Source organism: Falco rusticolus, chromosome 1, assembly GCF_015220075.1.
Source record: "Falco rusticolus isolate bFalRus1 chromosome 1, bFalRus1.pri, whole genome shotgun sequence".
Taxonomy (NCBI): domain Eukaryota; kingdom Metazoa; phylum Chordata; class Aves; order Falconiformes; family Falconidae; genus Falco; species Falco rusticolus.
Window position 1 is genome coordinate 118,102,577 of NC_051187.1, and position 72,089 is coordinate 118,174,665.

Below are 72,089 nucleotides of genomic sequence, written 5' to 3' on the forward strand. Positions count from 1 at the left end.
GGGAATATATATGTGTAATGGCTGCCAGTTTTATCAATTTGTGCAGAATTCCTGAGAAATGAGAGTAGAACACAGGGCATTCCCTACAATGAAATGTAAGAGACAGAATGGGGGAGATGAAAATGGAGAAAGTCTGGAAAAAAACTAAAGCACCGCTCTGGCCACAAAGGGATAGAGCTCAAAAATTTAAACCACTTTCAGCAGAGAGCACAGGCACCGGGACAGAACTGTATTAGAAACAAGGGCATGCCTAAAATCTCCCTCTGACTAAAAGTCAAGTTATTTTGATACAAGGCTTTGATTATTTTAATTTTAATTGAATAAGCTTTGCTCCAAGGAAGAAAAGGAACCCTCCCTAACCTGTATTTTACATCATCTTTCACCTCTGTGCCCTGGTCTTTCAGCCATCTGATCTATTTTGTTACAGGAATTTATTTTTAAAATCTTTATTTTTTCATGTTTAATAATCTGAAACAAACAAACAAAAAAATTTAACAATATTCCATGGCCTAGTGAGCAGAATCATTACAGCTCATCAGAGGGAATTTAGCAGTCTTCTATTAAAGCGTTGGGATAATATTCATTTTCTTCATTGCACACATCAATACCATGCAGAAAAAAAGTGGGACAACATTTCTAGTAAGTGTCTGCTATTCATAAGCAGTTTCCAAAGCGTCCCTGACACACTGGGCAGTGGATTCATGTCTGTAGGAGGTCTGGATCTCCAGCTATCTCGCTTGAGAGTTAACGCAGGTCCCTGCAATTCTGTGAAGATTGTTTGTCATTTGTTGAAAAAGCTGGTGTCACCAGTGGGGTGAGCTGTCAGAGTTTGTGATGGCAGAACAAAGCGAATGGCCTGTCTGTCTTAGATGTTAGCTGTTGATGTTGTCTGGGGAATTAGACATCTTGGGATAACACGGCTTAAATTGCGGGATCCCTTGCTGCTGGGTGCTGTGGAGGTCAGGAAGGTAAGTGATTCCTTGAGATAAGCTTATGGAGAAGCCCATGAACAGCTGTTTTATACAGTAGCTTGGATATAATCGTCATGTCAGGAGCTCCTAGAAAGGGACCTGGAGGTGGAAAGGCCACACGAGCTAGCTGTGCCTTAGATCAGCAGCCGAGGCAGAACCAGGGTGCAGAGGAGCATCAGTGAGCTCTGCCCATCTGCCTGCCATCCAGGGTATGGCCCATACCATGTGTGTCAGCCCTGTCTGGCATCATGTGGCACTGAAGCCAGGTGTTCCTCCCTACATGGAGGCTTCTAGCCGTGTGGATGCGCACAGAAAGTGGGATTGAGTTGTCTGTTTCTTATTCTCTCTGTATGAATCCTCTGCTTGCTGTGTCTAAGGTGGAAACTTCTTTAGTCTAACACAGTTTAAGAAGTTCTTATTAATTGTTTAACTTATACTTTTTGCTCATTGCTGTGCTTTGGTTCCACGTCCGGCTTTGTTTTAAGAATACAAACGGGCAAAAAGGTACTTCCCTGCCCATCAAGGTTATCAGTGTCTTCCTCAGAGAAAGCAAGCTTCCTAGTGTTTTAAAATGCTTTTTAAAATGTTTTTTGTTTTGGTTTTTTTTTTAAAGAAGCGTTTTTAAAATTCCTCCAACCATTATTTGTCCTAAGGAGAAATGTGCTAGATTTATCTGTTACAAGTTATCTTCTGTTTTATTTCTCTCTCAGTCACAGTGATGGTTTTCACATGGAAAAAAACAATCATATGAATTATATATATTAGTCAGCCTTTGTTCTTTGTGTGCACAGTAAATGCTTTGTTAAGGGTAGATTGAGTTTACTTGGAAACCGTTTTGGAAGTAGGTACTACTGCCGTTTAATGGGAAAACAGGTATGTGAATAATACTATGCAGAATGAAGAGAATTACATAGTCTTGAAACCGATAAAATAATGAAAAAATATGAGTAAAAGTCACTGCAACCATTATTGAGAAAAAATTATCCAGCCAGTTCTTTAAGCTTCCAAGTGAAACAATGACATGATAAAGGTAGGATTATTATGGTAATTTATCTCTCTAGCTATTATTTAAATGTGAAGCCTGTATAGCTGGTAAGATTCATGGGTCAAGGTCTTCCATGTTTCAGGAAAGGCAGCCTCCAATTTCTTTAGTGAAAGATTTCCATTGTTTTCAATAGTCAATAAGCACTCAATAATGTGAGTGTAGAGGATATAATCTATTGGCACCTAGATGCTTTCACATTTTAGAGTATTTAATCCACTACAATACGTACTCTAATAAATCATGTGCTACTGGAGTTCAAGAAATTTACATAATCCACTATATCAGTGCATGGTTTGAAGTGGATCCAAGGGTATACCCCACAAATCATTCCCCCATTTCCCCTAAAAATGCAATGTGATGACTTTTTATGTTAGGTTTACTTATTTTGGATGACTTAGTAATGATTCGAAAAATGTGCATCTACCTGAAACTCTCCCAGGAGTAATGTATATGAGACACCATGTCATGATAAATTTTCTCTCTACTGATAAATCATTTGTCCCCTGCTATAATTCTTTTGGATCCACAATCTGCTTTTGTTTATTAGTCAGAAGTTAAATAAACTTCTACCACCAAAAATATATAGCTCCCTAGAAGTGATATAAATAATCAGTTTTTCTTCTTAGTTATGAAGAAGCAAGTTAAGAGTAATTCCAGTGACGACAGTTGTGACACATTTAAAACTGACGTAATTGTGGAAGGAATTAAGCCTGTAATATATTTCAGAGACACCAAGTGATCAGGAGCTATGGGTGCAGGCATAATAATCGCACATACGTGAAATACTGTGGTTGGCGATTAAAACAAATGATGAGAAGTCAAGACTGCTTGACTCTGTTCTTGGCTCTTGCACCAAAACATTTCTGTGAACTTGAGCAAGACATTTATCTCTTTCTGTTCTGTTTATCCAGCCATAACATCTTCCGGCCACTGCAGGGTAGCTCCTGGGAGGTTTGGATGTGCTGGTGAGAGGAGTCTGGCAGGTGAGGCCATCCTCCTCTGTCCCACGACACGGTGTCAGCCACCTAACTGCAGCCCTCTGCCACAGGACATTGGGGTTATGCCTGTCCCTTGGAAATCTCTAGATCCTTAACGGATTTCCACAATACTGTTTTCATGTTGCATGGAGATAGCTCCGGTGAAATGCCATCAAACACATACATAACGTGACAGCACAACATAATACTCTGACTCAGTCCAAGATGATATGTAGCATGTGACATGTCTTCGGGAGCCCCTAGAAAATGATGCACAGTTGTCAGTCTGTTCGGCTGGTTTTCATTTCATCTAATGAAAGCAGCACATTTGTAGCTCTGACTAGGAAAGAGGCGTCAGCTTCGCCGAAATTCATTAGCTGAAGTAGGACTGTTTTGCTAGGCAAGTATTTACAAGCCGGCAGCCACAGTTGTGGCTGTCTCTGTTTGCATTACTGAAACAGTGTAATGAAGTCAAGGAAGTCTACGTAATTACTTCGGCCAACGCATTCTTTTAGATTAGAAAATAAATTGAATTGTTCCTTCCACAGAATAAAAAAAGTCTTTCATATGGAAAATACCATGAAGAAATGTGTGCTGCTAAAAAACCATAAACCTTAGGCATAAGGTGGTAAATGCAACCTTAATCACTGTCCTTAGTCCAGTTCAAGTTAGACAAGAAACTTCAAAGAGGAGACCAACAAGATATTAATTTTGCTGCCACAGTTTCTAGTAAAATCATCACAGCCAAAGACTGGAGAGATGCATGTTGATGGCAGATGCAACCATTTTGCATCAAAATGAAGCCGTGAAAGCATGGATCCTGAGATGCAGGAGATGGCAAACGTGGAGAATAAGTATCCCCTTTCCAGCCAGAGGTCTTCAGTCTTTACCACAGAGATCTGATGGGGGTAGTACAGGGGTTGGCATGATTTTGTGTACTTAAATACATCCTGTTGGTGATGGGTTGCAGATACAAGGACTGTTAGCACACTTCAAAAGCACCAGGTTCCTTTGAGACAAAATGAAAATAGATGCACTCCTGAGCACAGGGAAGCTTTGCTCTCAGGGAAAAAAACTAGCAGTTTTGCTGTTTTTGTTTTTTTAAATTGAGCACTCTAGGAGAAAAGAGCAAAACTACCACGAACACAGAGCTGAAGGTCATATTCAGACTCAGCATGAAGAATGAGTTTTTTGCTGTGGGAATCTGACCCACCATGATTAGCATAATTTTCTTTCTCAGAAGTGATGAGGCAAAGAACAGGAGCTGCAGGGATAGAGAAATAGAAGGCTTAAGACAATAGCAGTGTCAATGGTAATGCATGGATGAAACCAATTTTCTTGATAAATATTACTGATGTTTAAAGAGTGAAATAATATTACTTTCCAAAAAGAAATATAATAGACGTTCCATAAGAATCAAACCTACAGAAATACTAAAAAAAGAAATATTCCATAATAAGTTACCATATAAAGTGCCAAGCTATGATTGTTCTGAGCACCCTACCTGAGTAACCAAAACAAAACAAAGACACAGTGTAAGAAATTATGAATTAATTTTAACAGTTTGTTTAAATGCCATCTGGATAAATATTGAAGTTGCACACCATAATCCTAGCCTCTCATGTTCAGCTAAACTAAAAGATTTTTTATTTCCTATTCCATCTCTTGCCTGCAGCCATTGTCTTTATTCAAATTAAGCAGAATCATGGTATCTACAAGCCAAGGGCAGTTCATAGGTCACATTTTATATGTATATATATATGCACAAATATTTGAAAATCTTATCTTTTCATGCCAGTGCTGGAATACTTCCCCTCTAGACTAATTTTTGCCCCCATTTATAGTCCAGTTATATCAAAGGGACTTGTCAAGATTGTGTCAGGGAAATTTGAGACCTAAAATTCCTGGATCAGGGCATTAGTCAATATGCAAAATCCACAAGTTAGAAAGGTTTTAGATATATTCAAAACAAATTTGACCCAGTCATTAACAATTTCTGGGTCAAATGTGGGTTGCTTTCCCAGTTTAAAACCAGGTCCTTTTCCATTCTATTTTAGGTGTACTCTAAAAGAAATTAAAAGGCTATGTTAACAAATATGTTTGTTTTGAATAACTAAAACCAACTGAAAGTAATAGCTTGCAACCTTAACATCCGTTAGTGGCATGAATGCTTGTATGAAATTTGATGGATCAGTTTATGCATTTTGCCAATAGGTGGTGCTACTATTTTTACATTCAGTACTAATCCACTGCAACACTTACCGTCTGCTCTGATAATGATGAACATGGAACAGGTTGCTTTTTTCAGCAGTGTTTTCCAGAATAAAATGACACATGGATATGTAATAACTTTAATGGTAGTGAATAAAGGCAGATATAACAGATTGAGAAAACATGATCTTTTTCATAGTTAGATATAAAGTTTCAAGAAGTAGTAATGTAGAAAGACAAAGAAAAACAGAAAAATCTACCTGTGCGTAATTTTGTTTTTATATATCCCACCTGTGATTTTGCTGATGATTTCTCAGTCATGTAAACAACATCTTTGTTTCAGTGAAAGCCTGATACAACAGAGATAAAAGACAATGAGAGAAAAGACAGTAAAATAAACGTGCATCCAAAGTGAGAATCCATTGGTTCCATTTTAACTTTGCTATCCAGCTGTGTACAATACAAAAGTGCTGATTTTACATTCTGGAATTTGACCTTTCTCTCTCTGTGATAGTTGAAAAGATGATGTGTGGCTGAGCACTTCTTAACACAAGAACAGGCAGACATTCATTTCAGTGGTTTCAAAAATACAGTTTTCCTCCTGAGCCTCCTAGAATTCAGCAGAGTCACGGGGTATTTCTGCAATATGCAAAATATAACGTGTATCAGGGTGGAACGTGATTTGGAGGGCTGTATTACAATATGCTTACCAGATTGGAAGGCCACTTAAAGTCAAAATAAGGTTTCGGATTGCAATGTTTACAGTCAAACCTGCTGCTCTGTGGTGGTTTTCTGCCACATGTTCCTCTAAACTTTTGGAGAAGCCTTGTGATAGCCGAGCACAGCACTGAGCATCTCTCCTGGCAAGGGCTGCCCCTGCAGCTCTGGGCTCTGTAACTGTCTGTTACATGTCTTCAGCAAACTCAGCTATGCTGCTCTGTGTGGATAGACACTACCATCTACAGCAAAATCAAAACGAAAATAATTAGGTAGACTGTGTGCAATTCATGTCTGTTGAAACATGGTTTCTAATGAAGTCTGGTCAAAACAGATGCATTTTAGATGTACACATGTATTCTGTGGAGTCTGCTTCCCAAACTTCTGGCTCAGGATAGTGTGGCTCTGAGATTGCAGTTGTAATGTTACAGGAGATGGATTGACAGTTCTTGACACCAAAAAACTTTATTCATCTTCAGAATAGGTACAGTGCAAGGAACAGGCAGAATTATTTATTATCACTTTTCAGGGATGTATTGTGTATTTATTTACTGCTTATTCACAAATCATACCTGAACAGTCATCTGGAGCACTCCTGCTACGGTAGAAAGGGAATTTATTTTGAATGTTCAGTGAAACCAGGAGAAAAACTTTAGCTGTGGTGCAGACAGCTCTCAGTCTGAACTGTGCTTTTGGATTGAGATCTCCAACACATTTACTGTGACTGTGAGGGGAATCAAACAGCTCTCAAATGAGAAGTTACCTACCTGGACTACATTTTAAACAATCACATGCCAGTGAAATGTGCCTTATTAATTCTGAGATTTAAAAAAAAACAACAAAAAAACCCCAAAACCAAACAGAAAAAGAAATGTTACCTGGTTTTTAGCCTGTTCTTTCTCTTGTGTGTTTTGTTTACGATAGGAAAGCTATTAAATCAATAACTTACCTCTAACATGTTAGGTGTTAAACAGATATCAGACATATTAGACTGAGGAAAAATGCAGAAACACCAAAAAGGAAGCAAACAGAGGGTAAAGTTTGTACCAATGGGCACATGTTTGCTTTCCGTGTCTCCCTCTCTCTCCACTTATACATCCGTACATGTGATGTGTGTGTAAATACACGTAGTAAAAATAAAAAAATGTCAAATAAAACAGTTCTTGCAAATATTACTCACAATTGTCTCCAGAAAATATAATGGATTTTTTTGGTATAAGTAGTACCTTACATTTATTTCATTATCATATTGATTTAAGAGAAAAGAGTGCAGTGGATCAAGTCTTGTAACTAATAAAGAGACTTCTTATGCTCATCTGGATTTAGGATGACGATTGTATCCAGCCGCTGAGGAGGAGAGGCAGAAAGGGAATGGAGGACTGTTTCCATTCCCTCTTTCTTAGAACAGGATATTAATAAGATTCAATAAAGACAGGTCTTTGATGAGGTAAAGAAGTGATAGGAAAGTGTGTCCAGCTGACAATAGGAAGGCGGGAATGTAAAATTAATATTCAGTCTTAGCCTATTTTTCCTCTCTGGCACTACATTTAAATTATTTTAAATGGCTTTTATCTTTAAATAATAGTTCCATGCAGAATTGCAAAAGCCTTGTCCTACACACTGATACTTATGATACAAGCACTATTAAACAAATTAATTTAAAATTTTATGTCTGTGTCATTATCATTCTTGAATGAAAAGCGGATCAATGAGAAAATATTTCTCTAAGTCCAAATGATATTTCCTGAGGACTAAATAGCATGCACTGAGCTGATTTCAAATGCTGTAAGCATGAATGTCTTTACTGCAAAAACCTGAACACTGTTCAAAAATCACGCAAAATTTTCCAACCCACTGATTAATTAAAGAATGCAGGGAATGCAGGCTTCCAAGAAAGTAAATTTTTAAATACTGTAGCAGGAAAGAGAAAGCCAATGGTCTTACAAATTCTTTGTGTCTCTAGATGGTCAAATAAAGTTCATGGAAGCACATGAGTAATGGGGGGCTGGATACAAACACTGGTAAATGTTGCACATGGAAAACAGGGCAGAGTTGCCAACTAGAACTAACAAATGAGGCTTTTTAATTATTTTATGTGCTACTTTTACATAGGGATTTTATTATGGTATATGCTTTTAGAAAATGCTCTTGATTTGGAACATAATGGTATGACTTGCTGCTTTGTATGGGTTGCAAAATTTTATTTTCCACGGTACAGGAAGCTGAGTGCAGAAATGTCATTTGTTTTGCTGGATAACTGGTAATTTAATGTGCCAGTTAGTTATAGGTGAAACTTGTATGAAAAATACTGCAGCAATTTGGAGATAATGTTTTGTTAATCTATTTGATGTGATCTGGCTTGAATGGATATATTTTTGCCTCAATAAACACTTGGATCAGACATCAGCTCACAGAGCTTCAAGTCTGGTCGATTCCTAAATTCCTAAGTGCACAGATGTGGTAAATAGACTTAATTTTCCCCTGGAAAAACATTTCCTGTCTGTCACACTGGTAGGGAACGAGTCTGGAGTGGTGTGTTTGCTGGTGTAAGCTCCTACAGAAAGTGTGAGTGAGACCAAGCGACCTTTTTCCCCCAGTGCTCCAAACCGGGAAGAGAGGTTCCTGCTTTATCTTCCTTGGGCTCCTGTAGTAATGCGGCTCCAAAATTTGATGTTATGAAATGCAGGGGAGATAACTGTTCTGAAAAGGGGGAAGTTCAGACAGCAGGCTTGATGTAATTTTGCTTATACCTATGATAATGGCTGGACGAAAAGAAGAATTTGTGGCATCTCTCCTGTCATCTAGAGTGCTGAGCGAAAGGCTGAAAGTTATTACTGACTGTCATTGCCCACAGCACCCCTTGAAGGACATAATGTAAATGTCACTGACTCCTTTTAAATCAACACAGCTTCTTGACTGCAGTGAAGTCAAGTTGATTTACACCGGCTGATAATTTGGCTGTTTCTTAAAAGCAGGACTTGTGAAATCTAATGCTTGGTGGACTCAACCCAGCACTATCGGAAATCAGCACGACTCTGGCCATTGACTTTATTGGGCAATGGCCCTGGTGAGTTATTACTGAGTGTTTTGTTTTGCAATGTACTGGACAGCGATCAATAATGCTCCATGACATAGACAGAAAGCTTGCTGTTAGGAGAAAGATTTACCATTCTACCACCTTACAAAACTTGCAAATTTTTCCAGCTGTGTGGTGACGTTTTACATCTTTTAAATCATCTGTCCACTTGAAAACAAGGCAAGATCACTCATCTTTATGTTGGTGATGGCTTCAGAAATGCTGTAGTCCCACACTTCAATTATGGAATTTATTTGACTATAAAAGATATTATTATATATGCATAAATACATATATGCTAGGCAAACATTCCTTTTATCTACTCAAGAGAATGTCATAATTACCAGGTGAAAATGATACTGTACATTTTTTCATTATTATAATTCAAACAGTATAACACTGCCTTAATGTCCTAAGATGTCTTTGTTTTTGTTCTTTGTATTTTATTAGGCTGACATTATAATGTAATATAACTTCTTAAAATCTTGGAGCCTTCTTACTTTTGACATTAGCTATCTTCTATAGTTCTGAGAGGGAACAGGGATTTCAGTTTATGAGACGGGTTGTTGCCTCTTAAAAAAGAAATTAGAGCCTTGCTGCAGATTTACCCAGCGATACTTGGATTTGGTTTGTGACTTAAAAACTAGGAAGATGTATAGTAAAATAGAAATAAGATAAAGCTTATGTTTTGTTTTGTTTCATTTATCTTTTATTTCATGTTTTTATTATTTTGTTCATTATATGTTTTGAGACATGAATTCCTGGTCGATGGGTGTGCAAGGATAATGCTGGGAGAGATTCCTTAGAAATATCTGATAAGATAGCCTGTTAGTCTGGTTTGTTTCTGAATTTTTTAGAGACTACAAAAGGCATTGACTGTATGAAGTTATTAGTTCCTCTAAAGACTACTGTTCTGAAAAAGCTGGAGAGCCAGAATCATTATTTTATTCATGAGGAATAATCAATGTGTCACAGAGATAAGTTGGATTTTTATAAAAATCTCCGTGACCATAATGAAACTTCTTAAACTGAAGAAAAAAATAATAATAACAGTAGTTTCTTCAGCTATGTTTGCAGTTCATGTGCTTAGTAACTCAAAGAAATAGCTATTAAGGAAGGTAAAATATATGCATACATACAGCTATGCATACGCAATTCCCGAAGACTCCGCAGCATCTGGGTTTCTGCTTGGTTCCTCCCTTCAGCTCACCTTTCTGCCCTCTGCAAGAGTCTTCCTCGCACCAGCCTTGGTGATTCTCCTCACTACAGACTCAAGGTTTGGGTACCCTTTATGCATGGTACCTGGAAAAAAAGATACTTCCCTCCCGCCCCCTCCAAGAGTTTCTTCAAATGTAATTTAGTTTCTTTAGCTGCGTAACACTTGTCCTCTTGAAAGGGATAGTTTTTTGCAGCTAAACTATAAGCAAAATACTTCTGAAGAGGAAACACTGTAGACAAACATGAATGCTAATTAACTAGTTCATTTTTATCTGTTTAGCTTAAAAGCATAGCCATAGGGAGAAAGGCAGTGCAGAACCACACCATTTATTTCCTTATTCTTTCTTTGGTGATGTAGAGAGAGGTAAACATATCATTTATTTAGTAATTTTCACTGTATCACTTACAATACTCATAGAAGCACCCTTATTCTTAGATATACAGATATCATCAACAAAGGGCTATACTGGGGGAAAAATATTAATTTAGCTAACTTTAAACCCACCTAATTAATTAATGATTCTGTAACAGATCTAATCTATTTGTCCCTGTGGCTTCAGCTCAGTGGAGACCCAGTCACACGCATTTTTAAAAGCTGGTTTCTGTGATTTCAGTGAGGTTCCATTTAGGTGATTTGCCTTCCCAGAGCCTAGTGCAGGATCAACGACTCCTGTTAGAAACTGGGAGTTGGAGGAAAAAACATAGGGCTGTAGGACAGTGCATATAGCATTACGTGTTAGCTCACTGCTTCTGACTCCCCTTGGATGTCTGTAAAACCAGCAATGCTAACTACATGTCAGTATATCGGGTTTTCACAGGACCCAGTTCGAGCCAGTACATGGGATACGGCATGCAGAATTACTGCTGGCGGTGGCTAACCATCGAACTTCATGTATATTGAACAGCTTTTTTTCCCTAAGTGCACGTGCATATGCATACACACACATACATATGTATACACATAACATTTCTAAATGAAATTATTGATGGGATCTAAGACAGCTCAGAACAGATATGCTTCCTTTTACTACTGCTGACTGTTATGAGTTCCCTGAGACTGCTTCTTATAGAAGAAAAGCCTGATAGTTTAATTATTTGATATATTCTTTTAATCCCTAGTCTGTTGATGTTTCAGATGTTTCTTCTGAATTTCATGTCTATAGAAGGTGCTAAAATTGGAACAGTTGATGGGAGCCTTTATTTAAGGAGTTGAGGGCAGGCACTGAAACATGAGAAAATATCAGCTCTCCCTCTTCTTTGGGTAGTGCAGGAATACTTCAGTAGCTCCCAGGGGGATTTTTGAGGTTTGATTGACAGTGGTGTGATTTTTGATCGTTACCAATTTAGTTCTTCTTATCTTCATGGATATTGCCAAATTATTCCAGTGTTTCTAACATCTGTCAAATTACTGCACTGAGACCAGAAACTTTGGATGGATTTCTGGTCAGTCAGCAGAGACTGGTAATGTGTGATCAGATTGACCCTGGTCAGGTCCAAACTGCTGATCCCAAGTCAGATTATCTGAATCCTGTTGCTGAAACGCTGAATCCAGCTCCTTGCTCTTGTATTTAATGCATTTAAAAATAAATACGTACAATCCCCAGTAAGTGTTTTTGAGCCTGGGAAATGTCTGAGCTATTTACCAACTGCCTTTCTTGACTGGCTTTGAAATCCTGATCTTCAGTCTGGACAGAGATTAGCTTTGTGTGTGCTGGTGGGTTGGGTTTTTTGGAAGGATTTTTGTGGGTTTGGTTTTTTTTTGTTTTTTTTTTGGTTTTGTTTGGTTTTGTTTTTTTTTTAATTCTACTTAGGGACTATTACCTCAATTTACATTACCCCCCTGCCCCCCTCTGTGGCAGATGCAGTAGGTGTACTGCATCCCTAGCGGCTGTGGCCAGAGACCCCTGTGCCTGATCCTGGGCAAGAGGAGAGTGTCTGGGGCCTGGGGGAGAATAGTCAAGCAGGTTGGGCAGTGAGGACCTGCTCAGCTCCCTCCAGCCAAAGAGAGGTTGAATAAACCCACCTGGAAATAGAATGGGATTCATCTCTAAGTCCCAAGTAAGAAAAAGGGTGATTAAGGTGATGGCATCTGTACCAAAAATCCTTAGAAGACACATTAGCAATTTCTGCTGGAATAGTATTTTCATTCTATCCTAGGATACCTTTAATTATCGATGTGATTATTTAATGACCTCCATAGATGATATTCCAAAGTGACAACTTTTCAGTCACAGCACGTGCATAGCAGTGCATCTTAGTTACCAGGTGTCCAGACCTTTTCAGGAAAAAAAGTAAAGCATTATATTCCACAATATATAGCTGACAAGTACTTCAGTTGATAAGAATAATGTTGGGGTTTATTCCTCTTAAAGAGGAATTCTGTGTTCCCGGTAATTAGGTAATGGTGCCTGCAAGCCACAACTGCTTGTCAGCATCCCACCCTCCCAGTTTCAGCTCTGCCTGACTTCTCCTTTCTACTCTCTTTTGTTTTATTGTAGTTTAGGTTTTATTTTCCCATATCCGTACTGTAGGAGGAAAATCCCTCAAGGACATTTTTTTCAGAAAATTCTCTAATGCACAGCACAATGATATCTCAAATACCCTAATGTATATGTGTTTTCCCCACCCCCACCCCAAGGGTTCTTGTGCAGGAATATTTGTTGTTGCTTAAAATAGTAAGCATTTCCCTCCCTCAAATATTTAATCAAAAAGTTGAATTTCTACAGAGAAACACAAATATTACAACAATGAATACTGATCATTTTCCTCATTTCTTTTCAGCTATGGGATAGCTTCAGAGTTCAGAACCTTTCTAATGTATAAAACATAGGTGGACATACTGATATGATTACAGTAAACATTTTATAATAAGAGTAAGTAGTGTCAATAAGGATTTCACAGGGAAAGATGACTTTGCTGCCAGAAAGGGTGTTGAGAAAGGCCTCTGGATGGTTATCTACAGCTTGATTGGAAGTTCTGTTGTTTGAAGACCAGGCTTCGGGTGTGCACACTGAATGAAAGTTAGCAGGTGCTGAAGCCACAGTCATTAGCCCATCACCAATGTCTTTGGATGGAGAAAGGTCTGTCTTCCCCTAAGCTTTTTTTCCATTACAAAATTCAAAGGGAGAAGCTTCATCCACACACAGAAAAGGGTAATTTTAATTTTTTTTTTATTGTTATATTGTTTTGCAAACTCAGTATCTTTTTTCCAGCTCTAATTGACGCTATATTTATGCTGTGGAGTGGAGGATTTTATATTTTGGGGCAGTCAGTAGCCTATCAAAAGCATGAAATTGCTGTTTTAAAATGGCATTAAGAAAACCCTTTTCATCTTGATAGTTCCTTTAAAACATTAGGCTTTTAAAGTTCCTTTTTCAAGCATGGATAATCTGTCTGCATTTTAGCACCAAGGCTTCTCCATCCTGGTCTTTTGGAGGCAAAATGAAGTGTGTTTGAATAAAAAAAAGAAGCTGTCCTTTGGCACTTAAGTTTTAACACTGGCAGCTGCTGGCAGGTATTAGGGCATTAGGTGTCCTAGAATAAATCCCAGGGAGATGCTAGTAGACAGAGGAAGAGGTCACAGGTAGATGATAAAGCAACGGTGGCACACTGAGCAATTGAAAACATGCCCCACCAGCTGCTCGGGCATTGCCGCCTCCTGCATTCCGTGTCTGAGTATGCGGGGGGTGTGTACGTGTCTAGATACACAGTGCCGGGGCACAGCAGCTGCCCCTGGGCCGGCAGCCAGCCCCGGTGGCCCAGGAGGCCGGTGGCGCCCTGGGGGGCGTGAGAAGGAGCGTGGCCAGCAGGCGCAGGGAGGGGATCCTGCCCCTCGGCTCTGCCCTGGGGAGGCCGCCCCGGGAGTGCTGTGCCCAGCGCTGGGCTCCCCAGTTCCAGAGACAGGGAGCTGCTGGGGAGGGCCCGGCGGGGGCTGCGCAGGGGGTGAGGGGCCTGGGCACCTCCCGGGGGAGGGCAGGCTGGGACACCCGCGGCTGCTCAGCCTGGGGAAGGGAGGGCTGAGAGGGCTCTGATCGATGGCTGCAGACATCTTCAGGGCCAGCGGCAGGAGGACGGGGCCAGGCTCTTTCAGTGGTGCCCAGCGACAGGGCGAGGGGCCTGGGCACAAACTGCAACACAAGAAGTTCCTTCTGCATAGAAGGAAGGACTTCTTTACCATGAGGGTGGCAGAGCACTGGGACAGGCTGCCCAGAGGGGCCGGGGGGTCTCCTTCTCTGGAGACGTTCAGAACTCACTTATACGTGACTGTGCAGCCTGCCCTGGGTGACCCTGCTTTAGCAGGGGGCTGGACTAGTTGGTCTCCAGAGGTCCCACCCAATCCCGACCATTTTGTGACTCTGTAAAAATAAACTACTTTATAAAGGATGATCTAATTATACAAAAACCAAATTAAAAATTATTCTAATTATTATTGGATAACATTTGTATTTCTCTGTGATATTGGCAGATGAATCTATCATCTAGTATATCTTTAGAAGTAATGAAACTTATTTCTTCAGATTCCTTCCTTATCATTTATACTAAAGATTATTTTCACAAAATTTCTCAGGTAACTTAACTCTGTGAACAATTGTCCTGTGTTAACATATTGGGTTTGCATGGCAAGGTCGTAGTAGCAGACGGGAGATAGGGGTGGCTTCTGCAAAAAAATGCCAGAAGCTTCCCCTATATCTGATAGAACCCAATGTTAGCTGGCTCCACGGTGAACCCACCACTGGACAAGAGTAATAATAATAAATTAAATTAATTTTTCCCAAGTCTAGTCCGTTCTGCCCGTGCAGTAACTGGTGGGCGCTCTCCCTGCCCTTACCCTGGCCCACGAGCGTCCCGGCTGAGGAGGGCAGGGACAGGCGGCTCCGGTGGGCACCTGGTGTCCGGCCAGGGCCAACCCACCAGATAATCCCTGTACGTATATCAATTTCTGCAGTATCATCCCTATAGCAATTGCATTTACTCTTAATAGGAATTTCTTTGTTATTTTAAATTTGGAAGACTGTTCAGGTCAGCTTGCACAAATGTGTCTGGATCACTAAAATCTCATTGTCTTTAATCATATTGACTTTTTTTTTCCCCTTCCTTTTTCTTCCTTCTGTGAAGAAATACTATTAGACACTAACATTATAATGTGTGTCTCATGATTCCACTTTTCTTCCCATAGTTTTAGGAGCTGTCTTTTCATGACAGCACATTTCAGCATTTGACCTATTAACCCATCTGGTTAGGAAAAAAAAAGCACCCCTGTGGAATAACTTCTAAAACAAGACCTTTGTGCGGATTTTTAAACTAGTCTCTGGTTTTCTTCTCTATCCACTAGCTACCTGTAACATTTTTAATAGGTACAATAGAGAAGGTTCATAATTCATAACATTTCATTTTATAAATAGATTTGAAAAGTTCCTCTGTTTGAAAATCATTATTTTTTCCAATGAATCTTGATTTTGTTGTAATAAAATTAAATATCCCATGACCAAGCTGCAGACTTAAATAAAATATATTTTCATGTGACCCACACAAAAAATTAGCCCACCTTTAATTTGTGTTTTTGAAATACGTGAGTCATCCAATCAAAGAACACAAGCAATATAGCACAACCTACATAAATAATGTAATAGGAACTGCAGGTTTAATAATAAAAATCAGTTCAAAGTAGTTACTTGTGAATAATAATCACTGGATACTTTTGCTAACAAAATGTGTTCTTCAGTGTTTGTAATAAGTGAAGTGTTTGATCAACAAGGCTTTTTATTTTGTAATTGTGAATACATAATCTCTTTACTCAGTGAAGTCAATATTATTATGTTTTTAATTTTGAAATAGATAATCTCAGTTAATCACATAGAAGTAGTAAATTTAAGGATTTTTAAATTGGTCTGTATCTGACACTTTTGGCAAAGGAGGAAAAATACCCCAAACCTTTTACCATAAACTCTACCAGCTTTCAAGCAAAACTGATTTAGCTCTTTCCCGTCATGGCATTTATTTCTTTTTAAAATTGAGTTCTGCCTCTTTCAAAAATCTATACCCACTTTCTATTACTGATGAACTGGCATCAGTGTGGACAAAAGCATAAAGTAGGGTTTTGTGGCGGCAGATTCCCTCCCCACGTGTGACCGCAGCCATCGGCTGTTTTTATGCTGCTTCTGCACAAAACAAGAAGCCCAAGCACTGGCTCTGTCTGCAAAGTTTGTAGTGCTCTCTCTACCACAAAAAAAAATGGGAGAAATCATCTCATCTCCATTTCCAAGAGCTGCTAATTACATACAGCATATTAAATCAAGTCCACTTGGGGAAAGACTTCCTTAATTAATTAATTTAATTAGCAATAAGGCAGAAGAGGGAGATAGGGTTATCAGGAGATAATCATACCTTTGGGACACTGGATTGCGTAGAAAAGTTTTGCTTTATCTTTTTTATGATTGTGGTTTACCACTTTTATGTTGTTTTAATAAGTAACCTATAGGTCCTATTGAACAGTTTTACATTTGGTAGTGGGCTTACTCCTAAAACCTCCTTTAGAACAAAGCGATTATAATCAGAAATTAAATGAGTGACTTGTAGTCTGTTTGAGCGTCATAATTGGGGGAAATCATGTAGTATTATGTGACCTCCTATAAGCTATACTGCTGGAGAAGAGTCCCAGATGGATACCAGGAAAAAAAATATTGAGAAAATACCCCTCCATTTTGGCATTTTTCCTGCAACACATTACTTTTACTGGCAATGTCTGAAGAAAATTACTTTAAATAGTTTTTGACAACTCTTCAATTAGATGACCACGTTTCTTCTGAGTTTGCAAAACAAAGGAAATCCTTGCTCAGTAATGCTGGCCTGACATGGTTGGTTTTTTTTTTAGCTAGACACAGACTGTAACCGGATTTGCACACTTTGGTAGACTGTAACTTTTCCAGAATCTGAGTCGATTGAGGCAAAGCCAGGAAGGCAATACACCTCTGCATTGCCTGCGCAAATCCCAGGTCTGCATCAGTTTACTCTGCAGCGTGGTGCATGTGTCTACTGAACTAGGCATGGCTATAGAGTGCCTTAAAAACTGCCTGGTATAATTTCCCCACAGAATGGTTAACCTTTTAGATCAGGTGCTCAAGCATTACCAAAGCTAAGGAACTGATGTAGAAAGCATGTCTCTTAAGAAAATCTTGCGGTAACTGAGCAGTTAACATGCAGAAAGGATGTATCTGGCTGTGCTCAAAATCAGTCAGTTTTGGTTTACTTTAGGTTTTGCTTAACTGAAAGATGTTTCATTTATAGGTTGAGTAGTCTATATGAGATAAAGTCTTCCAATCACCATTTAAATATTTCATATTCACGGAAATTAAGTCAAAAATATTGAATATAGAATTTTTCTTGTCCACCTCATTCAGCACTCACCCTAAACTGAAATTGTTTCTGTACTATCTTTCTATACTTTCTAATGTACCCGAATATCCAAAGTTTTGCCCTACAGTGGAGTGATAGCACTGGATCTCACATCCACTGCAGCGCAGACTGTGAAACTCTCGCTACCGCTACAACCAACCACCTAGAACGCTATTTGCTTCCTCCCTGGCTGGTTCACTTACTTTCCTCTCCCTCTGCTTTTTGCTCTGACAAAGTGCCTTCCCTCTTCCATTACCGTAGCCTTATTGTTGTAACAATAACAGAGATTATGTCTACTAGTGAAGAGGTACATGACCTCCTCCGCCTATGCTCCCGGCAACTTCTGTGTGAGCCGGCTCCCATGCGGCAGCAGCACGGTTGTGCGAGCAGGGTGGTATGCCTGAGCTAATAAATTCTGCCTCTTATCCTTCTGTTCTTCTCTCTTCCTCCAGCTTCCTTTGTAAATCTTTCAGGCTGTGTGATTTTGAAGACCCAATGCTAACACCTGATCTCTTTGTTATGCTTCTGGAGAAATTCAACTTCTTCAAGCCCCAGCTGCTTTCTGAGAGGCTAGAGAAATCGGATTTCATCTCAGACTCACCTCCACCCTTTTGTTCTCACCAAGCCAAGGTGTAAAGAAGTGCTGTGAGCCTTTAACGATCCATTTATTCAAGGATAGTCATGTTGATGTCAGTCCCTCGCCTCTTTAGCACAAGGAGCATGAGGCAAACAAAGTGAAAGACAGTCATAAAACGGAGTATAGGGAAAATAAAGCAAACTGGAACTCATGAACTGTATAAACAGAGATCACCTAAATCAACAAGATGCCAGCAGAGTAATCCTCCTTGTGTGCTTTAATTAAATCGAGTGATCCTCAAAAGTGACATCGCCTTAACAAAAAGTAAGAGTTACTGCTGGTCATTTAATAGTCCAGCTCTCATATTGTCGGTTAAAGGGTTTAGGAGTCTTTCACGTCATGCCTTTGGATTTGATGAGTTGGATTGACTCTGCTCTGTCCTATTTGCTCTGCTGGGCTGAACAAAAGCAAGCAAGCAACATAAGGCAAATCAACTCATAACATTGAGATCTACTTTATTCCTAAAGCATAACGTTCTCTCATTATTGAGTTTCAAAGGAGACTCGATACTGCACGTCCCATAGGAAGAGATAAGGCATCTCTTGAAGATGTCTGACTTCAGCAGAAACAGTGCTAAAAGATTACTGTAATTTTGAAAACTGGCATGACTTCTTGCTCCAAGTAAAACATTTATGTAGCTCTCCTTTTCTCTTACTTTTATTTCAAGTGCCCTAGATGATGGCTGAATGCATGCCTACAAGACTGCAGAGAGGCAGAAGGTTCTGAAAATGACATCCAGGCACCATGAAATTACAGTCTTCAGAGCATATCACTAAGAAGCTAATTCCATATAATTTCTAACTCTAGTTACAATTTTGGTCATGACAAAGAGGTGTCAGAATTTTAATGCCCATTATATTTTGTGATTTATGCTATTTTGCTATAGTATTTTGACCTTTTAAATATGCTGTATTTTGGTTGGATGGTCATTCCACCCTCCTTGCTAAGAGCAAATTTTCAAGGAATGCAAGTGACAAGGAAGAAGTTGCAATGAAGTATTTCCAAATGGATAACTTTATGTGGGAAGGTGGGGGAAGGAAGGTAAAGATTCAGCAGAGCAGGAATGAAAGTTAAAAAAAAAGCAGTTGCTTTAAAGCTGAAAGTTTCAGCTAAAATAGAAATGCAGATTTGTTTATCCTATTGGACATTACTTTTCAGCTTTAAATAACTTGAGCAGTAGGTTCAAGCTGAAAAAAAATCAGCAGTGGATTTCCAGCTATGTCATATTAACACCTGATTTGTAATCACCCTGTTAGTCCTATTATATTTGGTTCAGTTATATTGGTGCCATCACACTTTTAAGTGTTTCCTTTAAGTGGTATTCTTAGCTGCAGACTTCTGAGGTCCTGCTGCTGTGTCCTTATATGGGAACTGTTTTCTGCTCTTGGCAAGATCCCCGTTGAGCTCTTGGGTGGGATAATGCAATGTTTGGCACAGAAGTGGTGCAGACAAGTAGGGGAGCATGATAAAACTCTTGATTTATCTATCTCGGCCTCTGAATAGAGCCAGTTCTTGACACAGGCCTGTTCTGTAATGACCCTGGCAGAACATTTCCTTGGGATTCCTGGAAAAAATTGTTTCTTTGCATACTGTTTACACAAAAGTGTGGCAGCTACCTTGTCTATGTTCAACAGCCATCAAAATTTTAGCCTAACTTCAGCTGAGGGCAGACACAACAGCACTAGGATATTTTAGCAGATACACAAGAAGGGTAGCAATAGCTCCAAAAGTAGGATGTCTCAAGATGGTACTCCTTAAGGGCAAATGCATTTCATTCATCCTATTTGCCAGGCTTTTGCTGCCTATCAAACACGTTGATTGAGATCCTCAGCTGCTGTATTGAAGCCCAGCTCAACAGAGTTTAGTTGGACATGGGCCCATTGAGAACATGGCTCTTCTGCTGAGTATCGCAGGCCCACCAGGAATCCAGCCCAAGTGTTGTAAACGCACATCTTGCTGCGTGGATACCTACAGGGCTCCATGACACGCTGTTTTGCAGTGCTGGGACTCTTCGCAGAGGCTGTCTGGAGGCATGCTGTGTAGCTGTCGTATCTGCTAAGATGAGAAAGCAGGGTGCGGATAATAGTGCACACGTACTAATTGTACCACAGTTATTAGTTGCCAAATGTTGGCAAGCTCCTCCAAACTGCTGTTTCAACATGCTGTAGCTCTGTGCCTCCCTGCAACAGCATTTTCCTACACCTAAATCAGATACGGTCCATGCTGGTCTGGTAGGTTGGAAGAGCTCTTGAGAGGACACAGACTAGGGTTGGGAGTGATGGGGAGGACTGGGTCAGCACCATTTTAATCCATGTTATACTTATGAAAGATTAAGTACCTGCTTAAGTGCCCTTGTCTTAGATGTGTCTGCCTAACTGCTCTTTAGTTAGGACTTGCATCGCTGCGCACATGCCTCATGTTTATAAACTGGAAATACTAATACTAGACTGAGACCTGTATAATACAGTACAACCTGTTTGACAGAGTAGGTAAAGCATATTTACTGGGTTTTAAGGTATTGTGAATACACAAGGTAAGCCAATATTAGTTTCTTTAAAAGGGAGGGAAAATATGCCATCGATGCTTTGCAACTTTTAAACTAATTGTTGAATTTTTCTCAGACTGCTTTGTCCAGTTCTGGTTCTAGTTCTAGTTGCCTTGTAAATTCCTTAGACAGATATTCAGAAAGCAAAAGTACTTTTTTTCTATTAGTTTCCATAGGCTCTTCCTTGTGAGAGGGGGGGAAAAAGGGGTAGTTCAGAACTTCACTGTTGCATATTTGGTGCTGTTCATCTTTCTTAACAAGACGATCTGTTTGAATATGAATTCATGTTGTAAAATTAACGCATTAAAGGTCTGCATCGATCATATTGAAAAGCTAGCAAAAATGAAATATAACATTCATTTTATCCAAGTTTATAAAGAAAAATGTCTTCCAAGAAGCAGCAGATTACATTTTTATATAAACAAAAGTCCAGACTTAAGTGAATTACCAAGGTATTTGAGAGATTGACTATCAGAAAATTTTAGATACTTAATGAATTCCTAGTAGCATAATCCCCTAAATGCCTCCCGTTACAGTTATCTAAAAATATTTCGTAACTTTTCAAGTTACTTGTAGGAAATTTATTATCCACCTGCGATTTAATACTAGTTTGAAAAAGAAGCAATGCAGCATGAAAAAAATTTTAGACAGTAATTTCCCTTATCAAAATTAATTTTCTCTGAAAATTATTTTAAGTACTTTTATCTGAAGTGAAATCTTAAGACAAGCTTTTTGAACCTGCTACAAAATGTAATTTAGGTCAGTTCCCTGATTTAGTTTATTAAATGATATTCCTATCATTTTGTCAGCCAGCCTATTTTGTGCTTTGTGGGCAGAGAATAACTTATTGGGTGAAGCCTGCAAAGCTGTGTAGAAAGAGGATTTTGAATCATTATAGCAGTACGCGATGTTTGCGTATGGACATAAAACATAGGATATGAGAAGTTGCAGGTTTTTTGTTTGTGTATTTTGAACAGATCTTTGAGTTTATTTTTTCCCACGCACTTAGTGCATCTTCTGGCATCTGACACACCTGACAGGCTGATACCAATTGGGAGTTATGCAGGTGCTTGGAGTTCCTGGGAGTCACATAGATGCATTTGATTCTATTATGCAGTGCATCTTAAGGATGGTGTGATTATTTGAAGTTTATCTAAAGCTGGAATGGAAATAAAAAGATTAATGTTTCAGGTCTCTATGAATGTTTCAGACGTACTGTTTATGAAGCCTTGTATAAAGAAGAATGTTGCATTTTTCTAGGTTAGTTTCATCCTTGGTATGCCCCACAGATACAAACGTGGAGCCCCAGAGGGTGATGTTACCAGCACTTTTCAGACTCTGAACCAGCCACCTGACTGGATGCTTCCTCAAGCAGAAAAGGGGAGGAAATTAAAATCCAGTTTCCATCTTGAATCCAGGACTGGTCTGTAGGTAATATAGTGTTGTAGGACTCACCTTTGATGCAATTTTTACCTCCTAGTGATTACTCCACTCAGCATGTTGCTTTTTCTGAATGCTACTCTGAGGTTTCTAAATCTTGCCCAGGGCTGTGATCAGAGACCAAGTATTTTATTCAAGTCTCTGGATTCTGCTTTGGGAGGACAGATTACTGTTATATTGGTTTCTCAAAACTCAGCCTCACATTGTCCAAAAATCTTTGCCAGACTAACTCATTGGTCACCTACACCCAAAAGTATGATGGTGTTCAGAGAGTATTTATTTGTTTGTATGAATTATGACAAAAAAGGCTGCACAATTTAAAAGGCACTGAAGCCTTTTATTTTTTCAAGAACTTAATGAGAAAAATGCATTGCAAAGCACAAATATTAACCTCTCCAGTTTTCCATGACTTTCAGTTATCTCTAGCTGTGACAGTAGAAACTGAGTTTCTGTACTAGTTTTTTGTGACAAAATGTGATCTGGAACAGCAACATCGAAGTGTTACTTTCTGTGGCTTTCTAAAAGTCGTGCATGGCAGTGTGCTCACCAACTCTTGTGCTGGATGAGACTGGAGAGATTGGAAAAGAATTTCAAGTTACAAGATATTAAGTATTTTTGATCTTTAAGAATTGCATACCGAAATGATCTGTAATTTAGCAGCTTCCATTCAACTGACAAATGCAGGAAAAATGCAGTAATTGAGTAAGGCAGCCGTGTTTACTTCACACTAAAAATGAAACTTCCTTTATTGTAAGAAAATCTGTGATGAAGTTTGAATGGATATTTTCATTGCAACTATCATTCTTGAGTCTCACAGCTTTCTGAAACTTTTATTGCCACCCTGGAAGACATTACATTTAAAAATTTAGGAAAATTGTTTCAGGTAATTTTTTGAAAGTATGCTGACAAATACATTTTTTGAACATCTGAATTAAAAAACGTAAGAGTTTTCGCATGTTTTCTTCAGGAATGTTTAATAACAGTTACTTTGGCTTAATGAGTTCTTGCATAAGTCTCCCTCCTTTTAAGAAAGGCTTTGTTGGTCACATTACTGAATATTTTGAGCAAAGACAGAACACCTGTCATAGATGTCTAGATGTGTGATTTATGTGTGTCTGTTTGCAGGAAGCTGTAAACAGTTCAAAACTCTGAGTTAAAATGAAAACATGTAATTTTTATTATATTATATTATTACATTCCTGATTCAGTGGACATTAAGGCTTCTGCCTCCAGATGCCAGTGTCAGCAGAATTAGGACATAAACTTCACAAATGTGTCTGTAAAGAAGGCAAAACGACTTGCTTCCTACTTGAAATTAGTTTAGATTTTAAACTTCAATGGTATCTTGACGTTTTTCTTTTTTCCCTCTGGAAACAGTGATATGCCCCTATGTGAAAGATAAGGAAAGATTTGCTGCTGTTCTAGGTATTTTGCACCACCTGTCGTTAATAAACAGACTAGCAGTCTGTAAGCACTTTCTTTCTTCAAACAGAAGAAGGCAAGAGATACTGCCTAAATTTATTATTTTTTTTAAATAGAGGTTTATCTGTAATTTGCTTTATTTTATGCTAATAAAAGTGGCTGTCATTAATTACCATTTTAATCACTACAGGTATTTCTGGTAATTGCATGTTTTCAATGCTGTCATATTCTCTTAGAGGAAAGACACTAATTAATAAATATTCAGTCTTCTGAATTCATTTCCATCATAAAAGCATCAGTGCTTAAGTTATTTACAGTGAGAGTAATATAATTACAGATGCTACTCATAAAACATAAATGCCAGAAATATTTATTATTAGCAGTGTGCTTATGCCTTCATAGTCAAACTTTGGATCTGGGAAATAACACTGAATATGGGAAAGCAGGAAACCAATAAAAACAAAATTCAGAAAATGGAGGAATTTAAAATAGTAGGCTTTGGATTCCCCTAGAAATATACAGAAATTGGGTAAACCATCCTAAATCTCTAGAAATACCATCCCTTTGAGGATTCCATCTGACAAACTGTGGCCTTGTGACCTGAAGAGGATTGTAAAAGTCGTACCCTCTCTGCATACTAAAACCTGCCTCAGGGGGCTCCCGGCATAATCTAGCCTCTCCTCCTTCGTTTTAGAGGAAAGATCAAGTGCATCATAGATATACTAGGTATTTCCTACCAATTCAACAAACTACCCAGGGCTGCTTGAGAACCTTAAAAAGGTCTTTCTGTCTGATAAATTAAACCAGAGTCCTTCAATGTACACCAGCTGTGATTTAACACTCAAAGAGTTATGTAATTTTATTCTAAGAAAAATCACATGCCTGCAAGCCTTGGAATAGGTTAAATTTTAGCAGCATTAGAAGAAAGTACTGGAGGTCAGGAATGGCTGAACTGAAACAGGGACCAAAATGAGCTCCCTGTGGCAAATTTGTGGTCTAGTACCACAAGTAGGACTCCATTGCCTGTTTCGGTTCTGCACTAATAATCAGAGACAGTAGTAACAGCAAAATATGTGAGCCTTACCCATTAGAAACTGACATCTGTGTAGAAAAATGTCTTCTCAAGAAGCAGGGGGACATTACTTCCGATGGCCTTGCCTGGAGAAGAGGTGTCCATCCCTTCTCCACAGCCCCTGTTACTTACCGAGGTCCTCTCGCGCTGCTGAGCCATCCGAGCTGGTGCCAAGGAAAATGTGCAGTCTTGCAATGACCGTACCCAGCAGGACGGTGAGGCTTGTCATCTTCCTGTTTTTCTGAGCATGAATCCAAACATGTAGGAAGGCTCTGGTTTTCAGTGCCACCCCCTATTACTTCTTATTAGTGTGCACAACTATGTGCACATGCTCGCACATACCTGTACCTGCAAGGGCAAGCCAAGGTAAAGAGGCTTTAGTGCTAAAGGAAATCAGTGTACGCTCAAAAGCTGTAGGAACATTTTCTCCAAGGCTGTAATCATAAGACCAAGTGTGTTTATAACTGTGATAAAAAGGGACTTCATCTTACAGAACAGAGTTCACAGCTCAAGCTTTTGAAGTCGCAAGGGAATGACTCTTCTCTGAGCCAAAGGAGCTAATTATTAAACATTCATATTGCTGCCTTCTCACAAACAGAATTTCTGATGGCTCAGATTGCTGGTTAACGCACAGTAGCGAGGGGCCTGGTTTCAACACATCTGTTTGTTTCTTCAAAACCCAAGTCTTGAAACAAAGTGCCTGTGAATTCTCCATCAAGTCAGAAGGCAGTGTGAGATTTGGGAGATGAAATAGCTTTAACACAAGGCCTGGCTTGGATGGAATCTAGCAGGAAAGGGTGGAGACTCAGGTAAAAGAGATGTGGGAGGGAAGGAATCAGATACAGCCAGAGTTTTACAAGCCAGCTCATTCCCTTTTGACACTTACGTTGTCACCAATTTAAACCTGATGTTTCACTTGCTTCTGACCAAGTGAATGGGTGCTGGCTTGCAAATAAAAAGTTATTAATAGTTCTAAGACTTTATTGATGCTAGAATAATCAAGATGACCATGAATATTTAGAATCTTCACAGTTTTGCTATTTTTTTTACTATAAAACTACTTTTTATGCATATCTGAAATGAATATGGTTTTCCTACTTAACCTTCTTCAGTCATGAGGGGTTTTTTCCTCTTTGAATAATTGGTATGGGTTAACACACATTAATTGAATAAATATTTTATATTTATATCCATTTTAAACAGGACAGCATAGGAAAATGCTGGATAGAAAAAACATAATGGAGAAATATTTGCTGATAGTTCGGTGTTTGCTATTTTGTGAAGGAAAAGTACAGATTCCATTGAAACATCAGAGTGGGTAAGCAAGTTAATAATAGTGAAACCTTACATTTTTTTGTGATGTTACTCCCTGCTATGCAAGTGTGGAAATTTGGATGTGGCTGCTCAGAGCTTGCAAAATGATGGGTAGTATTGATACAGTACCTGTGCTTGACTCTATACACTGATACTATCAACAAAGGAAATCGAAAGATGTCTCTAAATGAACAAAGAGGTGCTGGGTTTAAATTCACAAGGGGAGTTATGCAGAGAAGAGATGGAGATAGGAGCTGAAAATTAAAAAGGAAGTAAGATTTGCAAAGCCAGTCATAAGACTTCTCTTTCCTGTCGGCTTTATAAATTTCTGAAATATAGTACAAATTTATTAGACAAGTGCACATTTTGACCTAGTTGGTCATTCTCCCACGGAGCCAGAATATTTTGCTTATCATGCCTTATGTCAGACTTCTGGCTACAGCTATATATATGAATGTTACTTATTCCTTTAGAAAAAATGCAAATAGCTATGTTTTTTCAGAAAGAGTAAATATATAAATAAATAGTTTGCTGCAGTTCAGTATAAAGTATAGTTTAAATTAATCTTTAAAAAGTAAAACGCTCTCTGTTATTGTAGGTAACAGCTTGTCTGAACTGTCCAGAATGACTAATGAATGAGATAACAGAAATGCCTATCACTCCTTCATTGTGCTCAGAATAAAAGGGATTTTTTCCCCCTGAAGCCCCACAATAGCACCATATTTGATTTGAATATTAATGTTTCACTCTGAAATTATTCATTTAAATATAAATTTTCTTCATTTGATATTATAAGAGACTTCACAGAGAAAAATGATGGAGTACGAAACATAATGAGCAGCATCAGCCTAATAAATTATGTAGTAAGACATCAGAAAAAGTAAATACGTTTACTCTTCATTTCATTTTTATGCCACATTTACCCATGTGAAACTGAAAATAGCTATATTACATGCTGGTCTTATTTATCTGTAGGTTATGAAATTATAGATAAGCTACCTCATGCTTAAGCCTCTTGTCTGGATGCGACAGAACAATTCTGCCCACATATATGCTATAATTAATTTATTTTCTGTAGCAAACATCCACAACAAGTAATATGGAGATCTAGGAGTTTAATGAAGGTTGTAGGGCACTGTGAAAGACTAATGGAAGACAGATTGATAAAAAGGGTGTTGAGAAGCTGATATCCATGAGTTTTAAGAGTTGTTTTTGACTATCAGGAGGTGAGTTCTTGAAGAGGTAGCATATAGTGGTTACTTCCACACAGTTGTTTTTGTACTTTGTTTTTATGGCCTCATGGGGGATGTATTAATCATGTTCCAAAAGTGCTCATTTTTTAGGGCATTATTTGCTTTTAAATCTGTGTCACAAAAACTATTCCCCCCCCCCCCCCTTTTTACACATAGCACATAAGATTTTCTTAAGAAAGCCACAAAATTTCCTATATATACATATATATTATTTTTTTAACTAGATATTTTGTGATTTGGTTTACAAAGAAATAATCTGTTGTAGTTTCAGAATGTTATAAAGGATTAGATCAAGTCAAAAGCTAACATTCTTAAGAATGCCTTGAATAATTATCCAGAAGCCGTCAGGAGTTTGGAAATGTTAGCAGAAAAAAACCAGGCAAACCTCTCTTTGGCATTTTTCCTGCTGCCTCCCTGGAGATAATTGATATGTGATGATGTATTGAAAATTTACAATTTTTCTAGAGGATTCATGTTGGCAAGACACATTGAGATCTGTTAGATGTTACATTTATGAGTGCAAAACATACTGTTTATAGGATGGCTGATGACTAGAAGATCAGTATAAGAGAACCTGGGAGTAAAGTGCTTCTTTTAAAGTGATGTTTCACATGGTAATTCTCTTCCATTTAAAAATTGTTTCTGTACCTAAGATAGATGACAGCAGTCATTTCTCAATCCTACTAGCCCTCTTAACCTTATTGTTAAATTTGAGTAATAATAATAAATGCCTATCAGACCAAGTACAAGTCTAGATACAACATGGGCTGTGTGTGAAAAAGCAGTCTTTCATCATTATTATACATGGAAGTTCATATCATGTTTGTGTCAAGATATTATACCCATTTTTTCATTCCATTATACAGGTTCAAATTCCTAATCCTAAATCTGGAGGTATGCGGGACTAAAATGCTGCTCTCACGGTTTCCTCCTGAGAATAAAGAGCTTGTGATCATTTTGCATGAGATGCTGCTTCAGTAATATTTCTAGGTTCAAAGAATTCCAAATATTTTGGGCTTCATTGACTATGTTAATTGATTATACGTAAAAATAAGGTGCATTAATTGTGTGTAGAAATACGAGGTCTAGTCATGTATTATTAAGAGTAGAAATACAAGGTTTAGTCATGTTTGCATTAAAGTTGTCAGTAAATTATATTTCTTATTACCTAGAGCAACCAAACCAAAGAGAATTCAAACTTGCTCTTGTCCTCTCATGGGCAGTGCTGGAGCGCTCCTGCTTGCTGTCATCTCAAATTCTGCACCCTACCCCTTAGGGAAAAAGCAGTAAGAGGTAGCCAGCATAATCTTTTTTTTTTTTTTTTAAATATTTTTTCTTCACTAGGAAATACCATAACTGAATAGTTCAGGCAGTTTTAAGTACCTTCCCAGTCCAGCATCTTAAAAAAGCCTGTGTGCTGAGAAAAAAATGCTGGTAGATACAGTCACATTTAAATGATACACCTAAAAATCCCCAGAGGGGAGGGGTACACAAACGAGACTTCTTTCTCTCTAGCATAATTAAATTCTTCCCTTTTTTTGACAGTGAATATAATCTTTTATTGTTGGCAATTCCTGGCTTTATGAGTTAGTGTACTATTATAATTCATGCATATGCATTTACAAAAATGACTGACTGACTGGTTTCCTGGGACTTTTACCAGCTTTGGGGTCTGAGCATCAATGAATATAAAAAGCAAACAAAAACCAAGATAATAATAATTTCCATAAGACTGCTCAAAGATAGTAAGCCATGTATTAACGTGCTGAAAAATGATTTAGGACAGATCATAAATGCCTCTATTTTAATTCTTTTGCAAAAAAGAACTTTTGCAAAATGAACAAATTTATCTAAGTTGATGGATAATATTTCATAAAATCACCAGTTCTCCTTGCCAGAGGATACAAGCCAAATTTTTTTTAACTGAAATGTTGTGCAATAATAAAACTGTAGAAGGAAATTAGTTCTATGTTAGTGTATGTGGGCTAAAGTTAGAAGAAATATTTAGGACCATGCTAGGAATAAAAATCCAGAATCAAGTAACAACCAGAGGATGCAGTTACAGCAACACCAGACAAACTGAAATGCTCTGAGGGTTAAGGGCCTTAATCCTTCTGAAGGCAAGAACACCACTTTCGCGGATTCCAGGTAAGGGAACGCTGTTTATGCCAGGCTACATCTGGCCCTACATGGGTGTGCTGGCGAAGGAGAGTGGAAGAGGCAGGGCAATATGCAAGGGGAGGCGCAGCTTTTGAAGTCACTGTTACTAGAAAAGGAGATGCAAGACCCTTGGTGGAAAAAAAAAAAAATCACATTAACAATCCAGACCATCAGTGTTTGGTCAAGGGGTAAATAACTGCTTAGTTATTACAAGCAGTAAGGTCAGTGTTTTTCAGCTTAAACCAAATGAAGCTGCAATTTTTTTTGAAGGGTTGTAGAAGGGTTGACATTTTATTTGTTATTTGAGAAAACATTTTCAGACATTTAAATAGATACAGAACTAATTTTATGTGATTTAAAATATATTTTTCAACTCTAGATCACAGCTGAAATGGGTAATTCAGCTGAAGTATATATCGCACATGCCGGTTGTAGTAACTGCCAAGCTCAGACTCTTATTTCATAGTATTATCCTATTAAAAAATGTAGTCCAGCTCAGGTAACACAACCAAGGAGGACACAGGGGCTGAATCTGACTCCTACTCCTGATACTAGGCAAACTGTTCTGCAGTGTTGTTGGTATGTAGGTAAGTCAGGTTTGGTATAAAGTCATATTTTGGCCTTAATTTATAGTTTTCTTCCATTGTGTTGACATTCTGAACTTTTTAAGACCTGTCATATTCTATGTAACAAAATGTTTCATTCTAAGAGCTAATTGATCAATGTAAAAAAGACATGAATCATTTTTTTTTTAATATTTGGGGGGTTTTGCTAACATGTAAAAGGCAAATGGTGCCACAACATGCTAAGCTGTAGCATTGAAAGTTGTTCAGGACCAAGAGGGAGGCTAATCTAAGGCATCTGTGAGGCTGGCTGTTTTGATAGAAGGATTTTAATAGGATATTTATACAGTCGTTGTGCCCCGACAGGACTTCAACAAAATTTTTGTCACACACCTTCGTTTTGGAAATGAGAAGATAAGTGTGTACTAATTGGTATCAGTACATAATAATGTATCTTAAGTTTCACCATGTGTATTTCCATGAAAATGTAAATTAGATATTTTCATTTATGAATTGCATGTTTTATGACTCTTCCTTTGGTGCTTTCCATCTGTTGGTTATCTTACTCTGAAGAAACTACAAATGGAAGAGACAGAAAATCCTTAATGAGTTTCTATTTGCTAAAATTACATTGATTTGAATGATGAAGAATATTGACTTTCCTTCTGAGTGAAAGCTTTGACTTTTCATAAGAACTTGTTATGTGATTGGTCGAGGCAAAAGTGAGAAGTCTTATCTAGTTTCAATCTAACAGAAAAGACAAGGGGTTAAAATAACACTACTCACCTTCCAAAAATCACCATCTGTGATCTGTCTTTTTAGAATTCAGATTTTTCTTCAAAGCATTTCTTCTTTGTCTGTAAGGTTTCATGAGAAGGAAAATTGAAAAATAAAATGTCCTCATCTTCTTGTTTTTTCTCTTTCTTTATTTCCTCCTTTTCCTTTTAGGGATACTCAGTAATTCCTACTGCATTCCAGTTTTCACCCATTTAGTAACAGAAGTGATTTAATTACTCCACCAATTTCTTGCTCTTATACCTTTCAGTTTTCCTGGATATGTTAAATCCTGAACTATATCTTAGAGATTAAAAGCTTATATTTAAATTTTATCGTGATATTTTGTATTACACGTTGATAGCAACTCGACTAGATTGCTTTATTCATTCTTACATTTATTTCTTTTAGTAATCTTGCCAGCCAGTCAGTCTATCACTGCAAGAAGCAAATTTTCCACCTCTTCCCTTGTTTCTTTCTGGAAATTCCTATTTTCTTTCTCTTCCTTGGTCATACTTCTAATGCTATGATTTTACCAGGCAGTTTCATTCCAAGATGGAAGTTGATCCCATCAGTGTTTGCATTCTTCTGGGAAAAGCGCCTCTTGATGTGCCTTACATTGCGTGCTTGAGAAAGTTAATGCTGGAGGTATGAGAATATGCCCAGTAACTGTTGTTTAGGGAGAATCTCCCTGAAGTGTCTTCTTGGGAAAACCTATCTAAATGAAATCTTGGTCCAGATTGAATCATTTCTATCTGACTTTCTGCATTACAGCATTTTAGAAGCAATCTCCAGTAGTTCTATGACTTGTTTACATTAGAGTGGAGTTATTTTCCCCCTCAACATCTAGCCACGAAACTAAGAGTTTTAAAAAGACTCTTGTTAGTAGGATGAAGGGCTACACAATGAAAATAATAGCTTTATGAAAACAATTTACCCCTACATAAAGAAAATGTAAACAGATGAACAAAACCTGTCCCAACTGGAATGATCTAGAACTTACTTTATATAAGTTTTGTAATATTATTCTTTTCACCTTCCAAGTCATTTGGATTTTTGAAAGTACTTATTGTTGGTATAATGCTAACTTTTAAAAATCAAAATTATTTCTGTGCCAAAGCCACAAGCTTGCCAATGATTTCTGAATCGAGTCCAAGAGTTAATCCTAACTTTAATATTTCTAATTAATTAATCTTGGCTATAACAATTGTAACTTGCAAAGGATGAGATTGCTGTGCAGTTCATCTGCATGTAAATAAATCCATTTTTACATCAGAAGTACACTTAAAACTTGTGTCTAAAAATTACTAATGCTTTAAATTGTGTCTAAATAGAAATCATTCTAAAAGAACCATTTAATTCTCTAAGTAAACTTAAATCCCAAACCATGTTTAAGAGGAAGAAAGACCTCAGAGCTGTTACCATTTTACAAAACCCCATTTTAAGCCATTTTTGGCTTTTGAGTCAAAACAGAACGTGCACTGGATACAAAATGCAATGGAGCTCTACTAACTGAAAAACGCTATTTACCTTTCTGTGCTACAGCAGTAAAGCCAAGCTGGTGATGAACTGGCAAGGTTCGTCCACAAAAAGACAAGTTGCTTTTCTGTAGCAGTGAATGCGAAACAACCACAGAGACAGAGAGTACTCGTGGGTGCTTCCTCTCATAGCTTCAACAGCTTGCATACTCCCTAGCTCTTATTTGCTTTCCATAGGCATGTCACAAGGACATGCGGGAGAGTGTCAGACAGTCCTGCAGATATCGGAAATGACTTTTTACCAAGCTTATGGAAGCTGTAGTCTTTGGTCATGTAGAGCCTGGGGTCAGAAGTAAGTTTGATGGGTAGAAGGACATGATTTTATCAAGTGACTCTCCCCATGCAATGACATTTGACTAAGCTCACCTAAGTTCATTGGAACAAATCAAAATGTATTTCAACTTTTTATAGTGTGAATGCTACTACTGCAATAAATAACATCAATTTTAAATTATCATTTTGCTAGAAATCTCTGAATTTTTTTTTTCAAAGTTTTAAAATGCATACATTCCCTTTACAGAGCAAGTTTATGTATTTTTATATTGGTCAGAAGCCAAACCAAATTTTAAAATGTCAAAGGCCGTCAATGATGGAACTTGCGGGGCTTCACCATTCATACATAGGTCTAGAAAAGAGATGCAGGCACGCTTTAGAGCAATGAGAAAATAAAAATAAACAAGGTTTGTCAAAGGCATGGATGATTACTCTAAAACTAAGTGTTAAAATGAGTTGTTTATTTAAAAAACAAATAAAATGGAAGCAATCCTTGTGAATTACAGCTGAACACTGGAGGAATTGTTGCATTATAAAGATATTCTAAACACAATTTACAGTGCAATGCAATCAATTGAATCTGTTTATTGACTTTAGTGGATATTGGATAGAGCTTTTTCTCAATAAAGTAGCAGAAATTTGTAATGACTGGTAAGAGCCAAAATAGCAAATCATTACAATAAAACTGTTTAAAAAAAAAAAAAAGAGTCATTGCAGATTTATTCAGATTCTTTATGAGTAACTGAAATTTTCTTCAGTGACTATCTGATAAATGTATAAAACCATTAAGCTAATAAAATTCCTACATAATAAATGCAGAATAATAATTACAGCCAGATGCATTAAATTAATTAAATCTCTTCTGAATCAATTTATGTTATAATGACTGTAGTCATGTGATTAGGGTCTCTTAAAACAATATTTTATCAACTATCTGCAGCAGAGCCAGGCAAGTGTTTCATCTTTAATTTTATTCTGAAAAGTTATGACAAAGAGGATTTCTTCACATGGTTGGTTTATTTTCCATGCTTTGAATCAGGTCTTCTTCTGTGCATTTTTTACTGCCACATTTTCCCAAGTACCTTCTGTCCTGGAGTGCCTGAATACAGAGGCAGTGGAGACGTGAGATATACTGGATAATGCTGTGTCATGTCACTGTGGGCTTTCTGTGTGACAGAAGATCTTTAAAATCTTTTAAAGGGCATGCTGGCCCAAAAAGAAGTTAATGGCAAATCCCCCCCCTGGATTCCAACAGGGCCAAAAAACAGCTTAGCAATTTTTTCTGCCAGGTAGGAGTCTTCCATATCACCCATGACTGATGGCAAAGGAACTCAGTTTTGGCTGAGAGTCTGGCCCCATGTTTGAATTAATTCAGCATCACTTTAATCTATTTTTAGGAAATTAATTGTTTTATTAGTTAATACCTTCCTTAACCTTTTGCAGTGAAGCGATTGTAGGGTAGGTAACTAGACAGGCATATAGCAGAGGAGCTCTTCAGAAGTGTAATATTGGTAAGCATTCTTTGTCTGGGATTTTTTGGTTCCATAGCGTCTGGAATTTCACTTTTTGGGTTATGCAGAGCCTTGGTTTCGCTCTTGTGATTGTTCAGAAATGTTTGTTTCTCTGTGTACTTTGTATAGTGTACCCATGCACTTGCACAAATGAATATATCAGGATATAGAATGAAAGGATCTTTTTTTTTTTTTTTAGCCAGGTAAAAGAAGGCAAATTATATACTTCAGGAGATCAACTTCTTATAGAAGCATGTAATTAAGCTAATGTTTCATGATCAGCTTATATCCTCAGGCCTTGTGTAATGTAGTACACCATGCAGCTATCATTCGAAGCATGGCAAAACTGATCATTTGCTGCAGCAAATACCTCCTTTTTTCTAGCGCAGAAGAGCACAGGGATGCAGGACGCTCTGAAAGACCTAGTCTCATCCGCTGCAAGTCCTCCCCATATTCTTTCCTTCTTATGTGTCACCACATACTTTAGTAAAATGTATTATTTTGCCTGTGGACCAATTGCTCAAATTCATTATGGACCAATGTATGCTCCTGGCATGTACAGACCAACAGAAGTGCCTCCTTGCCTCCCCTCTGAATGTGTCCTTACTGTAGAGACGGCCTCCCTGCACTTTTGTGCTGCCAGGTCCGCATAGTAGTGGTAATCAGTTACAGTACATTTCATAAAGGTGTCACTTAATTGTGATATTTGATCAATATTTGTTCTGGAATCCACTTTATTCCTGTCTCTGCTGGGAGATGTTCAGCAACATCAATGTTGAGTTTTCAGTCTCATGTTAAATGTATTGAGCCCTTTCCAATCAGGGAATCTTCAGGGATTCTTAAAGCTGTAAAATCAAGGCAAATTTCTAAGCAAGGGATTTTCAAAAATAGTACATACGTATATCAATATGCACTTAGAATATATTGGCTGGAAGAATTGCACTCAATAGTCTTTTCGCAGACTGTCTGAAGAAAGGGAGTTTTATTTAGCAAAAGCTCTAGAAATGCTTAACTGAGCCCTGCTTGCCAAGCCTTTTTATCCACTCAAGTAGAGCAATTGAGCACAAGTAGAAATTCCAAGGCTCTTACAAGAGAAAGGACAACAGAGGCAGCAAGAGATCATATGTGGAGAGCTGACGTGGTATTCTTTAATATACACAAGAGAGACGTACGACTGTTTTGAGAGACCTTTCTGTAAATCTCTGTTTGTTTGTCATGAAGGAAAAAGAAATGTCAAATGATGTCCACAGCAGGTAGGAGCAAATCTGATAACAAGAAACACAGATATAAAAATTGCATGGCTTCTGTTGAATTTCTACTCACATGATATTAAAAGTAATTTACTCACATTTTTCATTACATAATGATAATGATTTTATCTGTAGACCATAATTAATACATGATGGGAAGATTCCTGTGGTTAAAATGCATTATAAGCTACCACAGATGGAAACAAACACAGCATGAGTTTCACTTTTGGGTTTGGGTTTTTTTTAGTTGTTTTTTTCCAAGTCCGAGGAGAGATTCTGTTTTTTAGCTACATTTTCTCAGTGTTTCAAAATTGCCATAGCTGGTAATATTGCAGTGAGAATAAGCATTTTTCATAAACACAAAGCATATGACTTTGATGAGAGAGTAAACTTTGCATTTGTAGAGTCAGAGTCCTTTTTAACAAGCTACTGTAAACAGAGGAATATGCATGCAGAAGCAGAGGCATACTTTATTTTTATCACTTTATAAAAGCATAATTAGAATAAAATGCCATTCTTCTTGCACTAACAGATACACTGTATTAAGTAAGTGTTATCTTTCACTGTCATTTCATGAAGGAGTTGCATGCATACTTTAAAAGTACTGGTTCCTGAGGAAATTTTTATTTGCTACTAGCATTTGATTTATTTAACGTATATGATCATGTGGTTATTTGAAAGTAATGTTTTAATTTAGTATCCTTTGCTTATCATTTGGTAAAAGTACCTTGACTGGCTATCTCTTTATGACTGAGTCAGGCAGGTTACCTTTTGCTCTTCTTCGTTTCTTGGTGCCGCACATGGATTTCTGTCAGTATGTTTGCTTCTCACTATACCGACTGTCAGAAATAATCAGCTCACTGTCTCACATTTATTCAGGTGCAAATAGAAGCTGCACTTTGCCATATGAATACCAAGGGATGAATCTAAAGAGTCTTAGACCTTTTAAGTAAAGTAGTATAAACAGAACAAGATGCATGCAGATGCAAAAGCAAATGTTGTGTTCAAGCCAAACCTAAATAAATTCTGGTTCATTAATTCACAGGCTTAGTAGATGTTCCTGTAAGTATGCAGAAGAAGATCCCACAGACCTAATTGGTTTTGTTATCAAGTGATTGAAATTTTTCTAAACATATAAAAAACTAGTCCTCACCTTCACATGTTGTTTTAAATAATGGATGTACACTGTGTGAATACAGAACTGTTTGTAGATTTCTTTACCATTGTTTAACACAGAAGACAAACTGCTATTAGCTAATCTAAATACTTAATTCAGGACATTTATTAGTCTTGAGACGTTTTCCCTCTGAGAATATTGCAGAGCCGGAGAGAATTAGCATCCATGTTTGAATGACAAGGGAATACGAGTGAGAGGTTAAGGCTTCAGTCCTGCAACCTCTGTGAGGTACCGTTGTCAGGCCAGAAAGTTTCTTGGTTGAGCATCACAGACCTAAATTTAGAGGAACCAGGTAGGATCACAAGTAAATCATCTACCTTATCTACCTTTTCAAGGTCATTCTTAACTTTTTAACTTAAAAATATGGTGGAGCCTTACTACTTCTGTGAGTTTTATTACTGTTAGTAACAAACAGAAAGACAACAGTATTGGTAAGGCTGAACGGCCATGAATTGTGCTGACCTACTAAGCGATAACCAATTTAATTGTAAACCCAAATTTACAATTTAAATTGCAGCAGTGTTTTAATGAATGAATGATTCTATTGAAATCTCTCTTTCTAGGTCAACTTCCTACCTATTAGGACTCCATGGATATATGCCTTTATGTTGGACACTTCTGTCCAAGAAATTGGGTAATCTTTCTTTTGGTTCACAGGAAAAGAATCATTCTGCTACCCTTGTTTTGAAGTTCTCACATGAGTGACGTAAAAGGTACCTACATGTGGATAGGTATAAGTGTGGTTTGAGTATGAGTACGCAGTCTAAGCCTAAACAAAGTCAATAAAATTTTGTGATGGTTTTGTTAGTAAACAAAAATATTTCCAGTGGTTTGACAGTAAACAGCTTTTTAGAGATCTCATATAACTCTGTGAAACTTGAAAGAAACCACAAATGTAACTAGCCAATGCCTCTGTTCAACTATATAGAGCTTAAAATCTGTCCCAAAATTTTCCATACATCTTCTCCTGTCCTTCCTCTTTTCCTATAGCCTGTCACTCTTTTGTCTAATACTGCTGAGCCCTGCTGCCAAGAATGCCTTTCTTATCATCTAACATTTTCCTTTGACCTCTCATGCTTTTGCTGACAGAAGCTTTAAGGTGTTTTAGATACAGCCTCCAGGGCAGGAAAATTGAAAAGAATTTAACTGGTGCTAGAATTGTGCACATTTCTGGCTCAGATCTTGTGGTTGTTAATGAATACGTAAGGAAAACTTCCTTAACTTTCCACTTTTTTTAAGAGCACTCCTGAAGACTGTGCAGATATAAAGAAATTACTCTTGTTTAGCATTCTTTTACAAGTTGGATTCCTTCATTTAGAAAACTAGAAATTATCCCCTCTCTCCCCCCCCCCCCCATCTTTATGCGGAGACTAAAAGTGCAGTTCTTTTGACATGGTTTTAGGATATTCATTATCTTCATCATCAGAGTGTAGCAAGATGTGGATTTAAGAGGTATAAAAGTTTGAGTATTGGATGGCTTTCTCAAAGATACCACATCTATAGCTATGTATCAAAGTGATGATAATTGAAACAATAGCTAAAAGTGACCACTCTGTAGACATATTTTCCTCCTCTCTGGGTAATGAAACCTCTTGCTGTGTTCCAGACTTATCACAGCATACCAGTACAAAATACCAGTATATTGGGATCAGTATGGCCAGCTATTCCTCTGGATACTCTAGCATACATCAGAGCTGTTGGACAAGCCCAGGTTCATTCCCTCATAAGTCAGCTTTTTGTTGCTTAGCTGCTATTTAAATATCTACATGCTGTATTTAAATGCCATAAAATGATTTCTTGGTTCATTAGACATTTTTGTAATAATGGCATATTACTTTGATATCAGACAAATTTAAATAATTTATTTTTTAATGAATCAGACTCTCATATGTTTCAGAAAAGCTGTGGGCGAAATTAAAATCTGCCATACTAAATAAACTTACTGCAGCACCAGAACAGTGTTTTCCTTTTTTTAAAGCTCCACATACTTACACGTACCACTAAGAAGTGGTTTCTCTCTTGACTTGCCATTGATACAAAAAATCCACATCTGACTCTGAAACCTATCAACAGATTATCTTCCCAGGCCAGTTTGCCCAAGAATCCCTCTGACACCTTTCAAAACATTGGTTATGGCATCTGGAGAGACAGCACTGTAAGGCTGCACTGAAGATAAGGAAAGATTAGGAACTCAGATAAATTGGCCCTGGGATTTTGAGATCTCTGTTGTCCCCAGTGCCATTACCCACCTGGTGCATAAGACTCATAAAACAGATTATTATTTTACATTGCTTGTACCGTTATTAATTTTGCAATTAATAACTTCTAACTAATATGTTAAACCTTCCGTATTAACACTTTTACAGTGATTTCATTTTTCCTCATAAAGGATCTAAGGGACTCAAAAATGTTACTGTGAATATTACCTTTTGTACTAGGCTACTGAAAATCTCAAGGTAGGTGTTTAACAAGAATTTGTTCACCAATATCTAATAGTTTGAGCCTTCCTGTATCACATAAGATGCTTTTACAGTAGAATGACTTACAAGAAACAGATTCTTACTTTTACTATTAGCATTAGAATAATAGTGGGAAATGTGCAGGAGAAAACATTTCAATGACTGTGTTTTGAATTTGCAGAAGTACAGCTTCAGAACCAAATTCAAGTAATTTATTACTTTTTTTTATTATTATTATTTTGTCCTAAGAGCCTCTATTGTGCTTTTACCAAATTAATTTTCAACAGGATAAATTAGCATTTTTTTGACCATGGTCTTATTCAAAGTTATCCCAGCCTGAGAGCTGCATAAGTTTACAACAGTAAAGTAAGATTAGGAAGTCCACAGAGCGAACTATGCAAGTTCTGAAGTTTTCAGCATCTTTAGTTTTAGTAAAAATGAGGAAAAAATCTTAGTAAAGTATTGGTCTGATTTTGTAGTAAAGCAGGTAAATATGGTTTCTGTTTGGCCTTCTGTCTTTTCAGATTTCCATCTTGAAGTCCCTGAAAATGTAAGTTATTGGAAATCAGCTTCTTTAACCAAATGTAACATTGCAGGGTCTGCTAGAAAAGGGGTATTGTAAATGTGACGAAGTTCAGCGCTTGAATATCCATGAAAAACAGTGAAGAGACAGATTTAGAACGATGAACTGGCTCCATGGGTCATTGCTAATTGTCACTTCTTACACAGCTAAGTGCATTAAATAATAGATTTGGGGAAGACAAAGGTTTTTGTGTCTAGTTTAAGATGAAGAAATGATTGACCTGTTCAAGAAGCAGAACACACCGAGAAAGTGACCACTGTTTAATTGGCTGCAATTTAGATAAATTTGGAGGAAAACAAATCTCAAAATGTATACGGTACCTACTCATTTACTTTTAGTTTGTGTTAGCCTTTGAATTGTGCCTACAGCTGACAGGGTGGAAACTTTTACCTGAACCACCCAAACCTTCCTTTCTGCCCCACACAGACTAAAACGATGTTGTCAAGGTCAAACAGTCCTTCATATTCTGCAGATCTCCTGAAGCCAGAGCCTGGGTGTGACTCTCTTACTCACAATTGCCCAACAGCCAGATAATTGGGATGTCATTAATGCTCCTTAGGAGAATGACTTCAAAGGGCAACCACCCCAAAACCCAGTATACCTAATTAATGACAGTTGGCGATAGCTGTCTTGTATTATTGTTGTGAGTCAGGTTCTAAGACTGAAGTGAAACACCAAACTATTCCTTTTTCCAGCCTAAACCCACAGAGACATTTGTAGAGAAGATCACACAAGCATAATAAATTTTGGCCCTAAATGAAAATGCAATACACCTAAAGTCCCTTCTAATGACTTGCATGTAAAGGTGGTTGATTATATAATTTTAGATTTATGCTGTTATCCAAGACACATTAAAAATCCATAATAATGACACAATTTAGTAACGTTTTAACTTTGAAGCCTTTATTTAAACAGCAGGAGAACAAATAACAGGTAGTCATTTCCCCATGACATCCTTGTTTTACTGAAATGAATTAGCTTAGAAAGATCATCAATTTCAAGATGTGGTGATGCCTACACCTCCTGCTCTGTGAAGGCAGGGTTTATGAGCAGTTTCTATTTCTGCCAGCAGAGCTAACCATATACACAGAGAATGTGCCGGCTGGATGTGGGCTGGTGGGCATGGCACGGGACGGCACGCGTGGAAAGGCAGACGTGCAGGGCTGTCCTCCTGTCCCACATCCCTCCCATAGGAAGCACAGGGGTGTGTGGCTGTTTATTTGTTTCTCTTATACCACCAAGGAAACAAACACATACTGCTCGCCTTTGAATTTTTCTTTGCGTAGCCATTTTCCACTTAGCAAACAGAACTGCGGTGACATTTTCATGCAGTGTTACACCGTAAAAGGTTTGCCTTTCTCAGTCTGTTCATGAGCCTGTCTTTTCCCACTCTCTGTGACACATACCATAAAAAAAAAAAAATAGTTAAAATTCAAAGAAAAAACATTTTACTTTTGCACTACAAATTTGTACTAACTTTCAGGTACTATACACCAGAGCTAGCATCTGAAACATAGATTTCAAGTGTTTTGAACGATTTTTTGAAAAGAAATCCAGTTATTTATTCTGTGTAGTCATTTACATCATATTTTAAAACAGTGTTCTAATTCATTAGCCTCTAATCTGAGTCAATGTTGACAGTTAATACAGTAATTGTTAATATAAATACATTTTACAATCACTAAAGCATATGGATTTCCATCTGATCCACATATGCGCACCCAGAACAATTTATTAGTCACCCTCTATATTCAAGTCACAACCAGAACAATGAAATGCAGGGAACAATGTGTTTAATGTGTATTAGGCCTCAGGAAAGCTGAACCTGAATATATTAATCACAGTCTCTAATGAAAATATGAAAGTTTTGCATCATAGTCTTGCAACTATATTTTCTTATGCCCAGCACAGAATCAGTATTACAAAAGCAGCATGAGAAAAATACTAAAATGATAGGCATGTGTCTATATATGTAAGTGTCTATGCATATGGGAAAGTGTTTTTCGCAAAATTTCTTCAGCTTTTTTACCATTATTTTTTGTGTGATCTCATGACACAAAATGTAGGACTTCGTTACCAGTATTGAAGAGGGAGGCCAACCTGCATTCATAAAGAAACTTGATGGCACTTGTATCTGATTTTGCAAATGGGGAGAGTGTGCAGCAATGTAAATGGTGGTAGAGCAAAAAGGAAGGTGAATGCAATGCTTGCAGTGTCAAGACTGGCTATATTAACATGTTGGCATTTGTAAAAACCTGTTGAATTTGCATGAGAAAACAGTGTCCACAGAAATATGTGCTAAGTACTGTGTATTTTTTTTCCTTCCAGTTCCCAAGGAGATACTGTCTTTCTTCAGTTAACTGCTTCATCCAGGCCACGAATCACCCGGGTGACCAATATTGGTTTGAGATGACAGAAGTCTGAAATGGGCAAACAAATTCTTGGGTTGCCACTGGGGAGAAAAAAAATAATTAAATAAATGTTTATCGTTAATGGTTTGAATGATTCTGAAGTCCCAAACAAGGCTGAAATCTTAGTCCTTGGTTAACTCACCTTACACTCCTGCAACTGCAGTCCAATCTGCCAAAGATGACTACATTTAACTGTTCGTAATGAAGGCTGTCTGGGACAAAGCTTTCTTCATATGTTCATGTACAGTCTTGGATATTGATTAGAACAACAACCTGGAGGGACAATTATTATGTAAATAATAAACAATATTCAAAGGAAACATTGCCAAAACTGCTTTATATAAAAAGCACTCACTTTGTATTATTGGCAGCATGGTGGTAGCATAAAATATATCATGATGAGTGGTTTAACCAGAAAAATCAAAGTTAATAACATACATAATAGCAGAAAACATAATTTAGGAGAGTTGATGTGTTTCAAAGGGTCACAGACAGCTGCATTTTATTTATTTATGCAAGAGTTATTGCTACATATAATGCTAATTAATAATCACTTGAAGTAATAGGATTAAAACTTGACAAAAATCAGACCAAGTGAGTTTTAAGCCATATTAGTTGTGGCATTTCCCCCTCAGATTTCTGAATAATGAGGCAGAAGGGTAGCATGGATTTATGATTGTTAGTACGCATATGTAATTATATTTGCACTCTTTGAGAGAATGAAGAGATGTTGTACAGCAGGTCATTCCAAAAAAGGGGAAAAGATGAAAAAATAAGGTGGGGCAGTGGGTATTAGCAGTGCCTGTGGATCCTATCGTTAAGTGTTATTACTGACTTTGTTGAGAGTGAGAGAAACTATCATTAAATCATGATCCGTGAAATCTCTTACATATACATAACTTTAACAAGAGATACCTTAAAGACTTTAGGCGTATGTGACCAATTTAAAAATCAATCCAATTGTCTGCAGTCTGTTTCATTGAAATTTGAAATTTGAAAAAAAAAAAGTGAAATAGAACAAAACATGTATTTTTCTTAAAATTAAGTAAAGGATCAAGACTATGTATATATTTGAAAGAATTGTGTTTGAAGACATTAAAAGAAAAGTGAAAGTTCACTGTTTATCAGTGTCAACTTCTTTTCAAGTTGCTGAAAAGGAAAATAAGAATGGAGGGGGAAAATGAGACGGAATTTTATTAAAATGGTGCTTGAAATAGATGATCAAATATTGAAGTAAGAAAAACAGCAAAAGAAAACATATTTTGACCTATATTCATCTATGTAATCTTGCGTAGGACAACTTTGCTTTCAAATAACCTGTTTTTAACTATTTTGTGAGAGATTTCAAGGTGTTTTTTTTTTTTTTCTGTAACACCTACTTTTAATAGAATCTATACAAACGAAACTGAAAAACATTCAAGCTGATGGAGGTAGAAGTAGTGAATGTGTTTCTGGTAATTCTATATTTCTATTTTGATGTGAATCTGACTAAAGATGTCAGATTCCTCTCGTCCATTGCTTCAAGGTGATGGCCAGCGCTGTGTCATGAAAATGAGTCAGAGAGGCAGCACCACAAAAATGGGGCTTAACGAGAAACTGGCCAGTTTTGAGAAAAAAATTACAAATGTCTGCATCCACTAAATCACCTCTGTAGGTTTGGGTGGTTTTTTCCATAATGAACAAGTTTTCCTTGGTGAAGAAGGAAAGTATTTCAGGTTCCTTTGCCCATTTTTTTGTAGTGAATCAGAGATACATTCACTACCAATATCTGGCAATTTTACACAAAGCCTCTTCTCGGGCACAGCTTCTTTTAATGCACCAAGAAGGCCTTACCAAGAATTGCTTTACTGAGCTCTTCTCTGTCTGGTCTAATGTCCCTCTTTCAACATCAAGATTCTTATTTTCAATTAGGTTCGAACATTCAACTCTGTTATTACTGTTTCTTTACAGTCTGTTAGAACTTTTGCAAAATATTTTTTTTAACAGAATTTAAAACCAAACCTTTTGTTTAGGAGAGAAGGAAATCATTTAGATAAATATTAAATGAAATAAAATTAATTAAGGCATGTGGTGTTTAGTAGGAGAGCATGCAGATGAGACTAAACTTAAGAAGAACAAAATGGAACATTGTCCCCCAAATTTCATATGTTTACATTTAGGTCAAAATTGCACTGAATATGCTTTTAAATAGTTACAGTAGAATTGGTGTGAGTGTGTGTATAAAAAAGGAACATACATGATTGGATACTTTTGGAGAAAAAAAATTAAAATCTTTTCCCTCACTCCAGACAAAATCTTGGCCAAAGTCCTGCAATTACCTTTGTGATGTGTCTGATTTTGATTGCTGCCTTTTACAGAAGGAACTGAGTTAGGAGCTGCTGATGTTTAGGACAGAGAGTTACTGTAAAGAGTAGTGTTCAGAGCCAATGCACGAGAGAAATCTTGGAACTGGAAAATTTACATCTGATTCCTCTAGATGGAGAAATTACTAAAGATGATTTCCAGCAGAAGCACTAAGTCAATTTATATGATGTGATAGGTTAGGAATATGTTCAAAACAAGATGGAATTTACATCTGCTTAGCCAATGAATATCAAAATCACTATTCAAACAGTGATTGCAATGAAAGCCATGTTCATATCGGGAGAATAAAGCATTAGGACGACTTGAATGTGTCTTTCTGTAACTACTCATAGTATTCTGCTTTTCACTGGCATTTATTTTGACACTTTATCCTGAATATTTCATTTAAAAAGTGTTTATCTTCTTTACAACAAAATAAAAATGTATCACAAGTTCCTGTGGGTATTTTGTCACCATTTTCCTCCTAATTTTTGTGACATGTTACCTTTGCAATATAACTTTATTTTTAAAGGCATAATTTAGCATATAGCTTTTATGAAAACAAAAGTTTGTGAATCTCCCTGTGGACTCAGAGGCACATAGGACATGGGGTCCTGTGTAACATTATGAAATGGAATTTGTTTAAAGATGTTGTCATAGTTATAAACAGATGGTGAAGACTTGTATTTATATTCTATGTGTATACATGTAATATTTAGTACTTCTGGTAACAGTGTTTGAGAAATTGAAAATCTAGAGACGTCGGTTTTCTTTTTGTTTAATATTTACAGTTTGTTCCTCTGTTAGATAAGGCAGACACTCTTCTGGTTTTTCTTAGTTGAGAAAGCAGCAGTAATATACCCTCACTAAAATATTAGAGAGAAATATGGCTCATTAAGTCTTAATTTATGTGAATATTTTGCATAGCTTTAGGAACTACAGCTAGGATTCATCAAAAGAAACTAGCAGAGAACACGTTCAATACAAGAACCTCATTCTTCACATAATGAGCAATTAAGCTGTAGAAGTGTTTGCTTAGAATGCTGTGAGCATTAAGAGCCAACATAGGTTTGAAACCAAGCTGACAATTTCATGAAGGAAAAAACACAGTTGAGGGTCATTAAAAACAATAGAAGTATTTTCAAGCATCTCAGGGAAGTTCCCTGAACTGTAGCTTTTCAGAGGATAGGAGAATATTTGGTGGCTGTATTGCCCTTGTCTTGTCTTCATAGTCTTCCCTAGGTAGCCACGAGTAACGACTGTCAGTGACAAGACACCAACTAGATTAACTTTGTAATAGATGAAGTGCGTCTCCTCTTAGTTTCTTAGGAATAGTAAATCTTTAGCTCTTAATATGATTTAACTAGTATCTCTGCTAAAATTAACAGAAAAGAATGTTCTGTGGTTTCTAAAGAAGCTAAAAGTTGCATTCTTGCTTTAGGGGAAAGCAATCCATTGCTGATGAGGAAGTAAATATCCAAAAGTTAAACAGTGTTCTCTAGAAACACTTCTAGAATAACTTTAGCCTACTAGTTTATTTTATTTTCTAGATTAAAAAGTATGTGACACTTAAAATTCAGTATGCGTTCTATGTTGCTCCATTAGATTGATAATGTAAGGCAACGGTATCTTTTTTTCAGTTTCCCTCCTGGGTTGATGCCCACAAGAATATCAGTAGCAAATAGACATGGGAATTTCAAATTTCATTTCTCAGAAATGGAACTTTTGAAATTCACTTGCTATGAAAATTAATGTTAATGAATATTTTTGATAATGCAACAGAGCCTATTTAAGAATGAATCTTTTCCATTCAGCAATTAATGCAGCAATTAATGAAAGCAGAAAGTTCCTACAAGGATACTGGAAGCCTTGAAACACTTATTCTACTAAATTAATCTGACCCTGTTAAATTGAAGAATCTGTTAGAAATCCATTTTAATCCAGTGCTAACACAGTGAGAACACTTCTGATGACTATTTGATAATAAGCAACGGGCTTATCATCACTTTGAAAGTCTTGCAAAGTGTTTTCTTTCTTTTTTTTGTAAGAAGAAAACTCACAGGGGAAGTCCTTAATTAAAGATGACATGATTTTTGTTATTCAAGGTAAAGGGATGCTTTGGTCCTCTGTTCTGGAGAGGATGCCTTATGAGCCCCCCCCCCAAATGGAAATATTTTCTTTTTCCCCTTTTTGCTCCTTTGAATATGAAGTCTATAGATGTTTATCCCTAAATTTAAATCTAGTCGTAGCTGTCCAACATTATTAAGAGAGTCAGGAAAATGAAACAGCTGGAGGAGTAAACACAGAGTCTGAAAGCTTGCTTTTAGCTTTAATATAGACATGAGGTTAAACCCATGTCTCATTGGGGTAGCTCTACCACAGGTCCCAAAGACCTCTAGGTTTCTTGCAGAGGTATCATTTATTTATTTCATTTGTTCGAAATATCTTTAATTTTATCTGCTCCAGTGCTCAGCTTGTCTTCCACTTCACACAAGGGGAATTTATTTCGTTTTTGACTCCGTAACACACATTAGCCTGGCAATACTTCTGGGCAGATAAGCCCAAGCACACCTGAGAACGAGGAAGCAAGGACCCACCACAACAGACGTACCCCTCTGCAGATGTCCTTGGGACAGTGGCAGTTTGCTGCAAACCTCCCCACACCCAGCCTGGAGGAAGGCTGATGCTGCCAGCCTGGGGGCCAGGAGGGCACCTGGGGGTGAGTGTGACACCAGGCAAAAGTAGTATCCTATAAGCAGATTTTCTTATATAATGATTTCATTTAGATTATTAATGAGATTATTAATGAGGTTTTTCTTTTCAGTTAGGACTGTTAGCTGCTTTAAACACAAATCAGACAAGCAATGGATTCTTGGCTCCATACGTTTAGTGTGTCCCCTTTTGCACATGACAGGATATCGAACACTAGATGTCCAACATTAGGTACCCGATATTGATCCTCTTCCACAGATGGGAAAATAGTAAAATTATGTCCAAAGAGATACAGAGAGTCTGTACTAAATCTAGAATTACAGATTGCTACTTGTTACTTCACTCCTCCTCATTTCTTTATATTTCTTTATAGGTTATATTTAAATATGAAGTTATAAAACATGGGATGAAGTAAAAATAATACTTTTAAATAATAAAAGGAAACATTTTCCTTGATACCTCTGGTTTTTTTAAGATTAAGATTAAAGCAATTAGTATTTTTACTGGAAGGGTAGCATGGTAGAAATTACAAAGCAGAATTAAAATTTTAAAATGGTTCTTCATCACAGCATTCAATGCTGTTAAGCACAAAGATATATGAGGGGCCTGAATGGGAGAACAAGACTAATAATTGCAAAGGTTCAAAATACCCCTGCATAATTGGAAAAAAACATATGATAGGCTGTTTATATTAAGAGCTTTTCATTCCATGCTGATGTGACCAATACCAAGCAAAGCACTAAATATGAGTTGAACAGTATAGGAATTTCAATTCTCAATGCATATTTAACATAACCTTTTCTTGTTTAATGCAAACAGACCAGCACATACCAAGATGTCTCCATACACAGAGAAGAGGAAGCAAACAGAAATTACATCCAATTTCAGAGCATAAAAACTGCTCAGGCTCCAGACAGAGCTCTGCTTCTGTCATTCAAATCACAGGGCTGAAAACCAGGGCTGTCCCCCACACCGACCTTCACTGGGATATCGATGTACGTAGCAGATGGCCACTATCAGCATGTGCTGTGCAGTTCTGACACTTCACAATAAGTGCAGGTGCCAAATGCCAACCCTCTGTGCTAGTTCTGGGCAGATTTGGCCTCTGGGAATGATCCTGATTTTCTCCAGCCGGAAGAGTCAGCACCAGTAGTTTCAGCTGAGTTATCACCAGAGACTTGGTGTGAAACCAGCCTTCTTCTCTGTTCATTAGGGGAATTTCAGCTGAGTGCTAAAATGTCATCTTTCTCAAAAAGTGAGCTGAGGTCTTTACTCTTTCCAGCTTCAGAACACTTAAACACAATCAACCGAAAGGTTGAGTTGAGTTTTACCTGAAATCGGATATTACTATTGACCACAAACGTTCTAGCAGAATTGTTGATAATTTGACGGATTAATTCAATATTTTATCTTTGCAGCACATTTAGTATGATCACAAGCTGCTTCTTCAACCGCCGTTGACTAATTTTTTTCACAACATGCAAGCTAATCATCAGAATAAAAAATGTAATTATCATCAGTGATACTCTTAATACTATAAAAAAGGGTTTCCTTTACAAGAAGGAAATACAGCTTTTCAGTTTTGTACTGTTCTACTTTATCATAGTGCTCTTTTTTCTCACTGATTTCAATTTTTGATTCTTATCTTGAAAAACTTGTAAATTATAAGCATTTTGGTTACACAAATTGCACCCTCTAGAACTTCTGAAGCACAAAAAGTTAGTGATAGTTCTGAATTCCTTTTGAAATATGGCAAGATCCAAAATTAACTGTAATTTCAGTATGCTTAATTACACATGTAAATACTATAGGAAAGGTAAAAGTCAATAACTACTTTTATAGATGTCTTGATAACAGTTTTGGTTAAAATATTATGAAAAATCCCAGTTTTCTCTTTGAAACAGAAGCTTTCAAACAGTTATGTTTCCCAGTACTCTCTTCATTCCAAATTGTATTTAAAATACTTTCAAATATTTTAGTCAAGTCTAGTCCCTGTCCAGTGGTGCGTATTACTTACATGCATAAATGTTTGCAGAATTAGGACCTTATTATAATTTATGCATGCAAATGTATTTGCTTTCTTTTTTTCCTTTCCCCCTCCCCTGAAATATATGTGTCTATACTTTGAATATATAAAGAAGAGGAATAGTAACGGTTTGACAAAGCCACTAAAATAAATGAGTTGTTCACACTATTTGAACTATATGTGAACAGGTTCATTCCATGGGTTCCTACCATTTCTCCTGCTTCCCAGGAATATCTTTTAAAAAAACCTGTTCTCTCACTAATTAAGAGGCAATGAAGTCTGAACCCTCTGATTGTGCGCTGATTACTGAGCCCTCACTCCATGGCTTTGGTTCCTGGATGGACTTAAAATGCCTGTTCTGCCCAGGATTATGAACTAAAGCTTTGGTGTCTTTTGGCATATGCAAAGGGGTGGATTTAGCAATTCTAAAGCAACTTAAAAGAAAATATCTCTAAATCGATTTCCAAAAGTGTTATTTAGTTCTTAAATCATGTTTGAAGAATCATGTGGGACAATTTCCATGGAAGATACATAAAGACTATGATACAGCAACTGACCTGTTAGTAATCATGTGAATTAATTAAAATCAGAGCTTACCAAGAAATGTATCCTGCCCTTCTTGTAACTATCCCATTTTTCTCCACTATGCATGCTGTACTGTCACTTAATCTTGCCTCATATGACCTTCTTGTACATGTACCACCAGGAACAGTATTTACGGCTCTACTAATGTGCGTTAAGTAACTTGCATGGTTCTGGTCCTTTCTTTTGTGGTCTGTACCACTGTGGGCAATATCAGACCAGTCTTTGACCAGTGTTATCATGGTAATAATAATAAGGGTGGTTCTCCAAGATCTGAGAATGAAAACCAAGCTTCAAGTTTTTGTATATAAACAGAAAATAATCAACTACTCCTCAAATGATTAATAGTAGTACTGTAAAAACAACAACAAGAAAAAATATCCAGCTTGCCTCTCCTTTCACCTCTAGTACTTTCCCATTAGTATTTTAGGAAACTTCAGTTTCTGTCCGTAAAGGATTGGAGAATTCTTGCAGATGTCAGCATAATTCATTTTCATATTTTGCTGTGCTCTTGTGGTCACTATGTGGACTTTCTCCATCATAAGTAGGTACTCGAATCTCACCTTCATTCCCATCACATATCCCCACTCTTTCTTTTTCCTTCAGCACTAATACACAGCCCCAGTTTACTGAATCATTCCTCATTCTATATGTATATGACAGCTATCTTTTGAGCATCTGCAGTTGTTCTGTCTGTGACAATTAAAAATTCATTTTGCATACAATTTCATATCTTTTAAATAACAGGTTTAAAATTTATTTTTTTTCTTTTTTTCCCAAATGTCTTTTTGAGCTGAAAATACGCTCATCCAGAAATCTGGTCCAAGAGAAGGGCCAATTGCACCAAAAGGTAAATCTATGCAATTTTGTCACTTCAAGGGATGTTCTATGGAGTCTGAAATGGGTGCACTATTGAATCCTTCCCACCTTCTCTAACACCTGTACCACCCATTGGTGTGGCTCACAGACCACAAGTTAGGGTTTTGAGGAGAATAATAAGACATAGCAGATGAAAGAAATTTGATTTCTGCTTTCATCTGAAGGAGGCAATTCTCTACTTGGAGGAGGCTGACTGTAAATGGATACAGGCAGTATAATGTGGGTTGGCATGGCTTCACCTTTTATTAAATTAAATGATATTTAACAGTACATTGGAACAGGTCTTGGTTCTCTACTAAAACAATAAATGTCTCTACAATCTGTGAAATGTCTTAGAAGAATAATTAATAATAATACATTATTTTCCAACAACAAAATAGTGATGTCCAGTGGGATATGTTCTTCTCAAGCACGTTAAAAATCTTTGCCAAATGTTTATTCCTGTAACATTTGCAAAGTGTTTTTTTTCCTGTTCTCATGAGTCCTGCTGTTTTGTTTAAGGCTGGAAAGGGTAAATGTTGGTGAAAACTCATTTGCATCAAAAATACCGAGCTGATAGCAAAGTAATCTAAGAACAAATACCCAAGACTCCAGAACACATATTTAGGCATATTCTCATTTTTTTAGTGCATATCAAATGATAACCCCAAAAATATTATTGTATCTGACCATATCCTAGTAGTTAAGGGGTTATATAATTTTTTAAGAAGTATGGAGATATTATTCTTCTCAAATCATTGTTGACTGAATTGGAAGGTAATTTACTTCTAACCCCTTACCTATGGTTATGCTTAGTTGAAAGTAAAGCAAACATGAAACAAGACCTTTGTCCCAACATGACATGGTTAAAGAGTCTCTGAATCAAGCAGCTTTCCTGGATGATGTGTAATTTTATGCTGGTTCAGTAAAACTAGTAAGCTTACAAAAAAAATGATACTCATTATAGAAGAGTATAACTACTTCAGGGAAAAGGAAGGCAAAGAGAGATAATGTGCAGAGCAATCCGGTAGAGATATCTAGAGGTACACTGTGAGTCTGCCACATGAAGTAGGAGAGGCAGCAGATAGTTCTGTGGCCAGTCTTGGTCCCATGTCCTCAACATGCCTGTTCTGACAGCACATAAAGTGATTTGCTCAAGAATAAGACGAAAATGGTGTGTTTCTTTCTCCAGAATAACCATCATTTCCTGAGGCAAGGTATTCCACTGTAAGGACACAAATGAATACCTTGATAATTTTTCTGTTTTATTTTTCTTCCCAAACACCTCAACAACAGAACCATTTTTCTTTCTTCTTGCTTGATTGTTATGTTCATAAGAGAGGGTCATATGGCAAGTTTCAGTGTGGATTTAAGCTGCATGGGGCTCAGAAAGGCTTTTGTGTTCTCCATGTTTGGGCAATACAGAAGGGTTGGGCTCCTCAAAGAGAAGAGAGAAAGTTTGCTCCAGAGTAGCTTTAAAGGAAGTAGAGTGGCATATAGTTAAAACAACAGAACATTATGTTTATTAATTTAGGATCAGATTTTTGAAAGCATTTTTGCACCTGGAATTCAAACAAAATGCCAAGGCAGAGTAGGAGTCAGGTGCTTATTACCACTGATTTTAAGGAGGTTTAGGTGCTTTTCAAAACTAAATTTCATTAAGCACTCGTTTGCATCACCTTAAAATAAAAATAATAATAAAAAAAAGAAAACTAAAGTAAGATGTTGCAATCTCCTTGCAGTCATTCCTGTTGACGACCTCTTAGCAAAGCTGAGTTGGAAGCCATTCAGTCCATCTTGCTGGAGCTCCTTACCCATGAGCACCAGCTGTCACCACTCTCTTAATGCCTCCTCACCTGCAGCTGGGCTCCCCTTGCTCTTCTGGCTTGGAGCCCAGGGAGTGCCCCCTCTGCTGCCTCGGGGACCCACTTACCACCCTGCCAGTGGCCCCAGTGACTCTCCCTCTCCTTGTCTTTGTGTTGTCACGATGTCTGCTGAGATTCAACCCATCCTTGTGACTCAAAAAACTGCACAGCAAGGGTTTCTTGACAGACACAGAGTTTGCTCCTGGTGAAGGTAGAGGTAATCCTTGCTACTGAGCTTTCTGGGAGCGGAAGGAGATTACTTCAATCCGTTGGGGTAAGCTGCTTTTCATCATGGTGGTAGGGTACATGTAAGTCAGATATGATGTTTTCTTATTTAAGATGTAAGGAGGTTTTTTATAAAGCTAATGTTTATTTTAATTTGATACCCTAAATTACTGTAAAGAATTTTTTTCTGCATCTTATTCCTTGATTCAAATTCTTCTCTGTTAAGTAAGTGTAACAGACTTACAAGAACTTCACTGCTTTTTTATTTTTTAATCATTTTTTCTGTAACCCCACTCTCTTTATATCTTTTAAGTTAATATAAGTTTAAGTCATTTTAGAGATTTCAGCCTCCCTGTTTAGTTTACGCAGGGACTAGGAATATAAAACAATTAAAATAATCAATTATTTATGTGTGTAATGATGTAATATTTTGCGTTTATTTGTCCTGCATTTTATAATATTCAAAGCAGGTTTTTAGTCTTACTTTTACGACGATGATCGTGGAGACTAAGCACAAAAATATGGCAAGATTTTCTGAGGTGATAGGCACCCTAAGTGCTCAATGGGTTTAAGCACAGGTCAAAGGCTGCTAGTTTAGGATACTTACATGTGGATTTAGGTAACTCGTTTCCCACTTTGGCCAACTGTCAGCATCTTGGTCAAAAGTTATATTTCAAAAAATGAGTTAAAATAACTTTTTTTGAATGTTTTAATTCATTTATTGAAACAAGTACGTTGGGTCTCCAGTGTCAGTATATGGTTAAAAATGCTGTATCATTATAAGTCTTTATGTTATTATCACTCTTACTAAATGGCATGACTAGCATTGGTGATGAAATGAAACTGCAGTGAAAAAGGGTCAGTAGTCTTCTTTTGAAAGGTGTAGCACTGGATCAGCGTTCATCTGTTAAATCCTTTACTCTGAATGATCAACTGACACACAGGATTTCAGCGTTGTGCGTTGTCCTCAGGAAGTAGTGTACAGCCTTGACCTAGGAATATTTCACTGAGCCTTTCATTTTCATGGCTCAGTACTGAAACTTATAATGAAGATATCTTTCTCCTTTGTTACTAAGATTTTGCTGGCATAAACATTTCTGATTATGCTTCCATTTCTAAAGACTAAGAAATCAGCCTTTCTAATACGCTTCTAAATTCAAATTTAAATTACTACTTTGTTCCATCGATCTTGTTCATTGAAACCTTTGGGGCAACAATATGTTCATGTTCTGCTGCTTGAATCTCTGATGCTGAAATCTCTTTTACTGAGCATCCATTATTACAATGGTCTTCTGCAAGAATCTGTTGGTTGTCTCGGTCTGGGGGATTTAAGCCTTAGAACTGTATCTTTCTGTGTCCTGGACAAGTCCCATTAACGGTGGAGGCTTACAGTCTTATGTTTAAGCTTACCTCCGTAGTACGTTATTCTTTAGTTCCTTTTTATAAAGAAGAATTGTATGTGTGGAGCAGCTGTTCATCTCATGCTAGAAGGTACTGAATTTTACTAGTGAATAGAGCTTGCATATGCCTAGAAAGCTGTGAAGATAATAATATTTCAGCGTCAGAAGAACATTTCTCCCTTCTGTAATTGCAAGGCTATTAGATGTAGATTTATTATACCATTTAAGTATGAATCTCATATTGGCAAAGTGATACAGGAATGTGGAAAGTTATGTTGATTCAGGAGCATACTAGAGTGTGAGGCATACCAGCAAAATGACCTTTTCAGTGCCTAATTCAGAAAGGACTTAACCAAAAGCAGATCTGTGCCAAATGTTCACCTGGCACAGATCTAGCTCCCCACTCCATATGCGCTGAGCAAGGGGCAGTATGTTAGCCTGAGTTGGCATATGGGTATGTGCACTGATGTTAACTCTCAGATGGGAAGAACAGCCCTTTGAAAGGTGACCTCATAGTGTACATTTAGACTCAGAGCAGAAGTAACTTACTCTTTCTCTTACTTCCTGTGCATTCTTAAGTAATGCAGTTGCTTTTAAATAATTAACAACGAATGCAGAATGGTTGAGGTTGGAAAGACATCTGGAGGTCCTTTGGTCCCCACCTGCTCAAGCAGGGCCACCCAGGGCAGGTTTACTAAGGCTCTGAATGTCTCTGAGGATGGACCCTCCACAAGCTTCCTGGGAAACTGGTGCCAGTTGCCCAGAGAGGGGGAAAAAAAAAAAAAAAAAGTTTCTTTATCTTCAGAGTGAGCCTCCTGTGCTTCACTTTGTGTCCACTGTCTCTGGTCATGACGCTGGGCACCACGGAAAAGAGCCTGGCTTTGTCTTCAGTATACCCTTCTTCAGGTATTTGTACACATTTATGGGATCCCTCCCTTAATAGGCAGCAAATTTAAAGGAGCTTTGGATCAAGGTGTGGGGTGTTCACGTAGTAACACCTGCACAAAAGAATTTAAACAAACAAACAAACAAAAACCCAACAAAACCCCACCACCACCACTTTGTAATTAAAAAAAACCAAACATTCCATTTAAAAGTACGATTTATTTATTAGCTTCTCAGGAGTCATCCGTTATGCTTTCACCCTCCAAAAATGCTATTATACTATTACCTTCCCAAGTAGGATGACTCTTCAATCCACAAAGGACTTTAAAGATTGATTACTTTTATACCTACTATTTTTTTTATATGGGTATTCACATGATGCTATTTGTTTCTGTCAAGCTTATCACAAAAGAAATGTTGCTAACCTTATTACTCATAGGAAATGGATAAAAGAGTTTAGAAATTCCACTGAAGTGGATGCATTGCTTTTATTTAAATGCATATTTATAAATACATTTTTATAATATTTACCCTCTTGCTATTCTTAGAAATCAAAAATGAACTTTTTAATCTGCAGTAGCTATTATATGCGTGTGAATGATTGAAGTGCTATGATGATTTGCAACCACAATACTAGCAAACATAACTAATCATCACTCAAAGTAAAACCTGATTTTCTGGAGTGTTAGTTATTTGTCTGAGCCCTAGATGGAATTTTCAGACTATAATTTTCCTCCCAAATAATTTGTTTGTGCTCAGCATAAACCACTTACTAGGGGCCTCTGTCAGCATTCAAGATAGGCTTGTGTTTTAACTCAAAATCAGGCAATGGTGCGCCAGACCGATAACCTGCATGTTTGTATTCACGTTGCTAGGTGTGTTGGAGTGCAATGATATCTTCTTGTGGGCAAAGCTGTGATAGATCTTCCCTGCACAGAATTTATAGAGGAGATAAATCTATGCCTTGAGTTTTCCTCTCTAGAGTTTGCACTGATTGCATGCTTGTGTTTAAATGGTGTAAACAGTTGTTTGGTGTGAACTTGGGTGGATGCCAAATACATGACTCAAAGGGTAGATAAATACTGTATGCCCACGTCAAATTGCCGTCTTAATTTTGGGTATCTGGAGTCTTTTTAATTAAGCTAAAACCCATGACACGCACCTTGCTTAAAACTAAGAAAAAAACCCCAGCTTTTAAGGCTTGATTCTTCCTCTGAATTCATCATTTTTCCCTCAAAGACTGTGTTGGTATTTTGTCTGGCAAGGGCTCACCGCTTGTAGAGGAGCATAGATCACCTAATTTGACTGTTCAGAGGGGCATCTGGCACCACTCCCAATGTGCAAGGTGAGGGAAAAGAGGCCCAAGAAAATACATTCATGAAAGCAAGGAAGATGGATTTTTGTACTGCCTGAGCTGCTGACCCAGCCCCCTTAAGGATGCTTGAAATGTGGGTGTAGCGCTTGCTGGAATTCGAGACACAATGCTTAAAAAGGCTCTGGCAGGTGCTTTACCCTTTAAAGAGCAGCCACTATGTTGGATGGACATGAAAAAGGTAATACTAGCTGAAAGTGCTCCTGATCAACGTTTTTTAAAACTGAAGTTGCTTACTCGGCCAGCTAATAAAATACCCGTAACGTCCTGAAATAATGTAAGATTTTATTAGCCAAGGCTCAGCAGAATTGCCTCGGTGCTATTAAAAATATTTATAAAATGAATTTGAAGGGCATCGTGGCCCATTAATGTCATTGCTTCTGACATATTATCAGGACACCGTACTACAATCTAATGTTACTTAGCAAAAAATATCAACTAATGCCAGGACTAGAGAATTTCCTCTTAGTAGGATTGGTGCAAAGTTATTTAGGTGAGTTGACTTCAGAGAATAAGAAAAGGACATCTTACTAAAAAAACGTGTGATTCTTTGTATTCCCTGTATGAACTAACATGTTTTAAAAAGGAAGAGAAAAGATCTATTAAATGTAGCAAGGGAGGAGCATACAAAAACATTAATTCTATTGGTCTGATGGCCAAGGACACTTTAAAAGTGTTAAATGGAAATTTATGCATATTTATTGAGCTTTACTTCCCCAAAATTTCATGGCATTATGCTCACTGTAGTGTAACATACTATTCACCTTGAAGATTTTCTACATAATTTCTTTGTGTAATATGTTGTTATACTTCAGGAAAATAATGCAGAGGGGAAAATACAGTGTTCTATGGAAAGCAGATGCTGGGCCAGGAAAATCTTCTCCCCACCTTGTTTTGTTCTGTTTTTCCTCCTCTTTGTCTTGCAGTTTTCTGAGACATCCTCAGAATCTGCACCTCTGGCTGCACAGGGATGTCCTGCTTCAGAATACTAAATCGACACAAAATGAGTCTCTGCTTGTTATTACTGTGTTGGGATGTCTTTCTGCAGAGCACGGGCACCAAAACAACCTGGCACAGGGCAGGGGACGAGCCGGGGGCAGGATCTCCAGGTAGCCAGGGGAGGTTTTGGCACAGGGGCTGGGTTGGCTCCAGCAGAGCTGCACCCCCAGTCCCTGACCTAGGGGAATCTCTGAACACCTCTTTGGAGACTTTTTAATCAGGGCTGAAATTTCACAGAGGTTACGATGGAGATAACGTACCTTCTGGAATGACTTTGGTCTTCCTTTTGCTGCTGCTATTAATGTAGAATATTTGTTCCCAGGAGGCGAATATTCCACTTCAGCAGGATTATTATTTTGAAGGAGTGTTGCTTCAGAAAAGTGGTCCTGTTTAAATAAACTGTGTTTGACAGCAAAGGCTACGGTGTGCTCCCGTGTTTCCTGAGAACGCACAGGGATAGATCTGTCTGGGCTATTTCCAGTTCTTCCTGTCAGATTAATTTCAAGGAGTCAGGAGCATTAACAACTCCTTCACTTGAAGTGCATTGGCAAGGATTTCTGTGTCTCCCCCTCTTCCATGCCTTTCATCACACCCTGGGCCCTGGGAGAAGCTTGTAGACCGCTCGTGCTACAATAATATACCAAAATGGTAGCATCCCTGAATTACCCATGCAACGGAGGGGGAGGACAAGATGTACTGGATGGTGGAACCTTTGGCTGGGCTGACATCTCCTATACTACGTGGGGGAAAGGGATTTTTTCACCAAAGGTAGGGACTTTGAGGAGGTATGCGGATGAGGGCAAAAGAAGGAAGAAGCAAAACACCAAGTCACAGATCACAGGAGCTCACCGCATGGGGCATAAAGCTCTTAAATGTAGGGATTAATCAGTTTCTAGGACTTCATGCCAACAACAACAAAAAAATAATGTTGACTGCACACCAGTGTGCTTGCCTCTTCTCCTGAAGATCAGAATTCTGTCAGAAACGCATCCAAAGGATTTATGATTTTCCCCATTGTTTTGGACTCTCGTATTATGGCAGACCTGTATGCAGACTGACCAGAAAGGCTAGCTGTAAGCTGGGTATTCCACAGGAACATTTGTCACACTGTTAAATAGTAACCTGTACTGTGAAAGAGGTTTTATTTGAATTAGGTCCATACATGTTAACTAAAACCAGACTGTTCTTTCTGTATATATTTAACAGTCAGAAAATCTCCTTTATGTCAGATGTTATATAAATTACCAAGTATTTTGAAAGATCCTTCTTGTTTTGTGCAGAGCTATTTTGCTGACTCCCACCTATCCAAGGTGTTCCTATGCTGATAGCATCTTGTTCTCTTAAGTGAATTTCTTGTAAAAAGATTATGTCAGCTTTTTCTGTTTCAACAATTTTTTGTGGTTATAACTTTAAGCCATTTATGTTCCCCATTACAAATTCAATTATTTGATTTGCCATCATTCACCTCTGTAATATTTGACCATTTGATATAGTATACAATGTCACTGACAAGTTTTAACATAACTATAAAAAGACTAGCATATTCTAAAGCTAGTTGTTCAGAGATGTCAGTTTTCAAAGAAATTAATATACCAATGTAACCCTGAGAAACCCACCAGAACACTTTGCATATTTTGACACTTCAGCTCAGTTTCTTATTAACAGGCTCTGTTGGTTTCTTATATTGCCAATGAATTGCTTATCAATAAAAGTAATAGGATTAAAGTCTTTGGAACAAAAAGGAAAGAAGAAAGGTTGAAGTAATAGTGATAATCAACACAGTTGTGGGTAAACTGGTAACATAAGCAAGAAAGATTGTCAGGGTACAAATTCTTCTTTCCTTTCATGGTATGCAGATGTGGCTAAACTGGTACAAAAAATAAGAAGTGGGTGTTGGGGTTTTTTTTGGCCTTGAAAAATTCTGATACTGACCAGTCATCACATCCAAATTTCCCTGGCTGATGGAATCTGACAAGATCGCAGCCTATGGGAATATGGCTGCAGGCCAGTAATTTTTTTTGTTCTTGTCAGGCATACTCCAAAGGGTAAGGCCATCTGCTTTCCAGCAATTAGATACTCCCCTTTCAATTGTAATATACTGTGAGTCAGATAATTTATTCATCCCAGGGTAAACGTATACACTTGCAATACGGTGGAAATGAAGAGAACTAAGCCTGGCATAGGAATAAATAGCTCCGCTGTCCCTTGCCCAGCCCACGCGGGTTCCCAGCAGCTCACCCACGCTGTCCCTCTGGATAAGCACACCTTCCCGCCCCCTTCTGCTTTGGCAGATAAAAGAAAGCTATCGTTGCTCAGTTACTGCAGGATCTCTGAAGGTCTATGGTTATTTGGTTTAAATGTTTTCAGTAGTCCATAAAGAGCGAGGAAGGCAGTGGGCTTCGGGGTGGTAACGTGACTGGTAACGGTGAAAGGAATACAGAGCAGATACAGCACAACCGGTTTGTGGGGGAGCAGAGTACCCAGGAAACCAAGTTAAAGAGAAGCATGGACCAATAAAGTGGAGACTTTTTGCAGTGAACAGTGTTGCCCAGCAAATTTAAATTTGTTGCCTTTGCTAGCAAAAAGCCACAAGCTTTGCATTAAGCAAAGGCAGATCTTGACGTGGTACACGACTGTGCACTCTCCTGCAGACACTGGCTCCAGCAGCTCTGTGTATGTGGGGCAGGAGGGGGAAGCCTGATCCCTGCTGGCTGCCCCTCTGGCAGCAGCAGCGTGGTGGGTGGCCAAGGGGTGGAGAGATGATGATGCAGGCTGCAGGCCTCCCCTGGGCACTGGGAGGAAGAAATGCACAAAGATAAGCCCACACAGATCTGCAAGTGAGGAGACAGCGACCCGCCACAACACTAGTGAGCATCTCAGCCCTCAGGATGGTGACAGTTTGCTGCAATCTTCCCACCCACACTCCCCTGGAGGAAGGCTGATGGCACCAGCCTTGGGGCCAGGAGGGTGTCTGGAGGGTAAGCGTGACACCATGCAAAAGTGGTAGCTATTAATAGGTTTTCTCATATAACAATTTACATTGTTGTTAATGAGGCTCTTCCTTAGCAATTAGGATGTGAGGTATTGATCGCATTGTACCTGGGCTAATAATTACTGCTGGGTGTATTTTGATTAGGATGCTAAAACATGAATCAGGCAAACAACAATTTCTAGGTTTGTGTTTGTGGTATGTTCCCTTTTTCCTGTAACAAGACTTTGAGTGCAACCAGTGGAAGAACTTCCTGCTTTGCTGGGAGTTAATTCCTTGTGAGAATGAAAGCTTTGACTGACCTTGAACAACTTTCTGTAGAAATAGACAGATTTAAATATCCCAGGCTATCAACAGACTAAGGAAAAAATCCTGTGAATATTAATGAGGCCTCCAGAATAAGCTGAGTCTGTCCTCTTAACTGTATTTCTCTATAAATGGTAATTATAAAATAGAGTGAGAGGTCAATTAAAAATTTCTCTGGAGGAAAACTCTGTTTCCAAGCTCTTTCTTCAAGATTTGGACAAAGTCTGATACCGATCTGATCAGAAGTCTCCGGTGGACAATATACTTTGTGATAGTAAAATGAAAGAAAATGTCATGGCTAATCTGCTTTGAATATTGGAGACACTCAGCAAACTTTAGCCCACTTAAATTAAAAATGTGAGAATTTTGTCTTGCATTTGAGAATTTACCCCAATTATAGCACGTAGCTCTCATGAACACACAGTAATCAAGTTTCACTTTTTGGAACTGGTTTTAGAAATTATTTATCCAAGATAAATATATATATACAAGTATTCCTAGAAATCAGTCTTAAATTGTCATTCACATGCATATGGTAGGAGATACTGAGGTGAGCTGGGAACCAAAAATATCGCAGGGCATTGATCAGAATTAAGAAGATCAGTTCCCAAAGAGCAGGTCCTAGAGATTAGAGTGCTCCTGGGAGAAATTAGAAATACTTGGTCATCACAAAAGTCAATATGCTAGACCCTGTGCTTGTGTAGATTAGCACTGAAATCAATAAAGCTCCTACAGTTTGTCACAGCTTTTGGTGGTGCTAAATTAGGGTAATATTTATGACATTATTTTCTAGTGTTCAGTCTCTCAGAAACATGTAGATGGTCCGAAGGGGTTTGTGTGCTGTAGAAATACATCATGAGACACTGGGAGTGAAATGGGGGAGGCTAGCGGTGAAGATGACACGGTTATAGCTGTACGTACTTGATCTGGAAGTGCTTTGGCAGCATATCGTCCCATTAACAGACTGAACCTTTAAGAGAGGAGAAGTATATGGAGCCTTATTGCAGCATTTTCCATCTGCTAAGAAGTTAGATGTTGACATTAATTCCATAGGCTCATGATTTAGCACTCTCTCACACCTGATGTTTTGTACGTGCCCCCTGGCAACCATCAATTGCAGTGGAGACTGGAATTTGTCTTGCTTTAGGTGAAACAAAGTGATATTTACTGAAATATTAAACAGGAGAACAGATTGCAAAACCCCAGGCTAGACATCATGAGGAGCTTCAGAGACATCTTCAGGGCGATTTTTTTCTACTTCACTTCATAAGTAGGATAAGGTAAACACCTAACCTTTATGAGCAAACATTGCTTTATATAAACCCATAGGCAGAAGATATTTACTTACTTACAAAAGAAAGTTAAAACCTGATAGAAATGTGATGTGTATTACCTCTAACTTAATGGAAATGTGAGGATTTGCTTTCATTTTATAGAACGAAGTTGCTTCCCAGAAATTCTATGAAAATACACTCTTTGCTTTGAAAAACTTCAGTCTAGCTGAATTGAGGTTACAACCCTAAAATGTTTCCTAACACTGATCTCACATATTACCAGGGTGATAATAACTTTCTTCAGCTGCGAGTGGTGTAAAGTGAACAGTGAATAGGATTGCTGATCTTTCATTTTTGTTCGTTGAGTCACCTTTTCTGAACATATATGCCATTACATCTTTATCTTGGTAGGAAGAACAAAGATTTGTTCACTTGGAGCAGTATTTCTCAAAAACAAAAACTGGGGGGAAAAAACCCTAGGTTGTTGGTTTGTGGTGTTTGGCTTTTCCCCCTCTTCTGTATATGTTAATACTAAATTATTTCATCAAAAAGGGGGGAGGAAACTCTCAAGACTAAGGAGTGCCCCAGAGAAGGGCGTTCATCATGAGTGATACTCACAGCCTTGTCTGCATTCCCACGCTTCCTGGGGCTGGCTGGGTATCTGCAGAGCCTGCAAATGAGATGTGTAACTCCAGCACATTGGCTGGAGGATGCCTAAGCCGAATTTCCAGAAGAGGTATTTACTTAAATTTCTTCTTTGTCTTTCAGTTACACTCTGTGTCTGAATCTGGCATCACTGAAAGAGTTAGGTTTTCATGCTGAAGTTCTGTGCATGCCAATTGACTTAATTGCTCTGTTGGCTGGGTGCGGCAATGTCGGTGCTCCTGTCCTTTTAATGTGGTACAGGAAGTTCAGGTAATTCCCAGCAAGAATCCCAGTCTCTGAGAGTCAGGAATAATCTGATTGGTTTTTTTTATTATTATTGTAAAATTCCGTTTCTGCAGCATTGTTTCTATGGTGCAATGGAGATCCAAGGTCTTTCTGGACAGGGGCTTGGGGAAATCTGATTGCAGTATTGTAACAGCAGCTATAGCCGGCGCCGAGGCTTGTGGTGCTACTCATTCCCACTCTCTTTTTGGATAGCTGCAGCTTCTCTGGCTCTGGTCCGGGTTAGGTGCCACCCCTGGGAGCCATGCACAGGGTGCTGTACCTGCAGGTGACACTACGTTTTCTGTCTCGTACTGCAAGCCCCAACATCGATTCATTTTTATACTACTCAAGTACGATTTTTGCAGGTCAGCTGTTCTGTACATATCTATCTTGTCCTTTTTTACTCCCCTCAGCAAGAACTGTTTTTACAGTCCCAAATCACCTGGAACAGGAGATGGCCTCAGACTGACATACCAACCCTGCTGTGCTGCTGCCCACCTTTGGGGCAGTTTCTGACCTGATCCAAGTATCACGGTTCAGCCTTTCTCTGCAGTGCCCCGTGCCAAATGCGAACATTAGGTGCTGTACCCTGATAAAAAAAGTTCAGATCCAGGCATGAACAAGCAGCATCTCAGCTTTACATCTCAGGTCTGCTGAGAACTGGACCATGGTACTTGATCCTTAATCCCCTGGAGTACTGCAATTCCCTCTGACCTTGGTGGGAACTGAAAGAGCTCAGGACAACACAACACGGACCTTGCAATGAACAATGTGCGTCCAGCGCTGCAGTAAGGGTTTACATCAGTATTTCCTTTACATGGCTTCAATCACTTATGAAGTGGCTTGATTATCCCAGAAGATAAAATGTCTAAGTGAGATTTAGCACTTTTAATTGGAAAGAATTACAGTGTGATCTACCTAATATTTTAGATTTAGGTTCAAGTTTTCAGGATAAGACTTTCTTAGGAACTCATGCCAAGCATACTCACAATTTATCTATAGCCGTCAATCCAGAAATCAGCCAACAGTGACATATACAGTACCATGAAAGACAAATATAAGGGAGCAGAAACTTTCTTCTCATGCTGTTGTCTACCTTATCTGCTACAGTAGGATTTCAATATACACATGTAGTATTTCGATACATATCTTGAAATACATCTGTATTTCCTTTCCCCTCTTCAAGTCCTAATACAAAACACTTCAACGTCATTTTAACTACCATACTATTTTCTGTGTACATTTGTATTTTGCAAATATTGTAAGCTATTAAATGAACCCCAAACTCAAGTAAGCATTAGCAAGGCTTTTATTTATTTATTTATAATTTATTTTAATGCATGACTATTTCTATTCCTATTTCAGGGAGGGGGGGTGTGGGGCCATAGTCTTGATCAGTTCTTTTTTCATCTATCTTAAATAAAATGGTTCAGAACGTTTGCCAAGGTTGGAGTTTAAAACCACTCGCATCTTGGCATTATGGTATTTTCCGTGCATTTGAGAAAGGGTAAGTGAGAGCCGCAGACCCACCTCATTCACGTACAAGCCACTGCTCACCCCAGTAAAACTGCACACCTTGACTAATGTACAGAAGGCTTCATATTTGTGTGAATGTGAAAGTTATTGCATTTCCCTAAAGAACAGAAGGAGATCCTAGCTATCGACTGCTTGACTTTAAATGTCAGCTATCAGTAGCTAAACAGAAAGTGCCTCAGATGCTGCATAAACAGCTGTCATTTCAGTTGCTTCCCTCTATCTGTTAGCATTTTAGAGTTCAATCATTAAATTAATTTCTTTTCTCCGTGTCTGTCTTTTACATGTTTGGAAAAAATTGTAAGCCTATTCTGCAAATTCCAGTGTTGCCTTTTGGAAAATGATATGGGTACTCCCATGCAGCTAAATGGCTGTGTGCTTGTACCTTTATAATATTACATAATTTTAGTAATTATTGTCTCTCATAAATGACAGTTTTGTTAATTTTCCAGAGCGAATGTCATAAAACAAACTTTAAAATGATATCTTATTCAAAAAACAATTAAAAGTAGAAGCAGTTGAGATTAACAAATATAAATGGGTTCAGATGTTAATTTAAAATGTCTAAGCTACAGCACGTATCACGCTTGCCAAAAATAAAACCTAAGTATATGAGATGTCAAGATGCGGCAGCACACTTTGATTTACTAGTTTCACATAATTAACTTAGTTTTGTTCTCAATCTCATATTTGTTTTATGGCTTCGACTTCAGATTTAAGAAATGTTTATGTTAGAATCCCATTTATTATTTTATTTTTACCTCTACCAACCACTTCAGTAAAACCTTCTACCTCTTCCTAGAACCACAGTAATGCCATCCTGCTCTCATGATTGCACCAGCAGTATCAGTATAGCACCATTTTTGGTTAAGTTATTCAAAATCAAAAATTCAAATTAATTTAGCTCAGTTTTGTATTTTGTCAACGTTTGCGTCTATACTGAACTCAAAAGCGGATTTCAGTGTGATCTGTTTTTTGCCATCTCGTGTTTTCCAGGTAGCTTCATGGAATATCTTAGAAGCGGGGTGCTATGCAATGAGGCTGACATTATTAAAACCCATTTTAAAATACCATTAATTTCTTTTGATGTGGTTTAGTTTTTTAGATGATGATACTGTGATGGTTTAATGAAGAAGCTAAGTCCAGCTTTAAAAAAAAGTATAGGTGTGTCAGTCATTCAGTGACAATATTTATTCACCTATGACTGGTACGATACTATTGACACAGAACTATCTTGTCTGCAGTCATGTATACAAACATGAAAAAAAATACCAGTGAGTCAGTCTGGGGAAAAAAAGAATCATTCTGACAAACAATGAGTGTTCTTGAAACCTCTGTAATTGATTTATAAAAATATTTACCTTGCTCAGCTGTTGGAAGTGGATTTTAGCTCATTGTCTTGTCTGAAGCAATAGCTTCAAAGGCCGCAAAGCCTCTCTGGAAGTATAAAGGACACGTTCAGCCTTGATGCAACGTAAAACAATGTTGTGGAGTCCTTGGGTAGTGAGAACTGTGGGTGAGGACTGTGGTGTTATCTGTCGCCTTCCCTCTTTGCTTGGTATGTCGTTATGGTGGAGTCCAAGAGGCAGTGGTGCTTTCTGTTCTAGTTGTTTCTGTATTTAGGGTTATTCATGGGCATTTCTTTTGTGTTGTTCTTAAGAGTAGCACATACTTGGCTCCTGTTGTGGTTTCTTTAAACCTCTTCAGGGGGTGGAGTGGTTTAAAAGGACTGTTGGGCTCCAGGGCAGGTGGATGGTTTCAGTTTCCCATTCCGGGCACGGAGGGTGGGGGAGGGACGGACACACAGGGGGGACAAGGTACTATTAAGATCTTGGGTAACGAAAACACAGCAAGGAGGTTACTGCAATCGCATCCAGCCTTCTGGGAATATAAAGGACTTTACGAGGGTTTGGGGCAGCTGGGATTGGGAAAGAATGCCAAAGTTAGTGGCACGGCGCTTGAGCTTTTTATGCATTAACGTGGCTCCTTATGTTTATCACCTTACTGAGGGAAGGGATGTGACATACCTGTTCCTATATTTCGGTATTCACTTTACTCTGTTTCTTTGATGCCTCAGATGAGTAGCTCTGTACAAAGGTGCTCTAAGACCACTGGTGCCTCTGGGGAGGAGGAGACCTTATCTATCCACCTCCAACTGACTGTGTATTGGGCACTAGCTCTTCCAGAGCCTCCAGGACCCTGGAAAACTTTACTATCAAGGTCATCCCTTTGTGGTGCAAAAGTAGAGATGTTTTCTCTCTTGCAACGAGATAGATAATGTGGGGTTTTGGTAACTGAGAATTAATGACTAGAATCTGTGAACTGTCCCGCAAACTGAGAATTTAACTAACTGGCAGCATGCTCCAAACAAAAATTATTGTAAACTATTGAAGTTCAAGATCTGATGAGTATTTCATGTTTTCATACGATGAGTATTTTATATTCTCGTTGTTGTCATTACTGAGAAACTGTGTGGTTTCTGCTTTATACCCCTCTATAATCAGGAGTGCCCAGAGGGCACCTCTTATGTGTGAAAAAGCAGAGATCCTTCTGTGCATTCATAGCACATTTCCTTGTCAGCAGGGTTGTTTTTAACAACATTGCCATGAAAGAGAGAATAGACACTGAGAAGTTTGTAAGGCTTCTCCGGAAATCTGTGGAATTTGTTTGTTTAGGACCTCCATAATTGTTCTTGCATTTTGCTCCATATCGAGGACCATGAAGCCCCGTGTCTGAGCAAATAATCAGTATCTTATCTAAATTAAAATCTAAATTAAAGCTATGTGCCTTGTGATTTGACCTTTTCTTTTCTGTGTCTGTTTTATTGTTGGGCTGGATTCGCTCTTGTTTCAAAGAAGGTGCAGAAACGCTAAAATCTCCAAAAGAATCAGTCAGAAAAAAGCTATTCAATTCAAAGGAAGAATGAGAAGAAATAGGAAGAGCAGGCTGGGGTATCACATTAGCTTACTCTCATCACTTTCCTTCCTTTTTATTAGAGACATGACATGATGGGAATACTGGATACTACTACTGCTATAGGTTTTGAACTGGCTAAGTAAAATACATAGATGCTGCCTATGTTTGCCAAGCAATTTAATTTATATGCTTCTATATAATTGTAGTGATCACCTGGGAAACTAAAAATGACATTCTTCTTTATCTGGTATCTGCCTTTCAAACTGGATAAGTAAAATACAGAGTGAACATGAAGTATTTCTGTGGGGGAAAAAAAAGGTGGTAAACACCATCTGTCTTCCAAACCATAGACTTAATCTAACGAATGAAACATAAAAGAAAAATGTTGGCAGTAATTCCTGTATAAAAAGTAAAAGTCCTGTGAGTACTGACAGGGCTCTGAGTGGATTTGTAGATTGGTCAGTCCCTTCCCACCCCACACAAGTCAGAAATGGCTGCCACGTTCGCTGCCCCATGCTGGTTTAGGACCCATATCCTGAGAGCTTGCATCCCGTGGGGCAGGCACAGCATATTGCTGCTTTGGGAATTTAAATTTCAACTTTATCTGTTTTTCTCTGTCTACCCCTGCATAAAGGTCCTTGTGTATCTCCTTGAAAAAGTGTTATGAAAAATGCACGCTGTTTTAGTGCCTAGCAGGGAACATATTTGTATTCAGTTTACAGTCAGGAGTAGGTTATGGTAAAGATTATTTAACACTACCAGAAGCAGAATGCTATAGTATGTCTAATTAAAAACAAAGTGTACAAGCTTCAGCTGGTTCAAAGACCAGAAATACAGAAAGTATTTTTATATTCTGTATGTCTCACTATATAAATGCAAAAATATACTCTTGCTGCTAACTTTCTTTTGATCTAATGTTCTTCCTATTGGAAAAAATATTCAGGAGCTCTGGGAAGTTTGGTGTTCTAGGGTTTTTTTTCTCTCTCTGGACTGGATAGGAGAAAACTAGTAATTGTTCTTTGGAGTGCAACATAAAACCTATAGTCAGCAATTGAGCATTGGCTCATAACTTTTTAAGGGCCTTTTTCATGCTGTGTTGATGTATAAACACAATCCGTATTTTCAAGTTTATAGTGAGCCTGGGGGGGGGGGCGGGGAGGGGAGGGGGGAAGCCTTTCAGAATACATCACGGTATTTAAAATAGGACATAAAGTAGGTGTAATATTTTCAGGGAAAACAAATACAATAGGCAGTGTTCTTCAAATGCATTGCTGTGCTGGGCCTGACTGGAATGAAGCTAACTTTGTTCATAGCAGCCCATATGGTGCTGTGATTCAAATTTGTGTAAAACAGTGCTGGTAACACACCGGTGTTTTGGCTACTGCTGAATAGCGCTTGCACAGCATCAGGGATTTCACTTCGTCTCACTCTGTCCCCTCCAGCATGTAGTCTGGGTTGGGCAAGAAATTGTGATGAGATGCTGCCAGGACAGCTATTGTGAATTGTTGCAAGGGATATTCCATACCAGATCACATCATGCTCAGCAATACAGCTGGGAGCGGTTGCTGGTGCTCAGGAACTGGCTGGGCATCGGTCTGCTTGTGGGAGGTGGTAACCGATTGCATTGTGTTACTTTTTTCCATTTCCTTAATTTCCTGTTTTATATCTTGACTAGGAGTTTTCCTGCTTTTTCCTCTTCCTGTTCTCTCCCCTGTCGCACTGGGATGGTGGGCTGGGGAGAAGTCAGTGGTGGTATGGGTGCTCAGCTGCTGGTCAGCATCAGCCCTCTACAACTGCCCGAACCTATAATATGCTCTATAAAGGCAGGTAGAAATGTGGTTGTGAGGCATCTATATGGCACTTACCTGGAATCTTTTTAGAGAGAAACTCAGAAAATATTTCAATAAATATGAATTATCACTTTTTAAACCAAGTGTGAAGGAACACTGCTGCAAGTCCTAGCTGTTTGTACATGAAGAGTTAGTTGTATACGAATCACACATGGAGACAGACAAATTTCAGAAGGGTACAAATCGCTGCAACAAACTTACTGCTAGTACAGCTATATGTGTCTGTGTTGAATATAGGTGAAAATACATCAGCTGTGTATTTTACTACTTGCTGTTTTGATACAAAGAAAGATGATTTTTCTATAGGATTGCTATTACAGTTGTCTTTTCCCATGTATAATTATGATGCATAGTCCCTTTAGAAGAATTACAATGGTGGAAACTGGTTGGAATCTTCCATGAGTTTGTTACCTACAATCAAATGTTAAATATGCATATCTTAAGATCGGCAGCTGGAATCACTAGTAAGTTTCTTAAACTTTCTTTCTGCATAAAATTGCATTTCAATTATATATCTGATTTTCATGTAGTTTCACTGAAAAATATTGGTTTGGCTATTAGGTGTTTGGATGTTAACCCTCCCCACACACCCAACAACAATAAAAACCAAAACAAAACCCAAACCACCCACCACCAAAGACAATAAAGCAGTTCCAAAGACAAAATACATCAAAGTTTAGAAGTTTAATATTAAGAAATGTATAAGAAGCAGTTTCTATGAGATTCAGTCATTCAAAAAAATCCAAATTTAGGGAGAAAACAACAACAACAAAAAAGACACCTGATATATGTACTCAACAGCCAATTAAGTATCATCGGTGGGTATGTTTTCCTCATCATATTGTGTTATAAAACATCTAAGGGGTAGTGGGAATGCAATGACCTTAGGCATACACTAACTGATTGTTTTGCTTTATTTCTTCTTCTATCAGTCACTGAGTATTGCCCGCCACTTGAGTAACTGCATTCAGTAATTGCATAACTGTTGCTTTGTGCATCCAGATCAGCATCATTTGGTGCAAAGGGCAGACAGGGAAAAATTTCAAGGAAATCTTCTGAGAGTCACACCTGGAAATCATGTGTGTTAAACTTTGTCTCGAATTTACTTTGGAAAACAGAGTCACCCTTCTCTGAAATTCAGCAATTCTTGTTTCAGTAATAGTGGAAGCAATGATGTCTTAGGTATAGATTTATCTTTCAAGTGTTACAAGGTCTAGATTTTAAAACAATTCTCTTTCAAAAAACCATCTGTGCTTTCCTAAAAGCTCTCCCTAGACTATAAGTATTGCTGTTTGTCCTGTCCCTGGCTTTTTTGTCGTTGCAAGAGGGAGCTGCTCAAAGAATTACATTTTGTGAATGAAGAAAATGCTCAAGTTAACATCCCTGTCATTCAGTCTGACTTGACTAGCCAAGCCTATTCAGTGCCTAAAATACATCTGCAGTTTTTCAAGTTCAAACTAACTTTAGCTTTCTAAAATGGTAAAACCTTACAGCCTGGAAGAAGGAGCTGTAGTGCATTTGACAAACTGTACAGTTGCAAGAGTAAGCACTGGATTCCCTCTTTGTAGCATAGTCAGAACTGCACATGTGGCTAAGAACTGCATCACGTTCTCTTTCTATATGCCAATGGAAGTGTTATTTGGGAGACCTCACAACAACTGCAGATTTTAACCTGCTTTTATACTGAGGTCAATGACAGCAGAGGCTAATGCAGAAATGTTTACTGAAAGCAGTTTATTTTAACCTGCTGCCTGGCTCAGCAGAGTTCCTCATGTATCACTGCTCACATATGAGTGAGAGATGCAGCGTCGCTAATAGCCTTATAAAAAATGCCCTTCTCCCAGGCTTTCCTCAGATAAAACTTTCTCCCTCTGCAGTATGACTGCTAATCTGAAAGAGTATCCTGCTTGTGAGCAGGTCTTTATTTTCAGAGGTGGGGCTCTACTACTCTTTTTATAGCTGTAGGTTCTAGTCTTAATTTAATTTTTCATTCACATTTTCTAAAAGAACATCCTTATGCAAATTCTTTTGGTGTTTGGCTTGTTTACTGTGGTGGAAAGCAATTTCAGTACAAATGAAACAACTTATAATTTACTGAATATTTCCACTGCCTGTGCTAATGCCATAATAGCATTAGAGCTGGTTAGTAACATAGGTGACAATACAGGAATGTGCAGTGTAGCTGCTAACTCTGGATGACACAATTCCAAAAACTTTACGATGAGTTCCCAAAAATCCTACTTTCTGTGTCAACGCATATGAGAGTATGAGGTACGGACAGCATGGCATACACAATGAAAATTGGCTAAAAAGAGTTACTCTGAGTTTTTGACAAATTTAAGATACCAGTGTGTCACTTTTTACACACCTGTAGCAACAGGTCTTTCTTCAGTAACAAATTAATACCTTACGAGTTGCCAAGCTGGAACAACTTATGTTTTTGTCGACTAACGTGCAATACCTAGCCCTATATGCTTTCCAAACCACCTTTGAGCTGTTCCTTTAAGTGTGTCACATAATGGGTGCTTTTTTGCTGGGATGTGAGCCGTCGCCTCTCTCCTTCAACTCTATTGTCCTTTTCTGTTTGTTCCTTCTGTACCACTATGTCAGTAACAACATTGTTTGCTTCCTAAAATATCTAGTGTTCTCTTTAGTTGTGAACAGTAGATTTAAAGGGTTTTTTTCTGTCTATTTTCCCAGCCAGATTTCTAGTGGAACTATCAGAAATAATAATTTTTTTGTAATTAAAAAAAATCCCCTTCAGATATTTCTGCATCTCTGAGCAATGCCTAATGCAAAATCCTGTTATGAAACTTAGCATGCTTTTTGAGCTCCTTTTGAGTTATGCCAGTGGAATCAGCCAAGCGCCCTCCAGCCACAGCCGCTTCTACCATGCACAATGACACTAGCTAAAAAACATGTGGAGGGGCTTCTAAATAAGAGTTAAATATTCTTATGTTATCTTGAGACAAAATGTTTTAAAGTATTCTCTCTGGAACAATGCAGATCCATGCTGCTATTCTTGCAGCTTTGTA

At 38.0% G+C, this 72,089-nt stretch overlaps 1 long non-coding RNA gene across 1 annotated transcript; it reads left to right on the forward strand.

Annotated features, from left to right (window-relative positions):
* The first annotated feature begins 22,094 nt into the window (after positions 1 to 22,094).
* Positions 22,095 to 42,996, forward strand: LOC119152461. Its single transcript, XR_005105787.1, has 4 exons — positions 22,095 to 22,220; positions 25,927 to 26,041; positions 37,100 to 37,249; positions 41,907 to 42,996. It is a non-coding gene; the product is annotated as an uncharacterized LOC119152461 (long non-coding RNA).
* The last annotated feature ends 29,093 nt before the right edge of the window (positions 42,997 to 72,089 follow it).